General features: G+C 45.1%; 1 protein-coding gene across 1 annotated transcript; it reads right to left on the bottom strand.

Annotated features, from left to right (window-relative positions):
* Positions 1-45329: 45329 nt before the first annotated feature.
* Positions 45330-67871, bottom strand: LOC125536122 (protein YABBY 1-like). Its single transcript, XM_048699264.1, has 6 exons — positions 67815-67871; positions 66722-66841; positions 52204-52321; positions 50008-50056; positions 48087-48162; positions 45330-45395 (listed from the first exon to the last, which is right to left on the bottom strand). The coding sequence occupies exons 1-6, from the start codon at positions 67869-67871 to the stop codon at positions 45330-45332; spliced, it is 486 nt and encodes a 161-aa protein (XP_048555221.1).
* Between the last annotated feature and the right edge of the window lie 4218 nt (positions 67872-72089).

Raw genomic sequence — 72089 nt, 5'->3', positions numbered from 1 at the left:
TTTTATGATTGTCTTCCATATGAGTGGCGGTCGGGGACGAGCGATGGTCTTTTCCTACCAATCTACCCCCCTAGGAGCATGTGCGTAGTACATTGTTTTTATAGCTAATAAATTTTTGAAATAAATATGTGGTATCTTTATGACAAATGTTGAGTCCATGGATTATACGCACTCTCACCCTTCCATCACTGCTAGCCTCTTTGGTACCGCGCATTGCCCTTTCTCACATCAAGAGTTGGTGCAAACTTCACGAGTGCATCCAAACCCCGTGATACGATACGCTCTATCACACATAAGCCTCCTTATATCTTCCTGAAAACAACCACCATACCTACCTATCATGGCATTTCCATAGCCATTTCGAGATATATTGCCATGCAACTTCCATCATCATCATATACATGACTTGAGTGTTCATTGTCATATCGCTTTGCATGATCGTAAGATAGCTAGCATGATATTTCCATGGCCTTGTCTGTTTTTTGATACCTTTGCTATGCTAGACATTGCACATCATGGTACACTGCCAGAGGCATTCATACAGAGTCATATTTTGTTCTAGATATCAAGTTGTAATATTGAGTTGTAAGTAAATAAAAGTGTGATGATCATCATTATTAGAGCATTGCCCCAATGAGGAAAGGGTGATGGAGACTATGATTCCCCCACAGGTCGGGATGCGACTCTGGATGAAAAACAAAAATAAAAATAAAAAAGAGGCCAAAAAAGAGAGGGCCAAAAAAACAAAAAAATGAGAGAAAAAGAGAGAAGGGGCAATGCTACTATGATTTTACCACACTTATGCTTCAAAGTAGCACCATGTTCTTCATAAAGAGAGTCTCTTGAGTTATCACTTTCATATACTAGTAGGAATTTTCATTATAGAACTTGGCTTGTATATTCCGATGATGGGCTTCATCAAATGCTCGAGGTATCCATGAGCAAGCAAGTTGGATGCACACCCACTTAGTTTTCAGTTTGAGCTTTCATACACTTATAACTCTAGTGCATCCATTGCATGGCAATCCCTACTCACTTGCATCGATATCGATTGATGGGCATCTCCATAGCCCGTTGATTAGTCGCGTTAATGTGAGACTTTCTTCCTTTTTGTCTTCTCCACACAACCTCCACAATAATATTCTATTCCACCTATAGTTCTATATCCATGGCTCACGCTCATGTATTGCGTGAAAGTTGAAAAGGGTTGAGAACATTAAAAGTATGAAACAATTGCTTGGCTTGTCATCGAGGTTGTGCATGATGAAATACTTTGTGTGATGAAGATGGAGCATAGCCAGAATATATGATTTTGTAGGGATGACTTTCTTTGGCCATGTTATTTTGAGAAAGACATGATTGCTTTATTAGTATGCTTGAAGTATTATTGTCTTAATGTAAAATGATAGACTATTGCTTTGAATCACTCCTGTCTTAATATTCATGCCATGATTAGATTACGTGATCAAGATTATGCAATGTAGCATTCCACATCAAAAATTATCCTTTTTATCATTTACCTACTAGAGGACGAGCAGGAATTAAGCTTGGGGATGCTGATACGTCTTCGTCATTTCTATAATTTTTTGTTGTTCCATGCCAATATTATACAACTTCCATATACTTTTAGCAACTTTTTATACTAGTTTTGGGACTAACATATTGATCCAGTGCCCAGTGCCAGTTCCTGTTTGTTGCATGTTTTTTGTTTCGTAGAAAATCCATATTAGACGGAGTCCAAATGGGATAAAAACTTATAGAGATTATTTTTGGGATATTTGTTATTTTTGGGAAAAAGAATCAACGCGAGACGATGCCTGAGGGGCCCACAAGGACGGAGGGCGCGCCTTAGGGGGTAGGGCGCGCCCCTTGACCTTCTGGCTAGTCTGTAAGGAGGTTGATGCCCTTCTTTCTCCGCAAGAAAGCTAATATCCGGATAAAAATCGTGTTAAAATTTCAGTCCAATCGGAGTTACGGATATCCAGGAATTTAAGAAACGGTGAAAGGGCAATATCTGGGAGCGCCAGAACAGAAGGAAACACACACAGAGAGAGAGAGAGAGAGAGAGATCCAATCTTAGAGGGGCTCCCACCCCTCTGCCGCCATGGAGGCCAAGGACCAGAGGGGAAACCTGTCTCCCATCTAGGGGGAAGGTCAAGGAAGAATAAGAAGAAGGGGGGCTCTCTCCCTCTCCCCCGGTGGCGTCGGAACACTGGTAGGGCCATAATCGTGACCATGATCTACACCAACAACTTCACCACTGTCATCAGCAACTCTCTCCCCCTCTATGAAGTGGTGTAACACCTCTTCTCCCCACTGTAATCTCTACTTGAACATGGTGCTCAGCGCTATATATTATTTCCCAATGATGTATGGCTATCCTATGACATTTGAGTAGATTAGTTTTTTCCTATGGGTTAATTGATGATCATGATTGGTTTGAGTTGCATGTTTTATTATTGGTGTTGTCCTATGGTGCACTCCGTGTCGCGCAAGCGTGAGGGATCCCTGTTGTAGGGTTTGCAATATGTTCATGGTTTTCTTATTGTCTGCGTTGCATGAGTGATAGAAACACAAACACAGATAAGTGGGTTGTGTCGTATGGGAATAAAGAGGACTTGATACTTTAGTGCTATGGTTGGGTTTTACCATAATGATCTTTAGTAGTCACAAATGCTTGCTAGAGTTCCAAACATTAGTGCATATGATCCAAGAAGAGAAAGTATTTTAGGTTATGCCTCTCCCTCATATAAAATTGCAATAATGATTACCGGTCTAGTTATCAATTGCCTAGCTAGGGACAAATAACTTTCTCGTGACAAAAATCTCTCTACTAAAACTAACTTAGTTGTGTCTTTATCTAAACAGCCCCAATCTTTTATTTACATTCTCTTTATTATCTTGCAAACTTATCCTACAACACCTACAAAGTACATCTAGTTTCATACTTGTTCTAGGTAAAGCGAATGTTAATCGTGCGTAGAGTTGTATTGGTGGTCGATAGAACTTGAGGGAATATTTGTTCTACCTTTAGCTCCTCGTTGGGTTTGACACTCTTACTTATCGAAAGAGGCTACAACTGATCCCCTATGCTTGTGGGTTATCACTATGGAAGCTGGCCCTCATCGGGTAACGTGACAAACCCTGGGAATTTTTGCCGGCAAAGCACACCAAGGACAGTGTTGAGCGTGCGGACATCCAGAGCGTGGTTCCAACCCCTGCAGTATGACAAGGCCAACACATTATATATATTTGAAGAAACGTGAAGGCAAAAGGTACAAAAAGAGTAAATGCACTTACCTCTCCCCATTAGGGAAAATCAACCACCTCTGCTCGTAGGTCGCCGGCACAAGCGGGAGCCATGTACAACCACGCTGGTAGATGGTGGCCCCCTCAACCACCTCGCCCTCGCTATCATCTGGATCCCCGCCACCATCGGCATGGCCACTCGGCCCCTCAGGCGGATCCGGCCAGGTACCCCATCCACACGTCTCCTAGGACATACTCTGGTTCGGAGTCTCGTGGGCCAAAGGCCCGTCGACCCGAGGCTCATGGACCGGAGTCTGCGTAGCGTCCTCCTCAGAAGTGTCCACCCTACCAGGACTATGCTCGGGTGAATCAGCTGGGGGTGGCGGCGAGGAAGGTGCATGATCCTGCCTACCTCTCCCGCGACCATATCCTCCCTGACCTCCTCTCTTCTTCTCTCCCCGACCTCCTCTCCCTGTGGGCAATGACGCCGACGAAGAAGCGCCCACCGATGTCTGCATACTGTCGAGCAACGCTCTCTGGAGAGACTGGGGTGGAATGTAAGTACCCCTCCCATCACGCGATGACGAAGAAGGAGCCCCGGAGCGGTCCGGACCCGCGCAGACCATCTTTCAACACCTGCCATGACAAAGAGTAAACGAAATTAGTACAACATAAAAAAAATTAATACCGAGATGAATAATAATATGTATATAACTTAAGTGTATCATCATCAAGTACAACATAAAAAAATTGAATACCTAACATGAACTAACAATATATATATGTATATAATAGAAATTGAATAATTGATATGAACTAATAATCTTGATCGTCTATACATGCTCTGGGATCAATAAATGCATCATCATCACTATCATGAATGACGTCCTCATCGGGTTCTGTGGCATCAACATGTGGAAGGCCACCTTTATGTAATCGGTCAAGCATTGACAGGTCATCCGCAACAGTAACCTCTTCTTGTTCCGGCTTAGGGGTTAAGTCGGATTCACTGTCGCTGTCTACTTCAATGTTCTGGGGTGAAGCAGAGCGGTTCTTGAAACATTTTTTGGAAAGACGTGATCTTGGAAGAATTCTCTTTCATATGTGTCTGGGTTAATGTGAGTTTCATAATCCTCTTCATTGAGGGGATGTGGTCTAACATGTGGCGGCACTTCATAAACGACATCCCAACCATTCAGATTTGGATCAATTTGGCAGGCCCACGGTACATAGAAAACTTGGGTCGCCTGTTGAGCCGTAATATAGACACCAGGAACATCTAAATGGGTTCTTTGTTCGATTTCGACTAGCACTATATGTTCATGAGTCCTTCTGGTCTCCTTCAGCTGAAACCAATAACATTTGAAGACTACGACGTTCGGTGGATTTTCACCATAGAATAGAAGTTCATAAATTTCTTCGACTATCCCATAATACTCGGTACCTCCTTCGCTGATAGCAGAGACACAAAAATTTGTAGAGTTTCGGTCGGCCATAGATAGCTCTTTGCCGAAGGTACTAGAGGATACCCGTTGATGTCGTATTTGTCAAATGAACGGACCTTATAGTCAAAACCATTAGCGACTTGTCTCAATTTGGCGTCCATAGACTCTGAATTAGCCTACAAGTTTAATACGAAAGGATTGTTGCATTACCCGCAAATTAGATGAAGAAATGAGAATGGTCTAATGGAAATTACCATTTGTTTGAACCAAGAGATGAAACCGGGAAAGCCACCTCCATGCTTTGCCAGAAGCTCATACTCTTCAATGGATTCCTTTTGGATCACCGCTCCATCCGAGAATTTGGCAACGCATCGACTGTATCAAATATCCAGGAATAAGAGTAGTTCAAAGGAATTAGAAGTTGCGAAATAATGTATCGAGAACTTACTCGATGTACGACCGCACTTCTGTTAGGTAGTCTAAGATATACAAAGAAATGGTTTGTCGTTCTTTGACATCCAGCGATATTGGTTTTGAAGCACCGAATGGTGCGAGATTCCCTTTGAATAGGATGAGGTTCGATCCACCTTTTTGAGGGTCAGCAACATTGTACCAAGGCTTCAGATTATGCAAATGACGATTTTTGGCTTAGTAGTGTGCTGTCTCAAAGTTTGCCGCCTCCTCGGTAATGAATGCCTCGGCAATCGATGCTTCAATTCTATGTTTATTTTTAAAATTTGCTCGAAGGGTCTTTTGTATCCTCTCAGTTGAGTAGCACCAACGATTTTGCACGCCCCCCCAATCTTGCCTCGGTCGGGAGATGCAAAATCAAATGCTGCATTGGATTAAAGAAGCCCGATGGAAAGATCTTCTTTAACTTGCAGATCAACTCGGGCGCCAAATCTTCCATTTCTTCTAGCACACCAGGCAATAGTTCTTCCGCACAAAGAACATGGAAGAAATAGCTCAGCTCTGTCAGTACTAGCCATTCATCCTCAAGGATAAAGCCATGCAACATCACCGGCTTTACTCGCTCAAGCCATATGTCCCAATCATGACTCTTGATACCAAATATTTTCAAATTTTCAAGACTCGCTCCCCTCTTTAGATTTGCTGCATATGCATCGGGGAACATCAGCTGCATTTTCACCCACAAGATAATTTCCCTCATAGCTGGCCTTCCAAGATTGAACCATGCCTTTGGCTTCGTCCACTTCTGCATTCCTTTCGGTTCTTGCATGTTTGTAATGGTCTACCACATAGCGCCTCCTGGTCGACTCTAGCCTTAGTATTATCCATTGAATTCCCCTCTATGCCGAACAATGTACCAAAAAGGGCCTCGGCGATATTATTTTTAGTGTGCATCATGTCAATGTTGTGTGAGCAAAGGAGGTCTTTGAAATAAGGCAGATCCCACAAGCATGTCTTGTGAGTCCAGGCGTGTTCCGAATTATACACCTTGAAATACCCTGGACGCTCTGGATCTGGCTCGAGAGCATTTAACTGATCCAGGTTCTCTTGGCCTGTCAACGCATGTGGTGTAGAGTGTTTGACAACTCTACCTTTGATGAAGTTCTTCTTGTTTTTCCTGAACTTATGGCGAGGATGCAGGAACTGTCTATGCAAGTCGAAGCAAGAAAACTTGCGACCCACCTGCAGCCAACGAAACTGAAGAGCTGCATTGCATGTGGGGCACGAGAACCCTTCCACATGCACACACTAGCCAACGAATAGCGCATACGCCGGCAAGTCATGCATTGAGTACATGTACCACACAAATTATGAAGTTCTGTTGCTAGCTGCGTCGTATGTCTTGAACCCATTACCCCAAGCTTCTTGCAATTCATCCTTAAGCGGCTGCATGTACACATTCATATCCTTCCCCGGATAGTTGGGCCCTGGAATTATCAACATCAAGAAAATGTTCTTTCTTTGCATAATCTGTCCAGGGGGATTGAGTGGAATGACAAATATAGGCGAACAACTGTATTGGGTTGCCGTCAGACCAAACACATTGAACCCATCCGTGTTCATGGCGAGTCGAGGATGCCTTGGATCTACCACTTTTTGCTCATATAATGCATTGATGTGCTTCCACGCAGAACCATATGAAGTGTTTACCATCATCAGATTCCTATCTGCATCTAGTTCAGTTCTTTTTCCCATTTTGTGCCATGTCATCTGTCTGGCCATCTCTTCGACCATGAAAAGATGCTGAAGTCTTAGTATGATTGGCATGTACCAAAGAACGTTAACGGGGATTTTGGTCTGCGTCTTCTCACCCATACCGTTGTCTACCACAACATACCTGGAAGACATGCAAATGGGACAATAGTTCAAGTCCGCATACTCAAGCAAAAATTAAGGCACATCCTTTCTCACAGGCATGTATCTTCTATAGGGCATCTTAAGTGCACGGAGGATTTTGTCTGACTGGTACAGGTTTGCAGGCATTACATGGCCGTTGGGTAGAAAGCATCCAAATACTATCATTATCGTGTGGTAGCATTCGATGCCCAAGTTGAATTGAGCCTTAAGAGCCATTACTTGTGAGATGGCATCCAGCTGACAAAGCTCAGTGTGCTCGTGGAGAAGACGTTTTGAAGACTCCAATATTTCATTGAAGGTGTCGTGGAATTGTCACTGCAGATGTCCTAGAGCAAGGACTTGGTCGTAGGGCCATCGCACTAGGAAGCTTAAAGGGGTTAATCAGGACAAAGGACATGAGAGGGTTTTATACTAGTTCGGCCCCTTACGATGAAGGTAAAAGCCTATGTCTAGTTGGGATTGGTATTGCTGGGGTTTCGATCACCAAGAGGCTCAACTCGCCGGCTTGGTTATCGACTTGTTGTTTCTTGCCCTAAGCCGCCACCGGGTCGTCCCCTTATATACATGGGTTGACGCCTGGTGGCCTACAGAGTCCCGGCCGGCTCATAATCGTGTCCGGCTCATAATCGTGTCCAGCTCAGTGGCTTCCTTTACATGCCTTTCTTTACAAGTCTTTCCTTACATACGGCGGTTTACAATATCGGGCCTTAAGCCGCCTCCAGGCCCTTGGGCCTTCTATAAGGTTTAATAACCTATCGTCTTGAATGTTTACTGGGCTTCTTTCGTAACCCGCCATTGGGGCTGACCCGGCCCCTCCTGGGTGGGTCATGACTGATAGTAATATCCCCAACATTAGGCCCCAGGTTGACTTTGAATTTCATTCTTTGTCAATCTTCAATACTTATACAAAAATCCATCTTCTTATCTTCGTTAAATTTTTCGTAACCCGCCGTGACGTCCTCTCTTGAAAACGCAAAGAACTTTCATGACGTCATCTCCCTACGGATCTTTTATCTTTAATGCTTCCCGATAATCGAGGCGTCTGTGTAGCTAGATAACCATTATTCGGCTCTCCTCGATTTTCGCGCCCGTCTGTTCACATCTTTCCTTATAAATAGGCACCCTCGGCCTTCTCATTCTCCTCTCTTGCTCCATCTTCTTCCTCTCGCGCACCCCCTGCTGCTCGAGCTTCGCCGCCGCCGCGCTTCACCTCCGTCTTCGTCGATGTTGGCCGCCGCATCAACCTGAACTGATCCAGAGAACAGCGGCGATCTCCGCAGAAGACCTGTGTCTGTAAGTTCTCTTCTTTTCACTTCTCAGATCCGCACTTAGGGTTTCCAGTTTCTTCCGTGTCCGTCCGAGTTCATCGCAGTCCCTCGTAGTTTTTCCACTGCAGGCCTCTTCTTGATCCATATATATATATATATATATATCCTCGTGCGGTAGTGTTCTTGTGCCTTTTCTTGATCCACAAATTCCTTTCTCTATTTCAAAGGCTGCATTAGAACTTACATAGTCTTCTGCGCTGAAATTTTTTAGGTCTAGAATTTTTTTCATTTTGAATAGCCATTTGATCTGGAATAATACCAAAAAATTTAAGAAACTTGTTTGTCTCAACACTTAGCTGAAATTGCCTTCTTCAAATATCTGTAGTCATGGCGGCTTATCATGTCGGCTTAATTTTTTTTTATATGTCATTAGCCCTTAACTAAGCCGCCATTACTTGTTTGCATCTTCATCACTTAACGGTCAATCTCACCATTAAACTGAACTGGCATATTGCTTTTCTTTTCAGTTCTTCTTTGCCCATCATGCCGTCCAAAGCACCAACCATCTGTAACTGGGTTCCCTCAACCGTAACTGAGGAACGTTTGAAAGAGTTCTTCACCATAGGATTTCTGCCAGCGAAAACTGTCATGTTTTACCATGCCCCTGACTCGGAAGAAGAATGGCCCAACCCAAGAGACGGCGAAGTGATCATTTTCACTGACCGTATGAACCGCGGCTTCTCACCGCCCAGCTCAAAGTTCTTCAGAGAGGTCCTCCACTTTTTCAAGATCCATCCTCAAGATATCGGGCCTAATTCCATACTAACATCTGTAACTTCCAAGTACTCTGAAGTATAGCTTCAACAAGAGCCGACTGTGGAATTGTTTAGAGAATACTTTTATCTTAACTGGCAGAACGAGTGCACCAACGGCCTTAGCTTAGATCTTGGAGGCATATCAATTCAGCGCCGGTAGGGTGCCGTCTTCCCCCTCATTGTCTTACCAAGTCATCCAAAGGACTGGAACCAGACTTGGTTCTACCGCCAGGACACTTCACCAGCAAACGAGAAGCCACCGTCGGGTTATCGCCCCGATCATCTTGACTCCAAGTTCGCGCTTCCTGATAAGCTTACTGTCACTGAACGCAAGAGGCTGATACCATCCATCAAAAGGATCAATGCTTTGTTGGGGAACAGCTTAACTGGAGTTGATCTGACCCGCTGCTGGATCTCATGGCGGGTCATCCCTTTGAGCCGCCGGTCAAAGCTGATGTATGAGTATGGTGGAGGCCTGGATGACTCTCTTCGTCACAGCCTCGTTCAATTGACAGAAGAAGATATTGTCTCAATGTCAACTCTTCTGGTGAACGAGAAATACGAAGATTGCAGTGTCCTAGGGTTAAACCCCTTCTGCCAGCTTAACCCGGTGCCAGAAGTAAGGATATTGTTATTTCTCTCCTTTGTATTTTCCCAGCCGTATTGTTTTAATACTTGCCTGACTCTTTATCTTGTTTTTACCTGTCTGCAGGCCAACTCTAACTTCTAGAAAGTTAAGTATGACCATGAGGCTGCCAAGAAAGCGAAAGCCGCCGCCATAAATGCCAAGAAAACAACCCGGAGGTCGAAAAAGAAGAAAAAGAGCATTGCTGAAGATTTGATGAAGCTTGATGATACATCTGATTCAGAGGTAGCCCTTGATTCTCTTGGCCAAATTTTTAAAAATCTTATTGACACTGATCATTACCAGGATGACACTGGGGCCAGTCGGGCTATGGAAGCAGAGGTAACTATCATTTCCTCCGACTCAGAGCCCTTGCCAAGAAAAAAATTCGACGAGTGATCCGTAAAGTAAGGTTTTCTAACCCTTTAGCTCACTTGGATCCCACCTTTCGTTTGAAAAAGCAGCAACATGAAAGCCGCCGTCAGGCTCAGACTGAAGATGAGCCGGCTGTCATTCTTCAACAAACTCCTCAGAAGCGCCCAAATGAGGTTCACTTCTTTCTGTATTTAACTCTGTTTAATGGATCATTTCCCCTGCCTTACTTTTAACTTTGTTTTATCTTTTCAGGAGGTGTCTCGCTCTTCTGGCGACTCATCGCAGACGCAATTTCCGGCCTTCAAGACTGCCCCTGGGTAAAAAATCCTCCTTTTTCCGGTTTGTTCAAATTGTATCTTTATACTGACAATCCTGCAACATTTCTCTTAGTGGCCAAGCTAAATCCAAGAAGTCAAAGGAAGCTAAACTAGCATAAGACCCGCCGATGCTTGCATCTGACCCAGCCAGGCCATCTTCTCCATTAACCAACGCTCCAGAAGACCCGCCTGTTGATGCAGAAGCAAATCCTCCTGAGCCGTCATTTGATGAGACCACTTTAAACCTTGCCGCAACTGGACCATCAAGCTCAGCCAACCCGCCATCACCGTCTGCCCAAGACGTTTAGATCACCGGGAGCCGTTTTATTGAGCCGGGGAATCCAACTGTGCTAGCTCGGTGTACTGCGAAACAAGAGGCATTGGAGAGGCAAAAAGTGCGCTTTGACGTTGCCAATTATGACCATTTAAATGCCAACGATATTTTATCTGGCTATCTCAGCCACGTGCACTCCAGTCGCGACTCTGAGATCGAAATGGTCAAACAGTTGCAGCTGAAATATAAGGTATGTTCTTCCGGAATGATCATTCCTTCAGCCCCCAAGTCTTCATATTATGAGACAACCGGAATGATCTGTAGACTTTAGCATATAGGCCAAGACATTTACCTTTGTTTTTCTTGAGTTCAATAAAATAGAACAAAACTTCAACTGTAGTCCCCAAGGGCCGGTTCTTTTTGATCATAAATGAGCCAGTACCTTAAATTGTTTTGCACTGTATTCAAAGAACTTAATATTCCGGCTTAACCTTGAGAAACTTGCTGAACTGCATACATTAGCCCCCAAGTGCCAAGTGTTGTTACTTTGTAAGTTACTTGGGACTTAAAGTATGTATTTAGAGTCATAAAAATTTGATTTGGCATACATTATCCCCCAAGTGTCAAGTGGTTTTTTGTAAAGTACTTGAGACTTGAATCTTGATTTTTGAAATGAAGCAAAATCTTGACTCATCTGAATGTTTTGTAGAATGCCTTATCTGAATTGAACTCGCAATTGACTGATGCGAAGACCCGGCTAGCGAGTCAGGAGGCAGAAATCAAGTCTTCTAACTCCAAACTGCAAATAAGTCTCTCTAAGACGGAAAATTTAAAGACCAGCTTCACTACCAAGAAGAAAACCTGGGAAGAGGAAAAACGCTTCTGACCCAACGCGCTGAGAAGGCCGAAACATCCCTTGAAGAGATTTCAACAGAGTTGAACGGTTTAAAGGGTCGGGTGTCTCAAATGGTGGTTGCCATCTTTGGTAAGCCGTCCGACTTTAATTTTGTGTGCTTTTTGCTGATCCGGAGTATAAGCCGCTAGCTGACTTTGTGTATAAAATATGTGCAGGCCCACGAAGCAAAAATCTGAGCCAAGATCCTTAGATTAAACTGACGACAGTGTATACTTTGGTAGAACAACTGTATATTGGCGCACAGCGGGCACTTGCTGTCATCTTTCCTGCCAATCAAGGACCCAACCGGCTCAGCGACGTCCTGAAGAAACTATCAATCATGCCTGCCAGATTTCAAGAAGTGAAATGCTCCTGTGCGCGAGCCGGGGCTTTGACTGCCCTGAGCCACTCCAACGCTTGGTTGCCAGACCTAGACCCGACGGACGTGGCCAGAGGCTATCCCATCGTGAAGGAAGACGGATCTCCCTTTGAGCAGGATGACTTCATGGCTTGCGTGCGCGGAGTCCGGCCTCAGGCAACTACCCTTGGAGATGATACCAATATTGACAAATATCAGCCGGGTTTTGATGCCGAAAATAAGAAGATGGCGACTCCCTCGTACAAGGTGACGGACTTGATCCCGCCTATAAGAGAAAATACATTTGCCCCAGAAGTTGACCCGGCAGGCCTGATCGATGATGAAGCAGAATTTGTCGCCGTCAATGGTTTTGACTGGTCAAAACCCAACTTCCAGCAGAGGGCGGTGACCCGGCGAGGGAGGAATAATAACCATCTTCATTGGCTTATAAAAAGTCGTGTAATAGGTTAGCTATGAAAACATTGAATGCCTTGCTTATGTCATCGTGCATAAAACACTGTATGTGACTCCGTGTTTCCTGATGGCAATATATGCATTATATTTGATGATTGTTTCTGCAACACTTTAAATCTGTTCCCTGTAGAGACAAGAAAAGACTGGCTTGGCGGCTTAGAACCGAACGGGTTAAAGCACCCGGCTTATATCCAATATGTTTATCATAATAGAAAACAGAAAGCAGATATGAATAAAGGACAAGGGCTGAAACTAACTCTTTAGTTAATGCAGCAGGCAATTATATATAAATAATAGCCACACTTGTACCTTTGATCCTTAGACCACTGGCTTGAGTAACCCGGGTAATGAAGCCGATAACTCAATCTTTCTGAGAAATCAATACCTTTGAATACTTCAATGATCGTCATACCTTGGTAGCCATGTTGTCAAATAAACAAACCGACGAAGAAGATCATGCTAATTATTTGCAACAAGAAACTCAAAGGCAAATAAAAGTTTAACAAGTATGATTTAACCTTATATTTAAAGGTTGGTGGCTTCTGATTCGAATACGATCAGTAAACCAGACCAAAGGGGTTAAGCTAAGGTTCGAATACGACCATATAGCACCCAGTGGCTGTGGCGTTGCGCCAATCAAGAGGGTATCGACAGCTATGGTCTCTTTGGTTCGAATATGACCTATATTTGAACAGGAAGCCCCCAAATGACCTTGAGAGGTTTTTAACGACCCTGATTCGAATACGATCCAAGTCGGACCCAAAAGGGGTTAAGCTATGATTCAGATACGATGAAGAAGCCCCCTAGTGAGTTTGGCCTTGAGCTGATCAAGAGGATTACGATAGCTATGTTCTCTTTGGGTCGAATACGACCTATGTTTGAACAGGAAGCCCCCAAGTGACCGTGATAATTGCAGCTAGATTCGAATACGATCATAAGCCGGACCAAAAAAGGTTAGACTTGATTCAAATATGATCAGCTCCTTAATAGTCATTTGAGAATAAGAAATAAGAAAGATGCATAATCTTTGAAAAGAAAATAGATCGATGGTCTTACTTTATTACTTATCATGGTATATACAATGTTAAAGTATGTACATGATGAGAGCTGGTAGCTCAGGTGTAGTATGGCCGAAGTTGAGCAATGTTCCATGCCCGGCGGGTCTACTCCTCCAACTTACGTGAATCTTTGTGTTCTCGAATGTCAATGAGGTAATACGACCTTTTGTTTAAGTTCCTGCTGACCACAAAGGGTCCTTCCCAAGGTGGGGATAGCTTGTGCGCATCTGACAGATCTTGGATGAGCCGGAGCACCAGGTCGCCTTCTTGAAAAGTCTTGGATTTGACCCGGCGGCTGTGATAACAGCGCAGGTCCTGTTGATAAATTGCGGACCGGGCCGCTGCTAAGTCTCTTTCTTCATCCAACAAGTCAAGTGCATCCTGTCTGGCTTGTTCATTGTTAGCTTCAACATAAGCCTCCACATGGGGCGAGTCATGACGGATGTCACTAGGCAACACTGCTTCTGCTCCATAAACCATGAAGAAAGGTGTGTAACCTGTAGACCTGTTAGGTGTGGTGTTGATACTCCACAACACCGAGGGTAATTCCTCTACCCAACAACCCGGCGTTCGCTGTAAGGGAACCATAAGCCGGGGTTTGAGACCTTTCAAAATTTCCTAATTGGCTCTCTCAGCTTGACCATTGGATTGAGGATGAGCTACAGAAGAAACATCGAGCCGGATGTGCTCACGTTGACAAAACTCCTCCATAGCCCCTTGGGACAGATTAGTGCCGTTGCCAATGATAATGCTGTGTGGAAAAGCAAAACGGAAGATCACCTTTTTCATGAACTGAACCGCCATGGCCGCGTCACACTTACTCACTTGCTCCACCTCAACCCACTTAGTGAATTTATCAACTGCCACCAAGAGATGTGTCTTTTTATCCTTAGACCTTTTGAAAGGTCCCACCATGTCAAGCCCCCAGACCGCAAACGGCCAAGTTATTGGAATCATCCGGAGCTCTTGAGCCGGCACATGCGCTCGTCGTGCAAACTTTTGACATCCATCACATTTGCTGACCAGATCCTCTGCATCAGCGTGAGCCATCAACCAGTAAAAACCGTGACGAAAAGCCTTGGCCACCAGAGATTTTGACCCGGCGTGATGACCACAATCGCCTTCATGGATCTCACAAAGTATTTCTTGACCTTCTTCGGGGGAAACACATCGCTGAAACGCTCCGGAGACACTGCGATGGTATAATTCTCCATCCGAAATCGTCATTGACTTAGACCGCCGGGTTATCTGTTGAGCCCGGGTCTCATCCGCTGGCAACTCTCCTCGGGTCATGTAAGCCAAGAACGGCACTGTCCAATCTGGGATGACATGAAGAGCCGCCACCAACTGCGCCTCCGGGTCAGGAACAGCTAAATCTTCTTCTGTGGGCAACTTGACAGACGGGTTATGCAAAACATCCAAAAAGGTGTTAGGTGGTACCGGCTTACGCTGAGACCCCAACCGGCTTAAAGCATCAGCCGCTTCATTCTTTCGACGGTCAATGTGCTCCCGTGATGCTGCGATGATACAACTCTCCGTTAGAAATCGTCATTGACTTGGACCGCTGGGTTATCTGTCGGGCCAGGGTCTTGTCCTCTGGCAACTCGCCCCGGGTCATGTAAGCCAGGAACGGTATTGTCCAATCTGGAATGACATGAATAGCCGCCACTAACTGTGCCTCCGGGTCAGGAATGGCCAAATCTTCCTCTATAGGCAACTTAACCGACGGGTTATATAAAACATCCAAAAAGGTGTTAGGTGGTACCGGCTTACGCTGAGATCCCAACCGTCTTAAGGCATCGGCAGCTTCATTCTTTCTGCGGTCAATGTGTTCCACTTGATAACCTTTAAAATGCCCTGCAACAGCATCAACCTCCTGGTGATAAGCCGCCATGAGAGGGTCCTTGGAATCCCACTTGCCTGATACCTGTTGAGCCACTAGATATGAGTCGCCAAGACATCTGACCTGGCTCAAACTCATGTCTTTTGCCACTCGAAGACCATGGAGTAAGGCTTCATACTCTGCTGCGTTGTTAGTGCAAGGAAACATCAACCGTAACACATAACAAAATTTGTCACCTCGCGGAGAGGTTAACACAACTCCAGCCCCCGAGCCTTCCAACTGTTTGGACCCATCAAAATGAATAGTCCAATACGTGTTGTCTTGTTTCTCTTCTGGCATCTGCATCTCTGTCCAGTCATTAATGAAGTCAACCAGTGCTTCAGATTTGATCGCGGTACGTGGCACATACTTCAACCCATGAGACCCAAGCTCAATTTCCCACTTGGCGACTCGCCCAGTGGCTTCTCTGTTTTGAATGATGTCTCCCAAAGGAGCAGAGCTAACCACAGTGATTGGATGTCCCTGAAAATAATGCTTAAGCTTCCGGCTTGCCATGAACACCCCATATACGAGCTTCTGCCAATGTGGATATCGTTGCTTGGATTCAATTAGCACCTCACTGACGTAGTAAACCGGCCGTTGAACCGGATGCCCTTGCCCGCCTCCTTGCGCTCCACCACAATAGCCACACTAACAGCTCATGAGTTGGCAGCCACGTATAACAGCAGCGGCTCTTTCTCAATTGGAGCAGCCAAGACCGGTGGCTCAGAAGGCCTTTGCAGATTCCTCCATCTCATCATTCGAATCCCGAGCATCATCAAAGTCTTGCACCATGTCTTCCATCCCAGTACCATGCCCGTCGGTGCGACGACGAACCACCTTGGCTCTAGCATGTTGGGCAGACTCACCATGAAATGTCCACACTGTATAACCGGGCGTAAAACCACTCCTCTGCAGGTGTTTGCCCATTTCATCCTCTGTCCTCTTGTGCTAATTGTTGCACGGGACACAGGGGCACCAGGTTTTCCTCTGGCCATTTGCAAATGCGACTCTCAGAAACCCCTTGGTTTTTGTTATTCATTCATTGGTCATGTCTTTCTGACTAGCGTGACCTGTGTACATCCACGCACGATCACTCATCTTGCCTAGATACTAGAAACACAAGAAATATATACATAAACACTATTCTGATAACGGGATTAGAATAATATTCTGATCACAACCTGAACTGCCTGAGTAACGTGCCTGAACTTCCCTCTATACGAACCCGACCTTCGGGCTATCTTCGCAACCGTGTCTCCCCGCGGGATTTATTCTGGTTAGTTGTGTTCTATGTGATGTAAGTGTAATCTACAAACGGTTTTAGCAACTAAATGCCCGTTTTAAATAGGAATCTCGCTCATTGGCGGATTTGCTCTCGGGTCGTGATGAAACATGCCTCTGTTGCAATTTTAGTGCCTGTGTTGTTCGACCTAAACTTCCCCTAGTGCTAGGTTGAACTTCCGCAAACATTGCCCAAATGGGTCTTGATATATACCATTGGAAAGCTATGGAAACCAGTATCATGACCCAAGTTGAATTTTTGGCAAAATGTAAGCGGTTTAAGAGCAGTTCTGAAAACCGTTTTTTCTTCATACAAAAAACGTGAATCGTATTTTCAATCGCATTTCTAAATCGTTTATCGGAATGAGGCAAACAATATGGTGTTCGTAAGCTGTTGTAAGTCCGCTCCTTCCACATGTTGAAAGTTTTCTCCAATTCCTTATACTTAAAGTGTAATTTGAAAAATCGTAAAATTTCGCAAACCGAACAACCGAGTTCGTATTTTCGATGTCATTTCTAAACGGCTAACCCAATTGAGGAAAATGATATGGCGTTGGAAGCTTATGAAGATGCGCTAATTTCTCTTGTTGAATGTTTTTTTCTAATTTTGAACGGTTTAAAAGTAATTTAGAAAACGGTACAAGTTCCACCGAGTTCGTATTTTCGAGCTAATTTTTTAACTTTACGTCCGAATGCAGCAAATGATATGGCGTTGGAAATCTTGAGAAAATGCGAAACTTTTTGGTACATATTATTTCTCCCAGTTAATTATGGTTTTATGTCAATTTTGAAAATGGCTAAAAATGTATTTTCACTGTAATTGTTACAACTTTTATCGGAATGGGGCAAATAATATACCGTTGAAAATCTACGGAAAATTTTTCATGTTGATGGTTTTCTCTCATTCCTAGCCGTTTTCAAGTAATTTTGAAAACGGCAGGATCATTCGTTCTGCCTTTATCGTGAAACATATTCTTCTAAAATGCACCGCGTAAAGAACTTGAACTTCTCGGCATGTTTACTTGAACTTCACTCTATTTTTCACGTGCTTTTTTTGCTCGTAGCTCTCCATCCACTCACTGGAACACTCACCGAAATTGAGCAAGTGATATACCAGTGGAAAGCTGCTATAAACACGCAACTTTCCCGTGTTGATCGGTTTTTCATACTAGCAACGATTTTTAAAAGTTTTTCATCTAAAAATTCATTCACTATAGTAGTTGAACTTCCTACTGTTTTCACCTTGAACTTCTGTGATGTTTTTTCATTTGTAATTTTCTAATCCATTCGTTAGTGTTACACAAATGATATTCCTTTTGTACAAACCACTCACACGATAAATTTTTTAACTTTCTCCGACGGAGGACTTGAACTTATAAAAATAAAATTTTTAGTCTTTGCCTTTTTGTTATTTTTAATGCATAATGCACACCGTGTAGTACGTGAACTTCTGGCAGTTATCAATCTGAACTTCTCTCAGTTACATGAAAATATCTGAGTTTTTTATGAATATTAATCTGCATTTCTTAATCCTTTTTATGAAATTTTGAAGCGCTCTATTATTAAAAGTTGAACTTCTTGTTATTTAATTTTTTAACTTCTTTTTTCCATTCTTTAATAATGAGTAAAATCTGAGTTTTACTATAATCATCGAACTTCTCCATGTTTTTAAATTGGACTTCCTGGTTTTATTTGTTTTACTAACGTAAAAATCTTACTTTTTGATAGACATCAAGCCGCTTCGTTTTTAAATTTTAACTTCTATGTTTATTTTAAGAGAGAAAATTTTGTTATAAAACTATTTGAGATGCATTTTTAATGACCTTCTTTGGGTTTGTACCAAGCATTGAACCAGTTGCGCCGCATCAATGACATTAAAACTCAGATTTTACTGACGATTTTAAAAGTTTTCATCTGAAATTCATTCATTATAGTAGTTGAACTTCCTGTAGCTTTCACGTTGAACTTCGGTGACATATTGTCGTTTGCAATTTTCTCATCCATTCGTCAGTGTTACACAAATGATATTCCTTTTGTACAAACCTCTCCCACAATAATTTTTTGAACTTTCTCTGACCGAGACCTTGAACTTATAACAACAAAAAATTTGGACCTTGCCTTTTAATTCATTTTTCTCATATTAAACACAAACCATGTAGTACATGAACTTTTTCCATTTTTATAATTTGAATTTTGTATTTCCTTTTTGAAATCAAATTGTCCAAAATAATAATTGAACTTCCTTGTGGATTGAGAGAATTATTTTAAAATGCAAAAAAAATCCTTTTGTGTTTTTGAACATGGAAATACAAGGTGAACCTCTTTCGCAAGTATTTTTGAACTTCCCCAGACAGAGCTTTTTTCAACAAACCTTTTATGTTTTTATTTTTCTATACTTTTATTATCACCTGAAATGCATTCCTCGCAGTACTTGAACTTCTCTGTTATTTTAATTTTAACTTCTCAGTTTTATTCTTTAATAACGAGGAAAATCTGAGTTTTTTCTATAATCATCGAACTTCTCCATCTTTTTAATATGGACTTCCTGGTTTTTTTTCTTAATCCTTTTTATGAAATTTTGAAGTGCTCTATTTTTAAAAGTTGAACTTCTTGTTATTTAATTTTTGAACTTCTTATTTCCATTCTTTAATAACGAGTAAAATCTGAGTTTTACTATAATCATCGAACTTCTCCATGTTTTTAAATTGGACTTCCTGGTTTTATTTGTTTTACTAACGGAAAAAATCTTACTTTTTGATAGACATCAAGCCGCTTCGTTTTTAAATTTTAACTTCTATGTTAATTTTAAGAGAGAAATTTTTTGTTATAAAACTATTTGAGATGCTTTTTTTAATGACCTTCTTTGGGTTTGTACCAAGCATTGAACTAGTTGCGCCGCACCAATGACATTAAAACTCAGATTTTACTGACGATTTTAAAAGTTTTTCATCTGAAATTCATTCAGTATAATAGTTTAACTTCATGTAGCTTTCACATTGAACTTCGGCGACGTATTGTCGTTTGCAATTTTGTCATCCATTCGTCAGTGTCACACAAATGATATTCCTTTCGTACAAACCTCTCCCACAATAATTTTTTTAACTTTCTCCGACCGAGGCCTTGAACTTATAATAACAAAAATTTTGGACCTTGCCTTTTAATTCATTTTCTCATATTAAACACATACCATGTAGTACATGAACTTTTTCCATTTTTATAATTTGAATTTTGTATTTCCTTTTTAAAATCAAATTGCTCCAAAATAATAATTGAACTTCCTTGTGGATTGAGAGAATTATTTTAAAATGCAAAAAACAATTTCCTTTTTGTGTTTTTGAACATGGAAATACAAGGTGAACCTCTTTCGCAAGAATTTTTGAACTTCCCTGGATAGAGCTTTTTTCAACAAACCTTTTATGTTTTTATTTTTCTATACTTTTATTATCACCGGAAATGCATTCCTCGCAGTACTTGAACTTCTCTGTTATTTTAATTTGAACTTCTCAGTTTTATTCTTTAGTAATGAGGAAAATCGAGTTTTTTGAACTTCTCTGTTTTAAAATTTTGAAATTCTTGGTTTCATTTTTTAATAATGTGAAAAAACCGAATTTTTTACAGACATCGAACTTCGCCATTTTTAAAATTTGAACTTCTTAGTTTTATTGCTTTGTAACGGGGGAAATGCTTTTTTATATAAACAATGATACTGCGTTGTGATTTTAATTTGAACTTCTAGTTTTTATAGAATGGGGAAATCAGTTTTTATACAATCTTTTTGAATTGCTCCTCTTTTTAATTTAAACTTCTCTGATTTTTTTACAAACGGGGAAAATCTGTTATAAAGGTTTTTGAACTACATTTTTTTTACTTCTTGCTCAAATTTTTTGAACTTCCAAATTTGTCTTTTAGATATTAGAAACTTCATTTTTAAACGTTGACCTGCTTCGGTTTTAAATTTGAACTTCTTATAGAATTTTGTCGCGGCATTTTATCCATATTTTGCTTCTCGGTGAAATGGCCTAGGTGGTCCCTTTTTTCATTTGCTCATTTTTCTTCTGTACATGGTGCACGTGAACTTCAAAAATTTTGAAACATGAACTTTACGTGCTATTAATGTTTTTTCATGAAACTCCATAGTTTTTATTTTTTTAATTCCATGATTTTTTGTTTACATTTTTTCGGTTTGAACTTCGATGTCCGTTATACCTGAACTTTCGAAATCACACTTTTTTACACACGTTTTTCCTTGAATCCAACATGTGCAAAAACAATAGGAAAATTTGGGTCAATTCTCATAAGCAATAGGACAAACATTTTAGAGGGAACCCATAATAGTTTTTTTGTTCTATTTAGTGTACGAAACCCTCATGATGTGCATTTTAGAAGTTTCAACTTAAAGAAATTTATTTTGATTTTTTTGACTGGATTGAATGAAGATAGCAACAGTAAACATTCCCCTGCCTAGGCTTTTCCACTCTGGAACGAGTTTCAAGGTCCGATTTTATTCTTAAAAGAATATATAGCTTTCCCGTGAAAATAATATCAAGTAATGAAATCTTTCAAGTTTCAACAAAGCTCAAACGGCCAATTGAGTGGCAAAATACCCCAATACTCGCCTCCCCACCGACGGCGATGCGGCGACGCCCCCCCAACTCCGTCGTCCGCTAATTTGTCTTTTCTATATGTCACTAATGCTAGTGAGAATCTTTTAAGCCGATTGACTCCACTGGTTATACACTAGTTACATAACGCAAAAAAAATAACTGGTACAACCATCAACAAATGTGCTAAGCAAACATCAGCAGCTGTTTGTTCAGAATTAAAGAAAGAAAACATGAGTAACAACTAACTGAGACTCTTCGTGTATTTCCCCTCTGAACCTGCAAGTGGTCTGGTTGATGCGATTCGTTTGATAGCAAGGTGATTCAGACAAAAATAAAGTCAAGCTGCCTGGTGCATGGTCATTTATCTGATAGAACTAAGCCCCTCTTTTTATCATCCTGCTGGAAGGGAGCTTTTAATGCATGAATATAGAGTGAGCATCCCTGGCAATGAATCGAAGCCAGAGATTACTTTGATAATGCAGAATGAATCGAAGCTGAGCGTTTGCTTAAGTGTTGTCTTCTAGTCTCTACTTTTTATTTTGTACTGAAGATACCTGACAATGTAGTGTAGCTACGGGGAAACTACCTGTAAATTCCATCCATCAGTTTTTTGGTGCAGACTGAAGAATCTACAAACATATTGGCATGTGGAGTCCCTATATGTTTATGACTGGTGCTTATCTTTTGTGGGGAATTGAAAACCGAATACACCTCCTAGATGCTTATGGCAGACTGAAGAGTGTAACACTGCGAATGGTGGTGTGGAGAGGAATGTTACGCTCCAAATGCTCCTCCCGCATACCACTTCGCCGACCCCCCACGTCCTCCTGCGGACCCGACGCCGGTGAGTCGCCGCAACCCTAGCGAGCCTCGCACTCGGCCAGATCTTTTCTGCATCGAGCTGTTGGATTCCTGAATTAGCCAAAATCACTATTCCAAGATGAGCACACACACATATTCTTTTATTTGGCTTCAGCTTTACTCAAGAACGCACCGAGCCACTGTCTTTGTTTATTTTCGGCCATCGTTTTTATTTCTGCGCACTTCGTCTCCAGTGTGAGAACTGACGGATAATTGTCAACAACAAGAGTAGCTCCCACTGATTCATCAACAGCAATGAGAGCGGTACTGGGTTGCTTCTTGCTTCCCCGCGATGTGATGTGCACAAACGGAGGAGTAAAGCTTCAAACATAATACTGGCGTACGTCCCCATCCTCGTTCCTCGTCATTTGGATGCCTTCTCGGCTAGCTGATCAGTTGGTCAATGATCCACTATCGGCGGCCATGGAAACAACAATTTGGAGAAAATACACGTAGGAAGGTCACATCTTAGCCTAGGGCAGGTCGTCGCTCAGGCCTAGGCATGTCACCGAGCTTGCTGTGGGAGACCCACGGCCAGCAGCTGGATGGACTGCTCGAGTGCGAGGCCTTGGACTGCTCACTTGAGATGGGTTGTTGGGACGCCAGCGTGGGCATGGCAGAGGTAAAACAGGGAGGATGCACGGGTGGGGCAGAGCCTAGAGGTCGCGTCCATAGCGGTTTGCGGCCTTCCTCATCCACGACGAGCACCTGGATGACCCCGATCCAGATCCTAGATGGGGAAGAACCAGGGGAGGACCTGTGCAGCATGGGGATGGTGGAGCAGCGCCGGCCGGTGATGGTCAGGAGGCCTGGCGGGGCAGCCGTGCGCCGTGGGGCAGGGCAGCGGCGCGCTGGGAGGAGGGAAGGCGGAGCGCCGAGGGCGGGGCGGCGGCGCGCTAGGAGGCCGGCAGGTGCACCGTGGGGCGGGGTGGTGGTGGCGGTGCGATCCAAGAAGGGCGACTGCAGTGGCGACGCGATTTGGGAGGGGTGGAGGCGGCGACTCAGTTCAGGAGGGCAGACGGGGATCGAGGGGGAGGGGATCGTGGGCTCTGTTCCGGAGAGGCGGCCGGGGATTGAGGGAGAGGGGATCGTGGGCGCGGTTTGGGGAGTTCGGGAAAATCTGGTCGGGGCCTATATAGGGCCCCGTGATCCAAATAGTTATTCTAATTTTAGGATTAGAATAGTGTTGTCCTAGAATTATATATATAATATATATATATATATATATATATAAATTCAACATGTATATATTCACCAATTAATCTATTTTGTCAATTTTATTACGTCCATGTAACCTACACTCTAATAGGTAAAGATAGGTTGTAATCCCACCTGAGTATGTGTAGATTGGGTTCGTTTTCCCATCCTCTACTCCGGATCCGATGCAAAATTTCGGCAGCACCTCCCCGTTGTTCTCCTGATACACATCTTTGCAATAAAAATGGACGATGTGTACCCACAAAACAACAGGGAGGCACTGACGAAATTTATGTGTCGGATCCGAAGCAGAGCATATGGGAAAACGAACCTAATCTACACATACTCGGGTTGTCCATGGATAACGTTGGACAATTCGAAAGAATCACAGTTATAAATATGCAAATGCATGCATATTTATAATTGTAACCCTTTCGAATAGGGGACGCATACTGGTCATGCATACTGATGATTGAAGACACCTATAGCTAGCAAGTTTCATCGGCATGAAGACTAGAGCAGAGCAAATAATGAAGGGGGAGGAGGAGATGTCATTTGTGCTCACCCACGAAAGCAGGGGCGGAGCTCGTTGAACACCAGACCCTCGCAACGACGAAACAACTAAACATTTAAATTCAAAGATAGAGTAATATAGCATTATTGTTTTTTCCATCAACCTAACTAAATATTTTCAACAGTATGCCACCAAAATATATGTCATTCAGGGTTTTGTCGCTTTTGAGGCACCCCTAACCTATATAGATGTCATTTAGGCTTTCGTCGATGCCAAGACACCTCGTAACCCGCTCGTCCCTGGGCGCCCTCAGGTATGGCGACGCACAGTCGACAAGTCAGCACTCGGACCGAGGGATTCTCGGCCTGGGCGACGGCGCCGGGACTGGTGGGACCCACTGTGTAACACCCACGATGCAGCTATATCTCCCACGTGTCGGAGCACGACTTAGAGGCATAATTGCATAGTAGGCATGTCGCAAGAGGGGTAATCTTTACACATCCCATGTACTGAATAAGAAAGAGATAAAGACTTGTCTTACAATTGCCACTTCACACAATACATAAATATGGCATTACATCATCCAAAATTCAATCAAGTTCCGACTACGGAACCAAAATAAAGACAACCCCAAATGCATAGATCCCCGATCGCCCCAACTGGGCTCCTCTACTGATCATCCGGAAAGGAAACGTAGTAACGTCTTGAATCCTCGTTGAAATCCCACTTGAGTTCGGTCACGTCCCCTGCACTGGCATCGTCGGCACCTGCATTTGGTTTTGGAAGTAATCTGTGAGTCACGGGGACTCAGCAATCTCACACCCTCGCGATCAAGACTATTTAAGCTTATGGGTAGGAAAGGGTAGTGAGGTGGAGCTGCGGCAAGCTCTAGCATATATGTGGCTAACTTACGCAAATGAGAGCGAGAAGAGAAGCAAAGCACGGTCGAGAAGCTATAATGATCAAGAAGTGATCCTGAAACTACTTACGTTTCAAGCAAAACACGAGACCGTGTTCTCTTCTCGGACTCCGCCGAAAAGAGACCATCACGGCTACACACATGGTTGATTCATTTTAATTAAGTTAAGTGTCAGGTTTTCTACAACCGGATATTAACAAATTCCCATCTGCCCATAACCACGGGCACGGATTTCGAAAGTTCAAAACCTTGCAGGGGTGTCCCAACTTAGCCCATCACAAGCTGTCACGGTCAATGAAGGATATTCCTTCTCCCAGGACGACCCGATTAGACTCGGAATCCCGGTTACAAGACATTTCGACAATGGTATAACAAGACCAGCAAGACCACCCGTTGTGCCGACAAATCCCGATAGGAGCTGCACATACCTCGTTCTCAGGGCACACCGGATAAGCTAAGCATACGGGAGCCAACGTAACCCAAGTTGCCAAGGGACGGCCCCGCACGGTGCTCTAGTTTGGACCAACACTCCGAGGAGCACTGGCCCGGGGGTTTAAAATAAAGATGACCCTTGAGTCCGCGGAACCCAAGGGAAAAAGGCTTAGGTGGCAAATGGTAAAACCAAGGTCAGGCCTTGCTGGAGGAGTTTTATTCAAGGCAAACTGTCAAGGGGTTCCCGTTATAACCCAACTGCGTAAGGAACGCAAAATCATGGAACAAAACACCAGTATGACGGAAACTAGGGCGGCAAGAGTGGAACAAAACACCAGGAATAAGGCCGAGCCTTGCACCCTTTACCAAGTATATAGGTGCATTAAAGTAAACAAGATATAATAATGATATCCCAACGGTAATCATGTTCCAACAAGGAACAAACTCCACCTTCACCTGCAACTAGCAACACTATAAGAGGGGCTAAGCAAAGTGGTAACATAGCCAAACAACGGTTTGCTAGGAAAGCTGGGTTAGAGGCTTGTCATGGCAATATGGGAGGCATGATATAGCAAGTGGTAGGTATCACGGCATAGCAATAGAGCGAGAACAACTAGCAAGCAAAGATAGAAGTGATTTCGAGGGTATGGTCATCTTGCCTGCAAAGTTCTCGGAGTTGACGTAAGCTTGATCCTCGTAAGCGTACTCAACGGGTTCCTCGATCACGAACTTTTCTCCCGGCTCTACCCAAGGCAAGAACACAAGCAAAGGAAACCACAATCAACCGGGTGCAATGCGCAAGCAAAATGATGCAAAACATGGCATGATATATGGGATGTGATATGCAATGCATATGCGAGCTCTGGAAGGAAAATATTGAACCAGGCCTCAACTTGGCAAACCAAGAGTGCCGCTGGAAAGATGAGTTGATTTCGGTCGAAATCGATATAAAGATCGCCGGAAACGGATGCACGGTTTGCAAATGGCAAACAAAAAAATAATGGCATAATTCTGCGATAAACATCACGATGCCATCTAGAATGCAACAAGAAACTAAGCTACTGCACTCCAACATAACAACAAAGCACATGGTAGTGATCTACTCAAGATTCTTGACAAGAGATGAACACTGAGCTATTGCTAAATCACACAATAGCAGGTTCAAACAAGCATGGAAAAAGTGCAAAAGATATCAGCATCACAAACTTAGTGAAAATACTAACATGTCAGGAATTAACATCAGGAAGCAATGTTTAGAGCAAGATATCAATATGCTACAGGAACAGAACGTAGAAAAACAAGGCATGTCATGAATCTACTCAAAGAATATAACAAAAGTACCTTACTGACCATAAGCCAAAAGGGCACAGAAAATATGATGGCACCCATGTAAACATAGCAACTTCTGTTAAAAGATTCAGACTTAGCAGAAAACTGGACATGGCAAAAAACAGAGTTATGAAGGCCTCTTTGCAAGCTCGATGCACTCAACACAAGGCATTGAATGATAAACTAAGCATACTACCAGCAATAAGACATGATCATGAAGCCAAGCAAAGCAATAACAAGTTCATAGCATGCATGGATCAACTACAACAACCTTGGCAAAATTGATTAACACGTAAACAGTCTGCCAGGAACATTTTAAAGCAAAAGTAGAGCAAGATTGAGTCATGCTAGGGCACTCCATAAATGCAAACAGGGGCATGTATGCATAGAGCACAACCATATGTCCAAATCATCCTTACTAAACATACTCAAAAGAAGCATGGATCTCACTGTAGCAACATGAATACATGGCATAAAAATAACAGCAGGGAAATGACTTAGTGAAAATCTAAGTCCCTGAAATCAGCAATATTACGAGAGCTACTTGGCATGCATGTGCTAGTCACCACATTGATCACAAAAAAACATGGCATGCACCCCTGTAACTGTAAATATGGCATGGCATAGCCCAAAACACATGTAGAGCTCATGCCCATATGCAGCACACAATAATCATGGAAAAAATGACAAATGCTCAAGATCTGTTAAGAATCAGCACCTAACATTTTATAGCACTCTTGCATCAACAATTTGGGAATCAAGATGGACTCAAACAAGCATGGCACAATGGAACAAAATAAAGACCACATCTTGATGAACATTTTGATATATTGCACGCCCAAAACGGATCTACGGGCACAGAGTTATGACGCAATGAACATGGGCTGAAAATGCAATATAAAATGACTTAGAGGAAATTCGAAGTCAACCCTAGGGTTCTACCGATCCAGATTTGGCACGCGGAAGCCGAGGTTCGTCGGGAAAGTCGCCGGAGTTGGTGGCCGGAGACGGCGGAGCAGCGGATCCGGCCGGAGTGGAAGGAGGGGTTTCGCTAGCGAGGTGGTCGACTGGAGTAGTGGGGCGGCGACCGGCGACTGCGGCATCGAGGAAGGGGATCCTACGTGGATGCCGAGGTGGCGGGCTACCGGCGAGGGCGTGGAGCAGCGGCCGGCGAGGAAGTGCGGCGGCGGTGCGGGCGGCTAAAGGTGCGGGGCGGCACGCGGCGGGAGGAGAGGCGGCGGCGGAGACGACCGGGCCTCGGGGGCCGACGGCGGGCCGGTGGCGCTGGGGCGGCTCGGGCCATGTGGCGCTCTCTGAGTGGCTCGGGTCAGCGGCGCGTTTTGTCCGGCGTCACCCAGACGTGTCCGGCGGCGCGGAGGGGGATTCTAGGGTTTTGGACTGCGGGATTTCGGAGGGGAGCACCTATTTATAGGTAGAGGGAGCTAGGAGAGTCCAAATGAGGTGCAGTTTTCGGCCACGCAATCATTATCGAACGGACGAGAGGATGGAGGAGGTTTGGATGGGTTTTGGGCCACTTTGGAGGAGTGTTGGGCTGCAATCACACACGAGGCCTTTACGGTTCCCCGGTTAACCGCTGGAGTATCAAACGGACTACAAATGGCACGAAACTTGACAGGCGGTCTACCGGTGGTGTACCAAGGCCGCTTGGCAAATCTCAGTCCATTCCGAGAACGTTTAGCACCCGCTCATGAAAAGAGACAAAAGGGGGACGCCAGAGGACAGAGGAATGTCGCATCGCAAAACGGACAACGGGGAAAAAGCTCGGATGCATGAGATGAACACGTATGCAAAAGAGATGCACATGATGACATGATATGCAATGCATGAGATGGACAAAATGCAAAACGAGGACAAAACCCAACCACGAGGGAATATCATAACTTAGAGCCGAAAATGGCAAGAGTTGGAGTACAAATATGGTAATTTATATACAGGGTGTTACAACACTCCACAACTACAAAAGGATCTCGTCCCGAGATCTAGGACTGAAAGAACTCCGGATATTCGGAATGGAGGTGGTCCTCGCATTCCCAGGTGGCTTCCCGGTCGGAATGGTGTGACCACTTCTGTTGGGGATATTACTATCAGCTGAGACCCGCCTAGGAGGGGCCGGGTCAGCCTTAATGGCGGGTTACATAAGAAGCCCAATATACAGTCAAGATGATAGTTTATTAGTGTATATAGAAATCCCAAAGGCCTCGGGCCGGCTTAAGGCCCATTATTGTAAACCGCCATATGGGCGGAAAGACTTGTAAAGAAAGGCATGTAGAGGAAGTAACCGAGCCGGACACGATTATGAGACTCTGTAAGCCACCAGGCGTCAACCCGTGTATATAAGGGGATGACCCGGTGGCGGTTCAGGGGAGAAACAACCAAGTCGATCACCAAGCCGGTGAGTTGAGCCTCTTGGAGATCGAAACCTCAGCAATACCAATCCCAACTAGACGTAGGCTTTTACCTTCATCGTAAGGGGCCGAACTAGTATAAAACCCTCTCTCGTGTCCTTTGTCCCGATTAACCCCTTTAAGCTTCCTAGTGCGATGGCCCTACGACTAAGTCCTTGCTCTAGAACATCTGTCGTGACAACTCCACGACAGTTGGCGCCTACCGTGGGGCCAGGCAACGGTGGATTTGAGTTCTTGAAGGGCAACTTCAAAGGGCTCAAGGGATACGCTGTGGGCTGGATGACCAAGAGTCGTTGCGGCAAGATCTACATTGACGACGAAGGCTGGGGCCCTGAGGCCGGCTCAATTGAGTACGGGTACCGGGTCCCCTTCAGCGGAATTCACGTCTTCATCGGCCGGATCGGCGAGTCAGGCCCTGAGCCGGATGTCCACACCGACCTCATCGAAACGGCTCAGCGCGCTGGGTCCGCCCGTGTTCAATCTGTCGTGAAGCATGCCTTCGTAGGCTGCATCCATGGCGGTGAATACTCCGAAGGATCGATGGAAGGCGGGGAGACGTCCATCTGCTCTGATACTGCATCATCAACAGGTGAGATGGACTCATTGTACCAACTGCAAGACGGCATGCTAGGGGGTTGTTCCGATGGCAGCAGTATTCCGAACCCCCTTGAGCCGCCCAATTGGGCCGGAGTCTTCATGGCAGGGACACAGCCCGGGCAGAACTCCACCACAGCGACAGCGGTGGCCACCGGGTCGGCAGCTGCCGGGTCAGGAGACCCCGTGCGGCCCCCGTCTCAGGTTCTCATGGACCTCATGGATAACTGACGACTATGTTAACCACTATGGTAGAGCCGGCGGATAAAGCCCACCATGACACGGAAGTGGCATGCGTGCGGGAGGAGATGGTGCAAGCTAAGGAAAATCTAGCCGCGGAGGAAACCCGGATGGCAGCAGAACGAGCAGCTTTGGATCCTCATGCTCAGCAGCTTCAAGCAGAAACCTTCCGGCACTCGGTGGATCTTAATGCATCAAACGAGGTCATGAGGAGGAGGTGTCAGAAAACTCAGTCGTGTCTACCTCTAACGCTGGATCCGAGGAATCTGTTCCATACACCCGGAGCTGGAGGGAGCAACCCGCCAGAGGTAAACCGGGTCACGACGCCCGGTGCACCAGTTCAGCCACGCACCATGGAGCCGCCGCGCATGAATACAGCTCCTCCTCGTTATATAGCAGCGCCCCCGGGTCACTTCTCCAACCCCATGGAGAACCTCATTGAGGCGTCGGCTCGTTTGGCAGCTCTCCCAATGGAAGGTGACTCGCCAGCAGCAATTGAAACCCGGAGGGTAAGAGAACTACTTCAGACAGCTTTGCCCCAGCAGGATGCATACTCCTACAGTCGAGACATGATTCATTCAACTCCTCGCCCAAGCCAGAGCCCGAGTTACAGTAGGCACATGGAATCTGCAGATATGTCAAGTAATGCTCAACGCCACAACCGGCCATATAGGCATGGGCCGGTGCGGGCTGGAGCCCTTAATTTGGCGGATCAGGAGAGGATTCGTCAAGAGGCGGAACGGGCGGCTCAGATAGCAGCAGAGCAGGCGGCTCACCAAACCTTTCCGGCTTATCCAGCAACCTCGGTTGAGGCAGGAGTGGTTACGAGAACCGGAGGCGTACCTTGCCTGGTCCCAGCCATACGCAATGAGCGGTTGCCCAAGGATTTCAAGGGACCTCGTAAGGTACCTAACTACACGGCTGACTTACAGTCGGGGGCTTGGATTGAGAGTTATGAGATGGCTATGGAGTTGTTGGAGGTTAGTGATGCTGCAATGGCCAAGTACTTTACCATGATGTTGGATGGAACGGCTTGGACCTGGTTGAAAGGATTACCACCCAATTCCATCGGCTCATGGGCAGAGTTGAAGGCACGTTTCATCCAGAACTTTAAAGACACGTGTAAGCAGCCAATGTCAATTGTGGACTGATGTCTACTACACAACCTTCTTCTTGTAGACGTTGTTGGGCCTCCAAGGGCAGAGGTTTGTAGGATAGTAGCAAATTTCCCTCAAGTGGATGACCTAAGGTTTATCAATCCGTAGGAGGCGTAGGATGAAGATGGTCTCTCTCAAGCAACCCTGCAACAAAATAACAAAGAGTCTCTTGTGTCTCCAACACACCCAATACAATGGTAAATTGTATAGGTGCACTAGTTCGGTGAAGAGATGGTGAAACAAGTGGTATATGGATAGTGTATAAAGGTATTTATAATCTGAAATAATAAAAACAGCAAGGTAACAAGTGATAAAAGTGAGCGTAAACGGTATTGCAATGTGTGGAAACAAGGCCTAGGGTTCATACTTTCACTAGTGTAAGTCCTCTCAACAATACTAACATAATTGGATCATAAAACTATCCCTCAACATGCAACAAAGAGTCACTCCAAAGTCACTAATAGCGGAGAACGAACGAAGAGATTATGGTAGGGTACGAAACCACCTCAAAGTTATTCTTTCCAATCAATCCATTGGCTATTCCTATAAGTGTCACAAACAGCCCTAGAGTTCGTACTAGAATAACACCTTAAGACACAAATCAATCAAAACCCTACTGTCACCTAGATACTCCAATGTCACCTCAAGTATCCGTGGGCATGATTATACGATATGGATCACACAATCTCAGATTCATCTATTCAACCAACACAAAGGACCTCAAAGAGTGCCCCAAAGTTCCTACCGGAGAATCAAGACGAAAACGTGTGCCAACCCCTATGCATAGGTTCATGGGCGGAACCCGCAAGTTGGTCACCAAAACATACATCAAGTGGCACGCGGTATCCCATTGTCACCACAGATATCCACGGCAAGACATGCATCAACTGTTCTCAAATCTTTAAAGACTCAATCTGATAAGATTACTTCAAAGGGGAAACTCAATTCATTACAAGAGAGAAGAGGGGGGAAGAAACATCATAGGATCCAAATATAATAGCAAAGCTCGTGATACATCAAGATCGTATCATCTCAAGAACACGAGAGAGAGAGAGATCAAACACATAGCTACTGGTACATACCCTCATCCCCGAGGGAGAACTACTCCCTCCTCATCATGGAGAGCACTGGGATGATGAAGATGGCCATCGGAGAAGGATTGCGAACGGGTCTAGATTGGTTTTCGGTGGCTACGGAGGCTTCTGGCAGCGGAACTCCCGATCTATTGTGTGTTCTCGAAGTTTTAGGGTACATGGAGTTATATAGGCAGAAGAAGCACGTCAGGGGAGCCACGTGGGCCCCACGAGGCAGGGGGGCGCGCCCTAGGGGGGTGGGCGCGCCCCCACCCTCGTGGGCAGCTCCCGTATCTTTTGACGTGGGGTCCAAGTCCATCAGATGTGTTTCCTTCCAAAAATAACTTCTCCAGTTGATTTCGTTCCATTTCGACTCCGTCTGATATTCCTTTTCTTCAAAACACTGAAATAGGCATAAAATAGCAAATCTGGGTTGGGCCTCCGGTTAATAGGTTAGTCCCAAAAATAATATAAAAGTGGATAATAAAGCCCAATATTGCCCAAAACAGTAGATAATATAGCATGGAGCAATCAAAAATTATAGATACGTTGGAGACGTATCATGGACCTGACCAATTGCAAGCAAGAGGATGGAGAATCTACAACCCATTGGGTGCGCCGGGTCAAGGAGATAATACATTCGTTTAATAAAATGGACGCCGGCTCAGCAGTTTTCATGTTGGAGAAAAATTGCCGTTTTGAACCTCTGAAGCAGAAGTTGGGGCGGCTTAAACGTGACTGTAATGACATGGGAACGTTGATGGCGTCTCTTGTCAAGTATTCCGATTCTGATACCACCAAAGACCCGGCGTCTAATGAAGAAAAGGCAACGAAGGGAAAGAAGAACGACAATGGCAAGGGTCACCAGCATAACCCGGCAAATCAAGGAGGTAATAAGCGTAAGGCTGATGAGTTTGTTGCTAATACTAATGCGCAGGGTGGTAATCAGTGGCACAAGGGCAGACAGCCCACTCGATCGGGCGGGTCAGGCCCCACCCTTGAGCAGTTGTTGAATGAACCTTGTCCAAGACACGGCACCCGGGAGAAGCCAGCTACCCACTTGTGGAAGGATTGCACGATCATGAAGGCGTTTAAAAATTCAAACACATTTGATGGGGGTCACGAGCCGGGTGGCGGCTCAAGCGGCTTTCAGGGCCCGGGCGCCGGTTCAAGCGGAGGAGATTTTCATGGTCATCCTGGTCACCAGGGAGGATATAATCAGCAACATGGCCAAGGGAATCAACAGCAGCAACAATCCGGCTACCAGAGCAACCCGAAGCAGTTGAGTAGTGGACAATATCATGTCTTTACTACCAGTTTATGTAAGAGAGACCAGAAACTCCACAAGAGGGTCGTCAATGCCGTTGAGCCGGCAGTTCCACGTTATTTACGTTGGTCGGAGCAGCCCATTGTGTGGAGCAGAGAGGATCACCCACCCCGGGTTGATAATCCGGGTCACTTGGCATTAGTAGTGGCACCTCAGGTTGGTGGGTACAAGTTTACTAAGGTACTCATGGATGGAGGCAGCAGCATCAACATCCTTTACTATGAGACGTTTCGTCGGATGGGATTGACGGACAAAAATCTTAAAGAATCCAACACTGTTTTTCATGGTGTGGTGCCTGGTAAGTCGGCATACCCAGTTGGTAAGATCGAGCTGGAAGTAGCCTTTGGAGATGAATATGTCTCCAGAGCAGAAAAATTAACCTTTGAAGTGGTTAAAATCAAAAGCCCATATCATGCTCTGTTTGGGCGGCCGGCTTATGCCAAGTTCATGGCTCGGCTGTGTTACGTATATTTGCAGCTCAAAATGCCGGGTCACAAGGGCACCATTACAGTCCATGGGAGCCGGAAGATAGCCTTGGAATGTGAAGAAGGGGATGCTGACTATGCTGAATCTGTTTGTGCAACAGAGGAGTTGAAATTCTACAAGGATCACGTTGACCCGGCGGACATGACGTCATTAAAGAAACCAACAAAAGAGCATGAGACAGAGTTAAAGTTCAAATTAGCTAATGACACTAAGGTGGTTGACTTTGTGCCTGGCGATTCATCCAAGCAGTTCGTCATCAGCGCAAACTTGGATCCGAAATAGGAAAGCGCGTTCATCGAGTTCATCCGTGAGAACCGGGACATCTTTGCATGGAAACCTTTAGACATGCCGGGTGTCCCGAGGGAACTCGCTGAGCACACGCTTAATATCGATCCAAAGTTCAAACCTGTCAGACAGTTTCTTCGGCGGTTCAATGAAGAAAGGTGCAAGGCCATTGGAGAAGAGGTGGCCCGGCTCTTGGCGGCCGGGTTCATTGTGGAGGTTTTTCGTCCAGAATGGTTAGCTAAACCGGTGCTCGTGCTCAAAAAGAATGGCACCTGGTGTATGTGTGTGGATTACACAGATTTAAACAAGGCATGTCCGGCTGATCCTTTTGCTCTTCCCCGTATTGATCAGATCATTGATGCTACGGCGGGTTGCGCACGATTGAGTTTCTTAGATGCTTACTCCAGGTATCATCAGATTAAGATGGCAGTCAAGGATCAAGAGAAAACAACGTTTATAACACCTTTTGGGGCTTTCTGCTATGTTTCTATGCCTTTTGGGCTCAAGAGTGCTCAGGCGACTTACCAACGGTGTGTGCAGAATTGTCTTCATGATCAAATTGGGCGCAATGTTCATGCCTATGTGGATGATATAGTAGTGAAGTCCAGGGAAGAGGAAACCTTGGTCACAGACCTGAAAGAGACTCTTGATAATCTTCGGGTTTACAAGATGATGCTTAACCCGGCCAAGTGTGTATTTGGAGTGCCAGCCGGCAAGCTCTTGGGCTTTCTGGTTGTGAGTCTTGCGCTCGGTTTCTTCAAGAATAGCAACGGGATGCTGATGATAAGACATGTCTTCTTGAATTTCAATCTCTTCGAACTTGATGGTGCGGTCAGGAGTCTTAAAACACATGCGAAGCTATGACACGTGAAACACATCGTGCACATTTGCAAAGTTGGACGAAAGCTCAAGTTGATAGGCGAGGTCGCCTCTTTTGCCAATGATCTTGAAAGGACCCACGTATCTAGGGGCAAGCTTCCCTTTGATACCGAAGCGACGAGTACCTTTCATTGGAGAGACGCGGAGGTAGACATGGTCTCCGATCTCGAAAGCCAAGTCATGATGCTTGCTATCATAGTAACTCTTCTGACGCGATTGCGCTGCTTTGAGATTTTCACGGATGACTTTGCACATTTCTTCAGCTTCTGTGATTAAGTCATTTCCAAGAAGTTGGCATTCACCAGTCTCTGACCAGTTAAGAGGAGTACGACACTTTCTTCCATAGAGAATCTCGAATGGGGCCTTGCCCGAACTCACTTGGAAGCTGTTGTTGTAGGAGACCTCGGCATATGGAAGACAATCTTCCCACTTCATACCGAAAGAAATGACACAAGCCCTGAGCATATCTTCAAGAATTTGATTTACTCGCTCGACTTGTCCACTAGTTTGGGGATGAAAGGCTGTGCTGAAACGAATGTTGGTGCCCATGGCCTTCTGAAAAGAATCCCAGAACTTAGAAGTAAAGATGCTTCCACGATCTGAAGATATCAATTGCGGAATGCCATGCAAGGAGACAATCCTGGAGGTATATAGCTTTGCCAACTGAGCTGCTGTGATAGATTCTTTGATAGGAAGAAAATGAGCCACTTTAGTGAGCTTGTCGATGACAGCAAAGATAGAATCATTTCCATGCTTGGACTTGGGATAACCAGTTACGAAGTCCATCTCAATATGGTTAAACTTCCATTCTGGAATGGCAAGAGGTTGGAGGAGACCAGCTGGTCGTTGGTGTTCTACTTTCACTCTTCTGTAGAGATCACATTCATTTACGAACTGAGCAATTTATCGCTTCATTCGAGTCCACCAATACGACTGCTTGAGGTCATGGTACATCTTTGTACTTCCAGGATGAATAGATAGGAGTGAATTGTGAGCCTCGTTCATAATGACTTTACGTAGATCACCCTTAGGAACCACAGTTTGATCCTCGAAGAATATAGTATCTTTGTCATCAAGGCGATAGCACTTGTACGTGGGTTCGCTCTTGGCAATCCCATTCTTGACCTTCTTCACCATGGCATCAAGAAGTTGTGCCTCACGAATTTAATCTTCCAAAGTAGGAGAGACTTGGAGGTTGGCAAGAAATCCTTGAGGAACAACTTGGAGATTAAGTTTGCGGAAAGCTTCACAAAGATCCGGTTGGAAGGGCTTGAGAATCAAACTATTGGAGTAAGCCTTCTTGCTCAACGCATCTGCAATGACATTGGCCTTGCCTGGATTATACTCTTGAATCATTTCAACCCAACGACTCTGCCTGAGGTTGAGGTTGGGTTGGGTGAAGATGTACTTGAGGCTCTTATGATCAGTGAAAATGTCCACTTTCCTTCCCAACAAGAGATGTCTCCATGTTAAAAGAGCATGGACAACTGCCGCCAACTAGAGATCATGAGTGGGGTAGTTCTTTTCATTGGGCTTCAACTGGCGAGAGGTATAGGCCACAACTTTCTTCTCTTGCATTAACACAGCACCGAGACCTTGCAGGGAAGCATCACAGAAAACCTCGAATGGTTTGGATTTATTAGGATGAGTCAGAACTGGAGTTGTGACTAACTTATCTTTCAGGGTGTTGAAAGCCACGCCACATTCAGGCGTCCAGACATACTTCACATGCTTCTGGAGGAGGTTGGAAAGAGGCTTTGCGGTCTTAGAGAAATTCTCAACGAATCTTCGACAATAGCTTGCAAGCCCAGGGAAACCGCGGAGCTGCTTGACATTCTGAGGCGGTTCCCAATTCACAATTGCAGACACCTTCTCAGGATTAACAGCTATGCCCTTGGCTGAGATGATATGCCCAAGGTAGAGAACCTCATCGAGCCAAAACTCGCACTTTGAAAACTTCGCATAGAATTGATGTTCTCTGAGTTTGTCCAGCACCAATCTCAAGTGCTTGGCATGATCCTCTTTGTTCTTGGAAAAGACCAAAATATCATCGAGATACACCAAGACGAAATCATTTGTGTAAGGGTTGAAGATGAAGTTCATCATGCGAGAGAATGTTGGAGGAGCATTGACAAGGCCAAAAGACATGACAGTATATTCATAAGAACCATATCTTGTTCTGAATGCTGTCTTGGGGATATCTTGTTCACGAATGCGAATCTGATGATAACCCGTACGGAGGTCAAGCTTGGAGAATACTTGAGCACCTTTGAGTTGTTTGAAAAGCTCATTGATGTTGGGAAGTGGGTACTTTTTCTTTATGGTCTTCTTGTTCAATGGACAGTAGTCGACGCAGAGTTGGTCCGTGCCATCTTTCTTCTTGACAAAAAGAACACCACAACCCCATGGAGAAGAACTCGGTCGGATCAGACCCATACGCTCTTGTTCATCAAGTTGTTTCTTCAGCTCCTTCAACTCTTCTGGTCCAAGCTTGTAAGGACGTTTGCAAACATGTTCCGTGCAAGGCTCAAGATCAATGATGAATTCAACTGGCCGGTGAGGAGGCATTCCTGGAAGCTCTTCTGGAAAGACGTCTTGATATTCACAAATGACTGGAATCTGAGAGATGGCATTCAACTCGCCCCTCTCATTGAGAGAAAACAGTTGAATGGTATCATCACGAGCGGCATAGATGATCACATCCTCAAATGAGTGTGTCAATTGAATCTGCCTGGCAGCACAATCAAGCTGAGCCTTGTGCTTAGAAAGCCAGTCCATGCCGAGAATTAGATCAATATCCGAGTCACCAAGGACCATTGGAGAAGACAGAAATCTATAATCACCCATCTCGATAGAAACATTTGGGATCATCGTGGTAGCCCTCATAGACTTGGCCGGAGAAACCACTCCCGTGGGTTTACCCAACATTTCCGAAACGAATTCATGCTTTGAAACAAATGATCTTGACATGAAACAATGCGATGCACCAGTATCAAAAAGGACTTTTGCAGTTGTAGAGTTAACTGGAAAGTTACCCATGATCACTTCTGAAGAGTCCTCTGCCTGAGATGTGTTCATCATGTTGACCTTTGCAAACCTGGGATTATGCTTGACCACTGCATTGCTGGAAGATCTCACAGGAGGAGGAGGCGGAAGGCGCCTCTGGTTGAAGCATTTGTTTGCATAGTGCCCTTTCTGCTGACACTTGTTGCATGTAACCTCTGAGAGCGGACGGTGATACGGAGCACTTAACCTTGGAGCATGAGACGAAGCTTTGTTTTGATAGCCTGGGTTGGGTGGGTGGGAAGATCCATTGCCACCTTTACTCTTCTGCTGATAAGGCTGACGGAACGGAGGAGAAGGAGGCAACCAGAACTTTTGCTGCTTAGCTGCCACTTGAGTTGAATAAGAAGAAGGAGTTGCATCCCTGAGTCTCTTCTTAGATGCATCACACTTGAGCTGAGCATCCTCTTGCTTTAGTGCCATGTTGTAGAATTCATCATACTTGGTCGGCTCAAAAAGCACAAGAGCTAATTGCAGATCTTCTCTGAGGCCACCTCTGAATTGATAAATCATGCTCTTCTCATCAGTGACGTCTTGTTTGGTGAAGCGAGCGAGCCTCTGGAACAGGATGTTGTATTGGTAAACAGACATACTGCCTTGCTTCAGATTGCGGAACTCCTCACGCTTACTCTCAGCAACACTTTGAGGAATGTGGTGAGCTTTGAAGTCTCGGCGGAAATCATCCTAGGTAATCACACGACCTCCTCTGGAATCTTTGTATTGTTGATACCACTCAGCAGCTTGGTCTTTGAGTTGGAACGAAGCAAACTTGACAAAGTCCTCAGGCCCGACGTTGCTACACTCAAAATGTTTGTAGATATCCACGAGCCAATCGTCAGTGTCTGTGGCCTCGACACAGTTACTGAAGGACTTCGGCTGGTTTGCGAGGAACTGGTTGAGGGTAGCAAACTGAGCTTGATTGTTGCCTTGGCCTTTATTTCCTTGGTTGCGCTCTTGCAAGAGTTGCAAAAGCATCTGCGTGTTGGCGTTGGTGGCGGCCATGACAGCTTGCCATGCCTCCGGAGGTGGAGGTGGTGGCGGAGGTTCTGGATTCTGACGCATTGGAGGAGCCGTCCTGAAGAGGTTGACATCCGTTAGCATCTTGACAGACATATATTCAAGCTGAATCAATCGATTGAAATTGCAACATATAGCCTTAACATTCGAACAAGAATGAACGAATGAATTCCAAAGTAAATCATCACACTTCCATAAATTGAGAAGCCACTTAGATAGAGATAGGTGAATAAAGCAACAAGGTACGGATATGAACAAATAATTGGTAAGGATTACCCAATCACAAACCAAATATCTGCGGAAAGAAATACTAGAGCTACATGAATTCCCACCTATGAAACTCCCAAAACTTTCTAGTTATGCAATCAGGTGTTGGGGATACAGGGGAAGCATAATATCTTACCCAAAACTAGCAAATCCTACATCCAGCTGTATCCATCCTTCAACACATAACCAAGAAATCTTCGGAAATCATTTACCTCAACCATCGAAAAACATCCGTTATACGAGTTATGGCAATACTCCCGAACTCCCGCCCCAGTACTGGGTGGCGTCGAGGTTATCTCACCAACAACTGCATAAAGGAGATTTTCGATGTCGGCGAAACTCAGGTATTCCAGAACTGCAACGATAAAATTGTGACGACAACACCTCGGAGCTCAACTCCCCGGGACACTGCCACAACCCCTAAATGTCAGGAGGCACCAAGAACAATGTTCTCGTCACAAAACCATCAGAACGATTCCAAGATACCCGTGTGATCCTAATTTTTTTAGTGAAATTTGAGAAGAGAAGAGTCAAAACTCTACGTCAGGAGGCCTCACCAGAGCGACGAAGGGACTGAGGAGTAAAAAGAATCCTACTGTCCGATATATATATATAATCCTATAAGACTCAAAACATTTTTCTAGACTCAACAATGCCAGTGATTCAATCAAGCAGGGGGCTCCTAAGTCGGGGAAGGCTCTGATTACCAACTTGTAACACCCACAATGCGGCTATATCTCCCACGTATCGGAGCACGACTTAGAGGCATAACCGCATAGTAGGCATGTCGCAAGAGGGGTAATCTTTACACATCCCATGTACTGAATAAGAAAGAGATAAAGACTTGGCTTACAATCGCCACTTCACACAATACATAAATATAGCATTACATCATCCAAAATCCAATCAAGGTCCAACTACGGAACCAAAATAAAGACAACCCCAAATGCATAGATCCCCGATCGCCCCAACTGGGCTCCTCTACTGATCATCCGGAAAGGAAACATAGTAACGTCCTGAATCCTCATCGAACTCCCACTTGAGTTCGGTCGCGCCCCCTGCACTGGCATCGTCGGCACCTGCATCTGGTTTTGGAAGTAATCTGTGAGTCACGGGGACTCAGCAATTTCACACCCTCGCGGTCAAGACTATTTAAGTTTATGGGTAGGAAAGGGTAGTGACGTGGAGCTGCGGCAAGCTCTAGCATATATGTGGCTAACTTACGCAAATGAGAGCGAGAAGAGAAGCAAAGCATGGTCGAGAAGCTATAGTGATCAAGGAATGATCCTGAAACTACTTATGTTTCAAGCACAACACGAGACCATGTTCTCTTCCCAGACTCCACCGAAAAGAGACCATCACGGCTACACACGCGCTTGATTCATTTTAATTAAGTTAAGTGTCAAGTTTTCTACAACCGGATATTAACAAATTCCCATCTGCCCATAACCACGGGCACGGATTTCGAAAGTTCAAAACCTTGCAGGGGTGTCCCAACTTAGCCCATCACAAGCTGTCACGGTCAATGAAGGATATTCCTTCTCCCAGGAGGACCCGATCAGACTCGGAATCCCGGTTACAAGACATTTCGACAATGGTATAACAAGACCAGCAAGACCACCCGTTGTGCCGACAAATCCCGATAGGAGCTGCACATACCTCATTCTCAGGGCACACCGGATAAGCTAAGCATACGGGAGCCAACGTAACCCAAGTTGCCAAGGGACGGCCCCGCACGGTGCTCTAGTTTGGACCAACACTCCGAGGAGCACTGGCCCGGGGGTTTAAAATAAAGATGACCCTTGAGTCCGCGGAACCCAAGGGAAAAAGGCTTAGGTGGCAAATGGTAAAACCAAGGTCAGGCCTTGCTGGAGGAGTTTTATTCAAGGCGAACTATCAAGGGGTTCCCATTATAACCCAACCGCGTAAGGAACGCAAAATCAAGGAACATAACACCGGTATGACGGAAACTAGGGCGGCAAGAGTGGAACAAAACACTAGGCATAAGGCCGAGCCTTCCACCCTTTACCAACGGTAATCATGTTCCAACAAGGAACAAACTCCACCTTCACCTGCAACTAGCAACGCTATAAGAGGGGCTGAGCAAAGCGGTAACGTAGCCAAACAACGGTTTGCTAGGTAAGGTGGGTTAGAGGCTTGGCATGGCAATATGGGAGGCATGATATAGAAAGTGGTAGGTATCGCGGCATAGCAATATAGCGAACAGCTAGCAAGCAAAGATAGAAGTGATTTCGAGGGTATGGTCATCTTGCGTGCAAAGTTCTCCGAGTTGACATAAGCTTGATCCTTGTAAGCGTACTCAACGGGTTCCTCGATCACAAACTCGTCTCCCAGCTCTACCCAAGGCAAGAACACAAGTAAAGGAAACCACAATCAACCACGGTGCAATGCGCAAGCAACATGATGCAAAACATGGCATGATATGCGGAATGTGATATGCAATGCATATGCGAGCTCCAGAAGGAAAAGATTGAACCAGGCCTCAACTTGGCAAACCAAGAGTGCCTCTGGAAAGATGAGTTGATTTCGGTCGAAATCGATATAAAGATCGCCAAAAACGGATGCACGGTTTGCAAATGGCAAGCAAAACAATAATGGCACAATTCTGCGATAAACAGCACCATCCCATCTAGAATGCAACAAGAAACTAAGCTACTGCACTCCATAACAACAAAGCACATGGCAGTGATATACTCAAGATGCTTGACAAAAGATGAACACTGAGCTACGACTAAATCATACAATAGCAGGTTCAAACAAGCATGGCAAAAGTGCAAAAGATATCAGCATCACAAGAGATGTTTAGAGCAAGCTATCAACATGCTACAGGAACAGAACATAGCAAAACAAGGCATGGCATGAATCTACTCAAAGCATATAACAAAATAACCTTACTGACCATAAGCCAAAAGGACACAGAAAATATGATGGCACCCATGTAAACATAGCAACTTCCGTTAACAGATTCAGACTTAGCAGAAAACTGGACATGGCAAAAAACAGAGTTAGGAAGGCCTCTTTGCAAGCTCGATGCACTCAACACAAGGCATTGCATGATAAACTAAGCATACTACCAGCAATAAGACATGATCATGAAGCCAAGCAAAGCAATAACAAGTTCATAGCATGCATGGATCAACTACAACAACCTTGGCAAAATTGATTAACACGTAAACAGTATGTCAGGAACATTTTATAGCAAAAGTAGAGCAAGAATGAGTCATGCTACGGCACTCCATAATGCAAAAAGGGGCATGTATGGATAGAGCACAACCATATGTCCAAATCATCCTTACTGAACATACTCAAAAAAGCATGGATCTCACTGTAGCAACATGAATACATGACAGAAAAATAACAGCAGGGAAATGACTTAGTGAAAATCTAAGTCCTTGAAATCGGCAATATTACGAGAGCTACTTGGCATGCATGTTCTAGTCACCACATTGATCACAAAAAAACATGGCATACACCCCTGTAAATATGGCATGGCATAGCCCAAAACACATGTAGAGCTCATGCCCATATGCAGCACACAATAATCATGGAAAAAATGACAAATGCTCAAGATCTGTTAAGAATCAGCACCTAACATTTTATAGCGCTCTTGCATCAACAATTTGGGCATCAAGATGGACTCAAACAAGCATGGCAAATGGAAAAAAATAAAGAACACATCCTGATGAACATTTTGATATATTGCACGCCCAAAACGGAGCTACGGGCACAGAGTTATGATGCAATGAATATGGGTTGAAAATGCAATATAAAATGACTTAAAGGAAATTCAAAGTCAACCCTAGGGTTCTCCCGATCCAGATCTGGCATGCGGAAGCCGAGGTTCATCGGGAAAGTCGCCGGAGTTGGTGGCGGGAGACGGCGGAGCAGTGGATCCGGCCGGAGTGGAAGGAGGGGTTTCGCCGGTGAGGTGGTCGACTGGAGTAGCGGGGCGGCGACCGGTGACTGCGGCATCGAGGCGGGGGCTCCCGCGTGGACGCCGAGGTGGCAGGCTGCTGGCGAGGGCGTGGAGCGGCGGCCGGCAAGGAAGTGCGGCGGCGGCGCGAGCGGCGAAATGCACGGGGCGGCGCGCGGCGGGAGGAGAGGCGGCGGCGAGGACGACCGGGCCTTGGGGGCCCGCGGCGGGCCGGCGGCGCTGGGGCGGTTGGGCCACATGGCGCTCTCTGAGTGGCTCGGGGCGGCGGCGCGTTTTGTCTGGCGTCGCCCGGACGTGTCCGGCGGCGCGGAGGGGGATTCTAGGGTTTTGGACTGCGGGATTTCGGAGGGGAGCACCTATTTATAGTTAGAGGGAGCTAGGAGAGTCCAAATGAGGTGCGGTTTTCGGCCACACGATCGTGATCGAACGACCGAGAGTATGGAGGGGGTTTGGATGGGTTTTGGGCCACTTTGGAGGAGTGTTGGGCTGCAATCACACACGAGGCCTTTACGGTTCCCCGGTTAACCGTTGGAGTATCAAACGGACTCCAAATGGCACGAAACTTGACAGGCGGTCTACCGGTGGTATACCAGGGCCGCTTGGCAAATCACAGTCCATTCCGAGAATGTTTAGCACCCGCTCATGAAAAGATACAAAAGGGGGACGCCGGAGGACATAGGAATGTCGGATCGCAAAACGGGGAAAAAGCTCGGATGCATGAGACGAACACGTATGCAAAAGACATGCACATGATGACATGATATGCAATGCATGATATGGACGAAATGCAAAACGGAGACAAATCCCAACCACGAGGGAATATCATAACTTAGAGCCGAAAATGGCAAGAGTTGAAGTACAAATATGGTAATTTACATCCGGGGTGTTACACACTGGCTCCACCATCTATCCCCTCGGCGACCAGCGATCCTCGACCCTCGACCCCTCAGTGACCGGCGATCCTTGACCCTCGTTCCTGACCCTCGACCCTAGTTTTGGCGACCGGCGATCATCGACCCAATTCCGTCGGCGCCAACGCACCCGTCGACCTGGTTCTCGATCCTCGTTCCGGTTCTTCTTCTTCTTCTTTTCTTCTTCTTCTTCCTCTTCTTCTTCTTCTTCTTCTTCCTCCTCCTCCTCCTCTTTTTTTCATCTTTCTTCTTAACCTAAACTAAATCTAAAATAAACTAAATCTAAACCTAAACCTGAAAAAAAAGAAAAACACCTAAACTAAATCTAAAAAACAAAAAGAAGGAGAAGAGCTCACCTTGGGAGGGGCGGCCGGTGGAGGAGGGGCGGTGGAGGAGGCGCCCGGTGCAGGAGAGCCGCCGCAGGGGGGGAGGCAAGGCGGCCGTGGCAGGCGGCAGGCGGCCTGGGCAGGTAGCGGGCCGGGCGGCTGGGGGTCTGGGGCAGCGGTGGGGGTCGAGAGAGAGAGAGAGAGAGAGAGAGAGAGAGAGGCCGCATGGGGGTTGGCCGTTAGCCGTTAGGTAGTAACCTCTTTGCCGTCTGTTAGCAAAAGACGGCAAAGAGGGGGGGTGGGTGGGCCGTTACAGTGATGGCAAATAGAATCTTTGCCATCAACCAGTTCTTTGCCGTCTGTTTTTTGAAAGCAGGTGGCAAAGACCTCCTTTGCCGTCAGCTAGCAGACGGCAAAGAAATGATTGATGGCAAAACCTTCTATTCCAGTAGTGAGAGGACGTAGTCTTGACTTTTTGAAGAAAAAAACAGACATCATTATCAGGGCATTAAGTCTTTGTCCACAACACCATGATACATCTAATAAAACAATAATTAAACACACTCCTGTCCATTTATTAAGCGTAGGATCTAAATCTACGCAGGATCGACATGCAGTAGTCCAGAGATCGATCGATGGCATGATCATGTAGCAACTTAGACTTAATTAGGCACACGCACGATACGTGACAGAGCATGCATGCATGCACACATATGCATACACAGATAGCTATACGACGATGGAGATCGATGAACGTGAACGCACGGTGTCGATTGCACGAACCATCGTCTTTTGCATGCATGCGTGGTCTTGATTGGAGCTAATTGGCACCGCCGCCGCCGCCAGCAACGCTCAGGCCGAAGTGCAGCCGAGGAAGATGAGCCCACTGCAAACATGCACGCAAACCCACACAAATTAATGTCATATCTGATACTTAGGTGAAAATTCTCTGGAACCTAGGTGGTTATCTATTGGTTGTGAGATGGGTTATAAAATAGCATTCACACGATGCATGCATATAGAAATAGTATATAGGAGTACTAATTAGCTACTAGACATAAATGCAATGCGCCCTAAACCTTGTCTATGTGGAAACGCACGCAAATTTAACTGTGCCTTCTAAACTATGACGGAGGAAGTAGTGTAAATTAAGCGCTAGTATTAAAAAATTTGTACAATTAAGCCAGATCAAATTATTAAATGAAATTAAACATGAAAAATCAGCAGTGAGGGTTCACCAACAGATCCTACTGTATTGGTTAAACAAACAGAATGTCAAGCATCAAGTTGTGCACAAATAGTGTACGGCTAAATGCTAAAGAACTAACAAAAACATGAAGATCATGGACCAGATCATTACCTTCAAGATCAAAACGAACCACCTATCATATACTAGCTTCATGTGGAAACTGCATATTCGACAACATAATAAACAAAGAAAGGAATGTCGGCCGACCCCTATTGCAAAGCAAACCACTAGATCTCATTGGTGAGTCTCGACGAAGTCCACAATCGATGTTGCCCATCCAAAGACCATGCCAAATTTGGACATATATACTCGTGCACTAAACTGTTACTCGTTGCCAACGAAGAGGTGAGGTCCAAAACTCAAAAACAACGCCTCCAAAGTCGTGGCCTCAACCGGCAAAGCCAACCCATGGGGGGTTTTGTTCACCCGGGGAAGGAACCTGATTGGAGAATACAATGCCATAATCTCACATGACACCTCCATGAAGGTGAGTGGCCGCATGTGTGCACCATCATTGCTAAATCACCGTGTCAAGTTTTGTCCCAAAGTTGACACTAGACCATGTTCATTTATTTTCACGAATACACAAAAGATTTGCGTATCTTTTTCACTGATAGAGAGTATGCAAGAATAACAACTAAGACTTCCCATGGAGCGCGTATACAACCTATTGGCGTGCACATGGGTGGGTTTGAGCAGCCTAAGAGGCCACTCAAGCTACAACCTACGGCTATGTCTCAGGTAGGATGACATCCAGGCCGCTGGCCTTAGCATGCCCAACGGCGAGCCTCATCGTGTCTAGTCCGAGTCATGTTAGAGACAAAGGGATGTCCCATGTTGTAGATGCAACCGCTCCGAGCCTTCCAAATCCACCATGCAGTCAGAATGACCAAGGTTGAGAGGCCGTTGCGTTGGCTAGTGGGCGATGCATCGAAGGCCGAGGCCCACTAGTCAATGAAGTCCCCACCGGCGTCGAGCGGCCAGGTGCATGAACGACACCACGAGAGCATATCATGCCACACTTCGCGACAAAATAGGCAATCAACAAGCAGGTGAATCACTGTCTCAAGGTCACAGAGCACACAACACGGGACGTGTGGAAGGCCATGTCCCAACAACCGCCCATTAGCGAGCGCTAGCCAGAGAAGAGTTTTATTGGTGCGGGGCCTAGGTGTATCAGTCGAGCTCCCAGCGATGTTGACTCGTGGCCCCAAGGAACATCTCCTCATAGTAGGAACGCGCTATGCATTGGGGCACCACTTTCAGGAAAGACCATCATGCTCCGTCGTTAGCACGAATTTGTACAATCGCCGCCACAATTCAACGTACTCGATGAGAACGGAGGGTCCATGACCGCCGTGGATATCACGGATCCAAGCTCGCATGTGAAGGCCCTTCAGCGACCATACAACACTTGTGATGTTGACATGACACCAACGCGAGGACGGCGGGAGCGGCCTCAAAGATGGATTTCCCGTCAAGCCAATGATCCTTCCAAAACAGGCGGTCTCACCAGTTCCAACATGCCAAGTGGTCGAAGCGCGGAAGATGGTGCATACATCCACCGAGTGACTGCTCGGGAGGCACGGCCAAGGTCTGGTCGGGTCGGTCTTTTGGAGCCTTGGCCAACGGGTGCGGTGTGATGCCCATGTGATGAAAGTCATGGATGGCAAGCCCTCTGAGGCGGAGAGGACGACACACATGCTGCTCATTGACGTAGCAGTAGCCGTCACTAGCGTCTTTGCATGCATGCCAAAGGAAGACGCGGCGAATGCAATCCACTTTATGCAATAGTCGAAACACATAAACATAACAGAGAACCTTTGAACATTGCGGTGCATGTCGGATGTGGCTTCTTGGTTGGAACGCCTAGATCAACGAAACTTTCTCCCTAGACGTTAGGCAGTGGGCTGAAACGACTTTGGGTGGTTTTAGATTAGAGTAACTGTGGTTGTACTTTCTGGAGTGTTTTTTTTCTTGTGTCGCTGTTCTTTGGACAATTTGTATTGGTCGTTTGTATTTTCTGAATAATTTATGGTAGTTTGCGGGCCTACCTCGGCCTGCACTTGCATCGGCATAGGAGCAAACCTGGCCGCGGGGCTATTCATGATAACGTTACCTCAGTCCATTGAGAAATGGCAACGTATTTAAGTGTTTATATACTCAAGTTTATGTACCGATGGTGATGCGCGCACATGAATAATACAAATGTACTATAAATTATTTTTTTGCGAAATAAATGTACTATAATTAAGAGCGCACATGAATAATACAAATGTACTATAATTTTTTTTGCGAAATAAATGTACTATAATTAAGAGTACTTACGTTTTTTGCAGCAGTATTGAATGCCTCTCGGTGGCTAATCTCAGGATTGCTTGACTTTATCCTTTGTATCTCTTCCCTGTCAATCGAAGCGAGCTTAAATATGTATAATATGACTCCTGCATGTCTCCGCTTCTTAAACAATCATTCAGGGTCTCGTATGTATACATGAAATTTTGAGACCAGAAAATGCAATAGCTTAAAAACATAAATTAATTAACTACCCATCAACCTTGACAAATACTTCTGATTCACGCTGCACGTAGTTTCTTTTTGCAGGACACCATACACGTAGTTTTTTAGGGGATTAGTGAAGCAAACTAAAGCTACCTCATTAAATTCTAGTTTCATTTTAATTTGGATTTTTTTGCTCCCAGTGGGCTACACCTCTATGCCATTTATTGCCTCCTCTGAGTGTTAAATACATCTGTTTGAGTGACAATTAATATGAGACGAAAGGATTATCTTCGAGTTGTGCTTTGAGGTTACACATTTCATATGTGTCTACACTATGCAACATTGTACTAGCCGTGATGAACCAATTCGTATATAACTTGAACTAATCCATATGAGTGCATATTAATTAGGTGTGAAAATCAATTAAACATAAAATAATAGTAAAATCTAGACCATATTGTTCATGTTTTAGACATGACAGTACTCTAAACTTGAATTTATTAAGACATAAAATGAGGATATGCTGCAATAAAGATGGTAAAAATATGCAAATATCAAAGCACGAAGTAACTTTAGTTCTAGGTGTGATATATCCCGGTGGGGACAGCAATATATTCCCCATATACACGTAAAGGGTTATCGAGCAAGTTGTTTTATTGTATGAGGAACCGCATTTGTGAATAGATATAAAACTTTAGTTATAGTCTAACCATCTAAAAGCTTGCTTAAATTACGGAATTCATAACACAGACCAGTTTAATCCACGAAATATTTCAGGTTAAACAAACCAAATAACAATGAAAGACACTAATATGTAAGCGGTTGTTTCTGTCGCGTTTCCAAAGATAAAGTTGAAATTGTTTTGTCCTAGCAATACCTCCAGGAAATCTTATTTAAGTGTCACCCGCAAAAAAAAGAAATCTTATTTAAGTGATCAGTGCTTGATCTGACCCTGTTCACATGAATTAAGAAGAACTAATTTATTGCACTAGAAAAGGTATTATATTGTCTATATGAACAGAAAGATGCAGAATTCAATAGTTTTTGTTGAGGGAGATACTCCCTTCCATAGTACCATCTGGGTTTAGAGGCCTATTATTAATGTTGCCTTTTGCCAGACCATTTTAAATTTCACTAAGCCTATAAAAAAACCAATCAATGTCTAGATCTATCATGAATATGTATTAAAATTCATTTACTAGGTACTTTATATACTGATATTTTTCCTATAAAATTAGTCAAACTTAAACTAAATTAAGATAAGATCAAAGGCCTTGTAAACATGAATGGAGGGAGCAGTCACTAACAAATCCTAATAACCAAACAAAACAAACAAAAACATATCTCTGCAATAATTTGTGCAATACGTGCTTACAAAATCTGTCTTCCAAACAAACATAACAGAAACACATGTCATTAAGAATATACCTAGTGATGCAAAAACAATATCATAGAATACTTTTTATGGTTACAATGCAAGATAAGCCTAATCCTAGCTTGTTGTAACCCGGCCCAAAAATCTGGTGTTCAAACTTTCTTGCAAAACTCATTAACAAGACCACATAATAGTTAGTTCCATAATCATTTTATCATGTTTGAACTGTCCATCAATATTGTTGCTAGCTAATTAGCTAATGGAGCGATCGACCTATTCAATCTAGATTAGTTTGCACAGGTTTATACCAAACTTGGTTTGTAGCAACAATATTATGTAAGCGATCAACATATATATGGCCTGAAATCTCACTTGATGAATCTGTTGTACGCAGATGGAACATGTTGTCTCTTCTCCGGCGCCGGAGACAAAAAAAGAGATTACATGAGGTACTTGTAAAATAAAAATAAATTAATCAGTAATGTAATTAAACTGGTCATACTTCTATATGCAATACACACAGAACAGCGAGAGGGAAAAGGTAATGTGGAAATACGTTGGAATCAAGGTTAACTTCGACTATTTTGAGCATATGCCGTCATGGTATATTTGCAAAGTAGCTAGAGCATTTTCAACCAAAATGTGCATATTTGACCCTCAATATGTCCGCCAGAAGGAACCGGTGACCCCTCATTTGTCTATCATTGCAACCACACCCCTCATCTGCAAACCCTCATTTCCATATACTACTCCATGAAACATTCATTTCACCACGTACTAATCACATCAAAGAAACAAGCTACATTCGGAAAAGCAAAGTACCCTAATCTACTCATCGTCATAGGAGATGTAGATCGATGAGCCCCTTTCCATAGCCACCGGCCTCATGGTCATTGGCGCCGGTGCGAAATTCCAGTGCCTCCTCCACGTCCGCGAGTAGCCTCTCATGCCTCACGTCAGCGAGGTGGATATGCCAGCAGTTCACCTCCACCTCCCGCTCGGAATGGAGCGACTCCAAGATGGCCTGGTTTTTGGCCATGAGACGGCGGTTGGCGACGAGCACTGTGAAGGCGGCAGCGCCTGCTTGCTCTGCCACCAACTGCGCCTCCGCAGAGAGGTGCACCACCTCAGCCTCTGCGGCTTGGGTGAGGTGGAACTCAGCCTCCGCCTGCTTCCTGCACAATCCGCCAGGCTCAACCTCTAGGCCCCGTACTTCCTCCTTTGTCGCCTCCTCCTATGGAACCTCCATGCCCAGTCCTGGCACATTCTCCTCCCCCGCAAGGTGAGGGACACCACATATCTCGGCGGCGCACATCTCCCACATGACCTCCACCAGCACTCGAGCATGAGAATTGTGTAATGTGTGATGTTCTACCCGACCATGGTAGACGGCAAGGTCGAAGTGGATGGGATGGAAAGGACGCAATGGGGGCAGCTAAGTTTTACCCTCACCATCCGGCTTAAATAGCCGGATTTGGCCCCTCGAACGGTGCACCAGAGCGGCGCCATGATGTGTCCTTGCCGAATTGGTGACCTGGTCAGCGGTTCTCGTGTGGGTCCTGCCTGTCAGTCCCACGTGGTGGACGTGTCCGTGCGTCCCCATATCCGCCCCACATATGGGCTGGATATGAGGGGTGTCGGACAGCTTGGACGTATGTGTTGAGTTTTGGGGCTCCGGTTGGGTTATGTTTTTTGATCTGAAAGTGTTCGGGCTGTCTGCCTGGATGTTTAGGGGAAAGTAGGGGTTCCGGTCGTAAATGCTCTTAGTAGGTAACGTGTGTGGTTTTTAAATCAAAGTGTTTATGTGGTTTGTGCATAAACAAGTTATTTTAACTAAGGATAATTTGGCGAAACGCAATTGGACAGGATCTACAAGATGTAGCTTTTATGACCAACACGAATCTATCAAACACCTCTTTCTTGATTGCCCTGCAAAAAATTTGTGGCGTTCGGTTCACATAGCATTTAACATTGCTTCTCCGAATTCTATCACCGCGCTATTTGGGACGTGGCTAGATGGGATAAATCTCAAAACAGCGAGACATATTCGTGTTATGTGCTTTATTATGGGCAGTTTGGAACTGTAGAAATGATTTGTTCTTTAACAGAACAACAAATATTTATTTTTTGCAGGTCATCTTCTGGGCCACTACATTGCTCCGTATGTTGTCGCTACTCACTCCGACGGAGGCTAGGAAGCGTTTGGCTACTGGATCTACCCGATGGGAGATGGTAGCACGGACTATTTTCAACCGGTTTGGATGGCGGTCATGTAATATGATAGGCTTGTAGTGCTCCTATTTCAGTTTACCGGTCGGTTGTGGCTCTTATTCTTCTGTTTAGCTCTTGATGAGCCTTATCTGTTCTTTGAGCATGACATAATGATTTTACTGGAACCTTTGTTTTTTAATAATATTGGCCGTATGCATCGTTCTGATGCAGAGGCTGGGGCAAACCCCCTTTTCAAAAAAAAATATGAAACAAAAATAGTAAAATGATATGCAGTTCGTTAATAACAACAATTCAAGAAATGCGACAAAATAATAAACATGAAAATAAACAACATACGGTGTATCGGTGACACTTGCTGCTGATTGTTCACCATCGGATACATGGGCATTGCCCGCTGATTCCTTGCAGCAGAGTCGTAACTCCCAGAATTATTCAATACAACTCTGTTCTGCACCTAAATAAACAAATATGCATGTAACCATTAGTTGTAAATATTGGTCAAACTATATTTATGAGATGTACCCTTATTTATTTTCTCAAAAAACACTACCACAATATATATGAGATTAAATCAGTAGACAATGTTGTTGTCAACCTGTTTATTCATCATAGATTATGTACGAAGTTAAAATGTAATCATCAGCAGGCTATCCATAGAAGGATAGATGTCCGGAGAAAAAGAAATTGTACATCGGTCAGTCCACGTTCAAGGCGTAATATGTATTTTGAGATTTAGTTTGACCATCAGATGGAGCAGTAATATATGAGTTTTTTTAAAGAAGGAAAAAGATTTGCCATTTCATTGATTAAGAAAGGAGTTATCGAACAAGGGCCACAAGGCGGCAAAATAAAATGTCTAGTCTCGCGGCATTACAACACTCATGTGCTTTGCACCCGCCACTGCCCAAAGAGACACCTCTTCTTTGATCTTACAGATTAGAACCATAGAAGGGATGGGCGTGTTTCAAAAGACCCTAGCGTTACGCTCTGTCCATATCTCCCATGAGATAAGCATCATCAAGGAGGCTAGAGCCTTAGGGGAGCCAAGGCGAATCTGAAGGTTGCCATTCCATCAGTCTTTCACCGAAGTCCTCGTCTGCCATATCGCAGTAGAAATGTGGTGCATGCCAAGCCATGTAAGAATATGGTTCCAAATGCGGATGGTGAAGCGGCATTGGAAGAGGAGGTGGGCTGCCGACTCCTGGCATTGCTTACAAAGTGGGCAGAGGCCACAGTTTGGCCATCCGCGACGTATGAGACGATCCGATGTCCAAATCCTGTTTTGAAGGACTAGCCAAGCAAAGAACTTGCACCGAGGGGTGGCCCAAACCCTCCATACATAGTGAATGAGACCGAACGATGTGAGACCCTCAAATTGTGCCATGTAAGAAGACGAAGAAGAGTACACCCCATCCTTGGTGAACTTCCAGGTGATGGAATCTTCTATGTCACCATTCAGAGAGGTCATGGATATCTTCTCCCAGAGGTCGGCAAACTGTTGGACGTGTGCAAATGATAGGCCATTGGAGGTGTCAATGAGGGAGATCCAGTTGTTGTTGGTGAGGGCTTGCTGGACAGAGGAATTCTTCTTGCGGGAGATGGCAAAAATGTACGGTGCTAAGTCACGGGGGCAGAGACCATGCAACCAAGGGGAGTGCCAGAATCTGGCCGTGCGCCCATTTCCCACTATAACCATTGTAGCAGCTGCAAAAAATTTGTGGTCGTCCTCGGTGCATGGAGACCCCATGCCAACCCAGGGCTTGCTTTTGTCCACCCACTCGAACCATAGCCATCAAAGTCAGAGGGCCTTAGCGAATTTGTTCAAATTAAGCACACCCAAGCCACCAAACTGTTTAGGCTTGCAGACGAGGTCCCAATTGATCGTGCATGACCCTCCTGAGACTTTGTTGGTACCCGCCCAAAGGTAAGCACGCCGAAGTCGGTCAATTACGTTAAGGATCTCCACGGGGATGTCGAGAGACGTGAGATGATAAATTGCAATGGCCGTGAGGACCGCCTTTACAAGCACCACACGCCCAACAGTAGCGACGTGTCTTCCCTGCCAAGGTGGGAGCTTGCATGCGACCTTGTCCACAAGGTGTTGAAGATGAATGCTCTTGAGGTGCTTGACCGATAGCGGAAGGCCAAGGTACCGCATCGGGAACGCCGTGCGCATCGCCGGGAAGGCCTCGAGAATGTCATCCAAATTTATGTTGTCGCAGCGAATAGGAGCCACCAAACTTTTGGTTCAGTTAGTATGCAGGCTGGTCACCTCTCCAAAAGCAGCCAAGGAGGAAGCAAGAAATTGTACGTCACCCCTGGTGGGTTTGACAAAGATGGCAACATCGTCTGCATACAAGGACGTCCTGATGGTCGGAGCACTTACGCAAATGGGTTGAAGATATCCTTGTGCAGTGGCCTTGTTGAGGAGGTGGTGCAGGGGGTCGATTGCCAGGACAAAGAGCAACGGGGATAATGGATCTCCCTACCGGAGGCCACAACCGTGCTTCATCGGATCACCCACCACCCCATTGATAAGAACCCTCGAGGTGGCAGTGGAGAGGAGTGCCGAAACCCAATAGCGAAATATGGACAGGAACCCTAGGTGCCTCAAGAGGTCCATAAGGAAGTCCCATCTAACTGAGTCAAAAGCCTTCTTGATGTCAAGCTTGAACAGCAGGGTGGGTGTACGATTTCTGTGAAGTTTCCTCACCAAGTTTCTGACATACATGAAATTATCGTGAATGCTTCGCTTCTTTATGAAGGCACTTTGCGCACTAGAGACAAGGTTGTCCATATGGGGAGCTAGGCGCGTGGCCAACACCTTTGTTAGGATCTTCACAATGGCGTGAATGAGGCTAATGGGGCGAAAGTCCGAGATGCATTCCGCTCCATCTTTCTTTGGTATGAGAGCAATGTTGGCCGAGTTGAGCCAATGAAGGTTGGATGTGTGCAAGTTTGAGAAGTGGTTCACAGCAATCATAATGTCATCCTTGATAATCTCCCAACACTCTTTGAAGAAAGCTCCAGAGAAGCCATCGGGCCCTGGCGCTTTGTCACGGGGAAGGTCAAAAACCGCCTTCCTAACCTCCTCCTCCGTAAAGGCCGCCCCAAGATCTGAAAGGTCACTTGCAGGCACCGTAATGTTGTCCCAGTTGATGTCTTGATGGCGTGTCGAGCCACGCTTGGAGACCTCGGCAAAGTGGTTTTGGATGACTGACTTTTTGTGATCATGGTCAACTACCTAGCCGTTGTTGTGCTTCAGACGGTGAATGAAGTTCTTTCTTCTTTTGTGATTGACCCGCAGGTGAAAGAAATGAGTGTTGGCATCACCCTCTTTGAGGCTGGTGATTCTTGAATTATGTCTCTTTCGAGCACGCTCCATCACAGCCAGGGCAATAATCTTTCTTTTGACCCTCCTACGAATATCACGCTCCTCCACACTGAGAGGCATGAGCTCTTGTGCCACATCTAGGCGGAGAATGACCTCTAGAGCCATGATCAGCTGCACCTTTGAGTGTGCAAAAATCGTCCTGCTCCATTTCCTTAGAGCTTGGCTAGTTTTCTTGAGCTTGTGAAACATGATCTGATAGGGGTCAGAGTGGTTCACCCTTTGGTTCCAAGCGCCTTGAACGATCTCCTTGAATCTGGGCATTTTAGTCAAGAATTTCTCAAAGCGAAAACACTTTGACTTAGGTGGTCCTTGGACATTTGCGAGAAGGAGAGGGCAATGGTCAGAGAGGGATGAAGAGAGGGCATGAAGTAGATGACTGCCAAAGTCGATGTCCCAATCTTCATTGCAGAAAAACGAATCGAGTTTGCATAAGGTTGGATCACTTTGCTCATTACTCCAAGTGTATTTCCTGTTTTGTAGGTGTATTTCTTTCAGCTCACAGGTATTGAGGGTGTTACGGAAGCGAGTCATGCGGCTCCAATTACTGTTAGCACGGTTCTTGTCTCTTGCGCGGTAAATCTAATTAAAGTCACCGGCTAGCAGCCATCTAGTACCAGGAGTAGGCTTCTCAGAGATCAGCTCTTGGAAGAAAATGTCTTTGAGGTTGCTACGAGTTGGCCCATAGACGGTTGTTAACTTGAAGGAATTGTCGGTACGGATAATGGTGAATGTAGCAGAGAGGAAGAAAGTTCCAGTGCTAATCTCCTTAACCTCGACGAGGTCTTCGTCCCACAGAAGCAGGATGCCACCACGAGTACCAATAGCAGGTCGTTGTGCGAAGCCTTTGAGCCTCTGACCTCCAAGAGAGGAAGCCATGAAGGGGTCGACCTGCTTGAGTTCGGTCTCCTGTAGACATAGTAGATGGCAAGGCGTAGCAGCGACGGTCTCTCATATAGTTGCGCGGCGGTTGGGACAGTTTAAGCCACGAACATTCCAGTTCAGAATACTCAGGTCTTGATCATGCATATTGAAACCTGGGATACATCGGCTATGGAGTAACAAGAAGTGACACAACAAGTAAGAGCTGCCTTGGACGTTTAGGACAGACTGCATTGAGCATCTTTAGGTAGCAGAAGTTGTGATAATAAAAGAGCATCATCAGGTAACAGCAGAAGCTACAAAAACTACAGAACTCACACACATTCGCCTTGACAGGGCAACAAGGGGCAGCTATCTTCATCGACAGTAGGAAACATACATACACCCACACAGACAGAAAGCAATAGTTGGCCTTAGTTAACATGAAGACTAAGCTACATCTTCAATGACGAAAGCAGTCCAGTCATGCGGCCTCACCGGCCGCCTCTCCATTCGCAGACTGCAGCTCTGCTCCAGCCTCACCTCCATGCTCCACCAGTGCGTCCTCGATGGCCTTCGCAAGGTCACAGTCAAGGTTGAAGAGGAATCGAAGGGCCTCCACTGTGATGTCCGGGAGTTGCCCATTGAACATGGCAACAAATTTCCCGATGGCTTCTTCAGTAACTTCTTGTCCTTCATTGATGATGCCCATGCGTTGATAGAGAAGCCTCTCAGCCATCTGCGCCACCAGCAAAGCTCTCTTCTTTTCTTGAAGCCGAGGGCTGCGTCGGCTGAGGTTGAAGCCCGACACACCCGTGAGTGTCTTCCTCCTTGTCTTGGGTAGCCTCGGTGGTGTAGAGTTCGGTGTAGGCAGCAGGGGCGGAGCATAGGTGACAAACAGTGGGGACTTCACTAGAGGTTCATCAGAGCTAGTCACAACAGGACTAATTGGTGGGCTTGACATCGGAATGAAAATCGGAGTTTTCGGCTCCGCCTCCAGGTCAGCAGGCGAGGCATGGGAGGTTGAGGCAGCCAACATCAGTGGTGGTGGAGCAGCGCTGCAAAGATGCACAAGAGGAGTCGATGGGTGCAACTCGATGATGTCTTGCATCGTTGTGCGAGGGGAGGCCTCCTGATACGGCATGGCAGGGCACACCACGGCCGGCTTCATCTGGGCACCAAAACAAGGGCAGATCCAGCTCAACCAGGAGGCGTTGCCAGGCGAGAAGGACACTTGCACCACGTCACAAGAGGTGGGCATAGGCTTGGCTGGAGGTGAGAGACCACGGCTGTCCTCGCAGATGGGGCTGGCCGCTCCACCTGAGTGCGCCGAGCGCGTGCCGCGGTTGTCAGCCCGACGGCGGGCGCGCCTGATACGTCTCCCACGTATCTATAATTTTTGATTGCTCCATGCTATATTATCTACTGTTTTGGACATTATTGGGCTTTATTATCCACTTTTATATTATTTTTGGGACTAACCTATTAATCGGAGGCCCAACCCAGAATTGATGTTTTTTGCCTGTTTTATGGTTTCGAAGAAAAGGAATATCAAATGGAGTCCAAACGGAATGAAACCTTCGGGGACGTGATAGGGGGCGCGCCCACCCCCACCAGGCGCGCCCTCCACCCTCGCGGCCCCCCTGTTGCTCCACCAACGTAGTCCTTCCTCCTATATATACCTACGTACCCCCAAACGATCAGATACAGAGCCAAAAACCTAATTCCACCGCCGCAACATTTTGTATCCACGAGATCCCATCTTGGGGCCTGTTCTGGAGCTCTGCCGAAGGGGGCATCGATCACGGAGGGCTTCTACATCAACACCATAGCCTCTCCGATGAAGTGTGAGTAGTTTACCTCAGACCTACGGGTCCATAGTTATTAGCTAGATGGCTTCTTCTCTCTTTTTGGATCTGAATACAATGTTCTCCCCCTCTCTTGTGGAGAACTATTCGATGTAATCTTCTTTTTGCGGTGTGTTTGTTGAGACCGATGAATTGTGCGTTTATGATCAAGTCTATCTATGAATAATATTTGAATCTTCTTTGAATTCTTTTATGTATGATTGGTTATCTTTGCAAGTCTCCTCGAATTACCAGTTTGGTTTGGCCTACTAGATTGATCTTTCTTGCAATGGGAGAAGTGCTTAGCTTTGGGTTCAATCTTGCAGTGTCCTTTCCCAGTGACAATAGGGGCAGCAAGGCACGTATTGTATTGTTGCCATCGAGGATAACAAGATGGGGTTTTCTTCATATTGCATGAGTCTATCCCTCTACATCATGTCATCTTGCTTAAGGCGTTACTCTGTTTTTTACTTAATACTCTAGATGCATGCTAGATAGCGGTCGATGAGTGGAGTAATAGTAGTAGATGCAGGCAGGAGTCGGTCTACTTGTCTCGGACGTGATGCTTATATACATGATCATACCTAGATATTCTCATAACTATGCTCAATTCTGTCAATTGCTCAACAGTAATTTGTTCACCCACCATAGAATACTTATGCTCTCGAGAGAAGCCACTAGTGAAACCTATGGCCCCCGGGTCTATCTTTATCATATTGATCTCCCACTACTTAGTTATTTCCATTGCTATTTACTTTGCCTTTATTTTACTTTGCATCTTCTATCATAAAAATACCAGAAATATTATCTTATCATATCTATCAGATCTCACTCTCGTAAGTGGCCTTATAGGGATTGACGACCCCTATTTGCGTTGGTTGCGAGGATTTATTTGTATTGTGCAGGTACGAGGGACTCGCGCGTAGCCTCCTACTGGATTGATACCTTGGTTCTCAAAAACTGAGGGAAATACTTACACTACTTTGCTGCATCATCCCTTCCTCTTCGGGGAAAACCAACGCAGTGCTCAAGAGGTAGCAAGAAGGATTTCTGGCGCCGTTGTCGGGGAGGTCTACGCAAAAGTCAACATACCAAGTACCCATCACATACCCTTATCTTCCGCATTACATTATTTGCCATTTGCCTCTCGTTTTCCTCCCCCCCACTTCACCCTTATCGTTTTATTCGCCCTCTCTCTCTATCCTCCCTCTCTATTTGCCTCTTTTTGCTCACTTGCTTTTTGTTTGCTTGTGTGTTAGTTTGTTTGCTTGTCGTTATGGCTAGTCCCTTATCTTCTCCATTATCTCCTGAGAATGAAATTCTAAATTTTAAGCAAAGGGAGGGAGAAAATCTAAAAGATGCTTGCTATAGAATTTGCAATGCTCAAAATAGATCTACTAGGAAGAAATCTACTTCCGTTCTCCTTCGCAATTTTTATGTAGGCATTACTCCTTGGCACCGTTATGTTCTTGATACTATTACCGGAGGGAACTTTTTGGGTAGCCATACTTTTGATTCTTATAATGCTATGTTAGATTTATTTGGCTCACCCCCTCTCTTGGTTAATGGAACTATATTAACTTTGGAGCATGTAATGCAAAGGCTTGAAATTATTGAAAATAAGGTTGCTACCGTAGAGTTAATTGAAAATTTGGATAAAAAGATCCACAGCCGAATCTCTCAATATGGATCTAAAGTAGGAGTTACTTTGAAACATATTAAAGAAAATGAACCCATAGTTAATGAGAAAATAAATCACGATTCCGTTAGGATCGATAAACTTGAGAATATTATTACCAACTTGGGAACCGCTTTTTCTTCCATAAATAATACTCAAAGTCCTTCCACTAAAGTTGCCAAGCTTATGTATGTTCCTAAAAATAAGGGTGAATCCTCTAGTAAGGATGCGGATCTCAAATCTATAAGTATTCATCCCAATCTTTTTGCTATCATTAAGGAACCATTTGTTACAAATGAATTTTTAGATCTTATGCCTAAAAGTTTGATAATTAATAAAGAAATTCCTAAAGATGGTAGATTCCTAATTGAAGAATTGCCTACCAAAGATGGCAATACCTAGATCTATTCTTGCTTTTTATGCCTAGCTAGGGGCGTTAAACGATAGCGCTTGTTGGGAGGCAACCCAATTTTATTTTTATTCCTTGCTTTTTGCTCCTGTTTAGTAATAAATAATTTATCTAGCCTCTGTTTTTGTTGTGTTTTTTGTGTTTAATTAGTGTTTATGCCAAGTAGAACCGTTGGGAAGACTTGGGGAAAGTCTTGTTGAACTTGCTGTAAAAAACAGAAACTTTAGCGCTCACGAGAACTACTGAAATTTTTATTTGGAAAGTGATATTTAGTTAATTATTTTTTCAGATGATTAATAGATAAATTACTCACGTCCAAAAATTTATTTTAGAATTTTTGGCGTTCCAGATCTTGCGCTAGCTACAGATTACTACAGACTGTTCTGTTTTTGACAGATTCTGTTTTTCGTGTGTTGTTTGCTTATTTTGATGAATCTATGGCTAGTAAAATAGTTTATAAACCATAGATAAGTTGGAATACAGTAGGTATAACACCAATATAAATAAAGAATGAGTTCATTACCTTACCTTGAAGTGTTCTTTTATTTTCTTTCGCTAACGGAACTCACGAGATTTTCTACTTTAAGTTTTGTGTTGTCAAGTTTTCAAATTTTGGGTAAAGATTTGATGGATTATGGAACCAGGAGTGGAAAGAGCCTAATCTTGGGGATGCCCATGGCACCCCCAAGATAATCTAAGGACACCTAAAATCGAAAGCTTGGGGATGCCCCGGAAGGCATCCCCTCTTTCGTCTACTTCTATCGATAACTTTACTTGGAGCTATATTTTTATTCGCCACATGATATGTGTTTTGCTTGGAGCGTCTTGTATTATTTGAGTCTTTGCTTGTTAGTTTACCACAATCATCCTTGCTGTACACACCTTTTGAGAGAGCCATACATGATTTGGAATTTGTTAGAATACTCTATGTGCTTCGCTTATATCTTTTGAGTTATATAATTTTGCTCTAGTATTTCACTTATATCTTTTAGAGCACGGTGGTGGATTTGTTTTATAGAAACTATTGATCTCTCATGCTTCACTTATATTATTTTGAGAGTCTTTATAGCATGGTAATTTGCTTTAAATCCTAATATGCTAGGTATTCAAGAATATAAAAAATTCTCTTATGAGTGTGTTGAATACTATGAGAAGTTTGATGCTTGATAATTGTTTTGAGATATAAAGATGGTGATATTAAAGTTATGCTAGTTGAGTAGTTGTGAATTTGAGAAATACTTGTGTTGAAGCTTGTGATTCCCGTAGCATGCACGTATGGTGAACCGTTATGTGATGAAGTCCGGGCATGGTTTATTTTTTGATTGTCTTCCTTATGAGTGGCGGTCAGGGATGAGCGATGGTCTTTTCCTACCAATCTATCCCCCTAGGAGCATGCGCGTAATACTTTGCTTTGATAACTTGTAGATTTTTGCAATAAGTATATGAGTTCTTTATGACTAATGTTGAGTCCATGGATTATACACACTTTTCTCACCCTTTCACCTTTGCTAGCCTCTCTAATACCGCGCACCTTTCGCCGGTATCATACACCCACCATATACCTTCCTCAAAACAGCCACCATACCTACCTATTATGGCATTTCCATAGCCATTCTGAGATATATTGCCATGCAACTTTCCACCGTTCCGTTTATCATGACACACTCCATCATTGTCATATTGCTTAGCATGATCATGTAGTTGACATCGTATTTGTGGCAAAGCCACCATTCATAATTCTTTCATACGTGTCACTCATGCATCATTGCATATCCCGGTACACCGCCAGAGGCATTCATATAGAGTCATGTTTTGTTCTAAGTATCGAGTTGTAATTATTGAGTTGTAAGAAAAATAAAAGTGTGAGGATCATCATTATTAGAGCATTGTCCCAGTGAGGAAAGGATGATGGAGACTATGATTCCCTCACAAGTCGGGATGAGACTCCGGACGAAAAATAAAAAAAAGAGAAATAAAAGAGGCCATAAAAAAGAAAAAAAAGAGAAAAGGCCCAAATAAAAAAAGAAAAAAATGAGAGAAAAAGAGAGAAGGGACAATGTTACTATCCTTTTACCACACTTGTGCTTCAAAGTAGCACCATGATCTTCATAGTAGAGAGTCTCTCATGTTGTCACTTTCATATAATAGTGGGAATCTTTCATTATAGAACTTGGCTTGTATATTCCAATGATGGGCTTCCTCAAAATGCCCTAGGTCTTCATAAGAAAGCAAGTTGGATGCACACCCACTTAGTTTCTTTTTGAGCTTTCATATATTTATAGCTCTAGTGCATCCGTTGCATGGCAATCCCTACTCACTCACATTGATATCTATTGATGGGCATCTCCATAGCCCGTTGATATGCCTAGTTGATGTGAGACTATCTTCTCCCTTTTTGTCTTCTCCACAACCACTACTCTATTCCACCTATAGTGCTATATCCATGGCTCACGCTCATGTATTGCGTGAAGATTGAAAAAGTTTTGAGAATGTCAAAAGTATGAAACAATTGCTTGGCTTGACATCGGGGTTGTGCATGATTTAAATATTTTGTGTGGTGAAGATAGAGCATAGCCAGACTATATGATTTTGTAGGGATAACTTTCTTTAGCCATATTATTTTGAGAAGACATAATTGCTTTGTTAGTATGCTTCAAGTATTATTATTTTTATGTCAATATGAACTTTTGTCTTGAATCTTTCGGATCTGAATATTCATACCACAATTAAGAAGAATTACATTAAAATTATGCCAAGTAGCACTCCGCATCAAAAATTCTGTTTTTATCATTTACCTACTCGAGGAAGAGCAGGAATTAAGCTTGGGGATGCTTGATACGTCTCCAACGTATCTATAATTTTTGATTGCTCCATGCTATATTATCTACTGTTTTGGACATTATTGGGCTTTATTATCCACTTCTATATTATTTTTGGGACTAACCTATTAACCAGAGGCCCAACCCAGAATTGCTGTTTTTTTGCCTGTTTTAGGGTTTCGAAGAAAAGGAATATCAAACGGAGTCCAAACGGAATGAAACCTTCGGGAGCGTGATTTTCTCAATGAACAAGAACCGGGAGACTTGGACCGTACGTCAAGAAAGGAAACAGGAGGCCACGAGGTAGGGGGCGCACCCACCCCCACCAAGCGTGCCCTCCACCCTCGTGGGCCCCCTGTTGCTCCACCGACGTACTCCTTCCTCATATATATACCTACATACCCCCAAACAATTAGATACGGAGCCAAAAACCTAATTCCACCGCCACAACTTTCTGTATCCACGAGATCCCATCTTGGGGCCTGTTCCGGAGCTCCGCCGGAGGGGGCATCAATCACGAAGGGCTTCTACATCAACACCATAGCCTCTCCGATGAAGTGTGAGTAGTTTAGCTCAGACCTACGGGTCCATAGTTATTAGCTAGATGGCTTCTTCTCTCTTTTTGGATCTCAATACATTGTCCCCCCTCTCTTGTGGAGAACTATTTGATGTAATCTTCTTTTTGCGGTGTATTTGTTGAGACCGATGAATTGTGGGTTTATGATCAAGTCTATCTATGAATAATATTTGAATCTTCTCTGAATTCTTTTATGTATGATTGGTTATCTTTGCAAGTCTCTTCGAATTATCATTTTGGTTTGGCCTACTAGATTGATCTTTCTTGCAATGGGAGAAGTGCTTAGCTTTGGGTTCAATCTTGCGGTGTCCTTTCCCAGTGATAGTAGGGGCAGCAAGGCACGTATTGTATTGTTGCCATCGAGGATAACAAGATGGGGTTTTCTTCATATTGCATGAGTCTATCCCTCTACATTATGTCATCTTGCTTAAGGCGTTACTCTGTTTTTAACTTAATACTCTAGATGCATGCTGGATAGCGGTCGATGAGTGGAGTAATAGTAGTAGATGCAGGCAGGAGTCGGTCTACTTGTCTCGGACGTGATGCCTATATACATGATCATACCTAGATATTCTCATAACTATGCTCAATTCTGTCAATTGCTCAACAGTAATTTGTTCACCCACCGTAGAATACTTATGCTCTCGAGAGAAGCCACTAGTGAAACCTATGGCCCCCGGGTCTATCTTTATCATATTGATCTCCTACTACTTAGTTATTTCCTTTGCTATTAACTTTGCCTTTATTTTACTTTGTATCTTTTATCATAAAAATACCAAAAATATTATCTTATCATATCTATCAGATCTCACTCTCGTAAGTGGCCTTATAGGGATTGACAACCCCTATTTGCGTTGGTTGTGAGGATTTATTTGTTTTGTGCAGGTGCGAGGGACTCGCGCGTAGCCTCCTACTGGACTGATACCTTGGTTCTCAAAAACTGAGGGAAAATACTTACGCTACTTTGCTGCATCATCCCTTCCTCTTCGGGGAAAACCAACGCAGTGCTCAAGAGGTAGCAACTCCTGCCCGAAGCCGGGATGACAACGCCATCAGGAAGGCACTAGACCTGCTTCCAGTCGATCTTGCATGCGTCGGCGGCTTCGGTGCACCTCCGTCGTCCATCCCGGCCGGCTGGTCGTCGCGGCGGCCTCCCCGGTCTTTGCGGTGGCCGTCCCGGGAGACATGGCGGCCCTCGTCCTCGCGGCGTTCCGGAGCGCGTGAGTGGCTGCGGAAGAAGCGATCTCGCCAGGAGGAGGAGCGATCCTCGCGGCTCCGGTGTCCACGGTCATCATCGTCATCGCGGCGGTCGCGGTCTTGGTCGTCTTCCCTTCTTCGCCCAGCAACCTCCAGGTGGTCGTGCATTCTTGATTCGCCGTCGATCACACCGTAGTGCCAGGTGAACGGGTGTGAGGAGCGAGGGCGACGTGGGATGACGCCACTGGCATCGGGGGTGAAGTCTTCCACCGTTTCAAGGTGCACCAAGACGCGCCGCTTGAGGCTGCGTCGGCCTATCACAGCGCTCGGGCCTTTGCTGTAGCCCGCCGCTTGTTTGCCAGTGATCGTGAGCCGAAGAACCTTGGGGATGGCCGAGGGATTTGCAGACCACACCCACAAGTTGAATGAGGATGAATCTTCTCTCTTCACGGTGGCCACATCGAAGTAGTGAAGGAAAGTATTAGGTCCGAGCACCTGCTCTGCGACCTCATCGCACTAGGCGTTGAGAGGCAAGTTCTCAATGCAGAGGTGCACGTGGTAGTACGCCTCCACCGAGTCGGCATTTTCTTCGGGCCTCCAGTTGGTGGCATGGATGTTGAGACCGTTGCGGCTGAATCGGCCTGGAGACGCCGTGACTTGGTCACGATGGTGCGGATGCGTGAAGAGCACGAAGAAATCTTCTGGGAAGTGAGGGACCACCTTGATGTAGTTGCGGTCGATGAAGAACTCGCTGGCGATGGCGTCCCTGATCTCCGCGCCACTAACTCGCAGACGGTTGCCTCCAAGCCACACAAAGGCGCCTAGGGTGGCAAGGGAAGCAGCAGCATCCTCCATGGCCTGCGTGGAGGTGATGACGACATGCCCCTCCTCCGGGCGCAGGCTCGGGTCTCCGACTCGTGGTGGCATAGCTGCAGCAACAGCCGGGCGCGGAGACGCAGTTGCAGCTGGAACTGACCGCGGCGTTGCCACGGCAACTGTAGATGGCAAGGGACCGCTTGGTGGGGATGGCTTGGAGGGTGGCGAGGCAGGGCAGTCACGAGCGCGGTGTCCGCAACGTCGACGGGCTCGACATCTGAGAGGGTTCCGACAGGCAGCTTTGCATTGGCCTTTGTCCAGGCAGCGATGGCAGATGCGGTGGCGATGCTTGACAAAATCTTTGCGCTTCGGAGGGGAATAAGAGGACGCTGCCCTCCTCTGTCTTGAATTTTGGTAGCTGGGGAGCGCCCTCCACCAGTACGCCGACTTTACTATGTGCAATCCCTCTTCATAGCTCGCTCCGGGGGAAGCGGCAGGCTCGGGGCTCGAGCGACGAGACGTCCGCGCCGCACGCCGGCAGGTCTTGAAGGCGCCTGCAGAAGCCGTCTTAAGGTAGGGGCTGTGCGTGCCATGAATGGGGGGGGGGGGGAGTGGAGTTGAGTCCAGCACTTCCACATTAATGGCAAAGCTGACCGAGCGAGGTAGCCCTACACAAGCGCCAGCCACGGGGGCCTCGAGCTGGGAGTCGACGGCGAACGAGGAGCCCGAGTCGACCGCCACCCAGGCCGGCGATTCCAGATCTGGCGAGTCAGCCACCGGTCGTGGCGAAGTGGGGGTTGCTGAGACACCCAGGAGCTTCTGCGGGTAGGGGAAACCAGGGGGGACGAGCGGTGATGGTGGGGAGCACGCCTGTGCTTGGATCTAGACGGAAGCTGCTGCGGCGGGGGTGGCTGTGGGCGCCGGAGCGACGCGTCGTAGGAGCATGGGCGTGGTGCGCAGCATATATATGCCATGAAATCATACTGTTAGAATCTTCTTTTAAATATAAACTCATCACTATACTTTTTGTGGCACACATCTTATATATTGTTGGTCTAACTGATGGCGATAGTAAATCTCGAAATACATACTAGGCCTTATAAACCCGGGTGAAGTAGTCATCTAGGGCAAAAGAAACAATTAAGCGTCCTATTAGATATTTATATAACCTAGTAAACACACATATACATAGTGCCACAATAACTCTTGCTGTTATATTTGTGGATCCACAATTTATTAGAACCGTTTGCATTCTAGACCTGGTGTTCTTGAGCCGTGCTTGCTTGGTGGAAAGGTCCAAGATCCATGGAGAGAACCATCGTGCAATGCCCACATCTAACATTCACAATGTTGTAGTAACAATTGTTTGGCACGTTGACCTGCAAATATGTTTGTATACGTTAACTGCTAATAATTAAACCTGTGTACATGTGTTTTATTATTAAAGGTACTGATGCATAGAACTGTAGTATTTTGGAGTATGAATTATATCACGTGTATTTGTTTTGCAATAAATAATGTACAGGATAAACGTGGCACTGTTGAACTATTATTGTAAGTATAGTAGCTAAATGGAGTATCTTGAATAGTTATCTGTATATGGTAGTCATTCATAAATCATGTATGATAGATCCAAATGAACAGAAACAAGTCACAGGCTAGATTAAATGCTTGCTATCTTGCACCGGCGCTAGCTTGCAAATGGTTCAAGTACAGTCAACAAAACATGCTAGCTATGTGCAACAGTGCTTAGACTTCATAGATACACACAGGCATGCGCGCGGAGAGAGGGAGAGAGAGATATGTACAAAATCATGCGTGCTCTAAAAAGTAGAGTTGTAAGAGCTATATGGGGTCAATGCAAACGGTCAATGTGTGGTGCCCACTAGGTAGAGAGTTATAGTAGCTAGGAATGCATGGTAAAGTTGCACCATGTCTCATATCTATATCGTACCCTGATGTATGATGAGAAAGTATTAGAATAAATCTGAGGCGCACCGTCGATCTACCGAGGACCAAGCAATCACATCAGTATGACACCGAGATTTGTTAACGAGATTCACCATCATGGCTACATCCCTGGGGCATGACTACGGGCGCTCCTCCCATGACACCATCACAATACCGTACACCGGCCACCCAGGCGCCGGCACACGCCGCTGGCTCCCCCTTGCACGCCTGTGCTATTATGTTGGCATATTTTACATCGTGTGTCTACCCCCGCTATATATGAGAGGCCTAGGATACAAGTGTCCTATTAGGACACAACTCCTACCCTGTCTACACACGTCCAAATCTAAGTCCAATTGTAACATACCTTGTACAATAATATTCGACACAATTCTAACAAACTCCACCTTGGCGGATATTCTTCACCACCTTGGGTTCATCCATGCGTCGAACCTCCATGTACGCTGAACTTGAGATACGCCATGAGCTCCCCTGCTACTCCCAGACTCCATGTGACTCCACCTGCAACTGTAGTCTCTTCTCGTCTTCTTCACAGTCAATACTCGAGCAAAAATTAAGTTTCTCATTACTCTACTTTGTGCTCCCAACTTCCGGAGTTTCCGTTCAACGCCATCACAAACCGACCATTGTCTGCATGAAAGTGAACAACTCAGGTATTGGATGCCACATATAAGAGTTACGTGAACTCAACATCACCGCTCTTCCTTGACCGCCTTTTTGAAACTTGAAGGAATTTCACCATTGCCCTGTGTCACCCTGAGTCAAATTCACAGTTGTCTCATCTTTTTTTCCCGGTTAGTCTTTGACATGTCCCACAGCCATAGCACTCTGCCTCCTTCTGTCTTGTCATCCGCACTTTGCCATGTGCACCGAGCACCACAGAATATACGGGCGTGTACTCTCTTAGCTTTTGACAATTTCAGACTCTCTGGCACTTTCTCAGATTCTCCATGGTTAACTCCTATCCATCTTCCGACACTGATAGACCAGTCACCAACTTGAATCCGGTACTCATCAACACTGCTTCAGCACCCCTTGCACAATTTGTCTGACCACATGTCTGACCACCAGTGCCTTGGCCTGTCGCTGTGTCCCGTGCTTACCGCACGCCTCGCCGCTATCACCGCGTCGAGTCTCTGCTGTCCTGGTCGAGTCTCCTAAGGTCGCGAACCCACGCCACTCAACCCGCACAGCAGAGAATCATCGATCATCACCGACCGATGTCGAGTACCACGCCTTCATCAGACCATTGGGCCCCAGTCTGATCCGTGTGTCTCTCGCTATCCCACTGAAATAGGCTTCGACTCTTCATGCATTTACGCCGTAGCCCCTCCATCTGCATAGAGTGAAGTCTTTCGCTAGACTCTAGCTCCACCTTCAACATGACTCCATGGTAGATGATCAGTCCACCCTCACGCCCAGTTGACTTCAAGCTCCTTGTGTACACCACCTTGAATAAACCCTGCATCATAGTCTCGTCGAAGCCGCACAAGCCCTCAGGCCTGCACCACGTATTTCCACGCCCTAGAAGTCGGCCACCATCAGCATCATGCTCCTATGTCGTTGTCGCCGAAATCACCACCGTCTTCTGCTTTGACCAACATTCACGTCAGTCCATCAGACAATCCCATCCGACCCAGCCGAAATTATCTGACTACGGTCATGCTCCACCCTGCGTCGTGTTCGCCTTGCACGTCTGTGCATTGCCTTGACGCCCTGTGTATGCATGATCCTCTTTGTGCAATGCATTCCAGGCTCCCAAATCATCTTTGACGAATTCCCATCCATCACATAATACTTCCATCTTAACTGGCTTAAATTTCTGCAATGACTTCAAGCATCCCTATTGCACCAATAAATCCCGCATCCTTATCTGCCATATCTTGAAGCTTTCGGTCCCGACAAACTTCTGCGCTTCAAATGTAGCGACCAGACCTCAAACGGTCCAATCTCTGTGCTCCGATGTCATCCCTGGATCAGTAATGCTGACACCACACAGTACTTGAAGGATTTATAGCAGAGTAGCAATCACACACTTATTACATCGAGTGTCTCCAAAGATAACTTATTACAATAATCATGGCTTAAGGCCATCTAATAACGATAACAGCGGAAGGCTTGGAAGATAAGTGAGTCCATCAACTCCAACGGCATCACTGAGTATAGAACCACGACCTAAAACTCCTTAATCGTCGTCTGAAAAGTCTGCAACATTAAAGTTGCAGCCCGAAAACGGGTCAGCACATGGAATATGCTGGCAATGTAACACATAGAGAATAATGTAATGAAACAACTATACTATATGCATATTTGGCTGGTGGAAAGCTCTATGGTTACCGTTTTGCGTAAAGCCAATTTTTCCCTACTGCAAAGGAATAAATTTATTTAACTATTATGGTGGTTGTTAAACATTGAGAATGGTTGACAGCATTCTCAATCCCAATTAAACATCATCATTAAACAAACCCAACAAAATTAATCTTTAGAGTAACATGTTGAGATTCACATGACAATCCAGGTACTAGATACTCAAGATGTCCATAACCGGGGACACGGTTAACCATGATTAGTTTATACACTCTGCAGAGGTTTGCGCACTTTTCCCCACAAGACTCGATCGCCTCCGTTTGGTTTCTCGCACTACACGGTGTTTGAGAAACGGATGACCGAGACATAGTCTTTCAGAAGCGCTAGCACCTTACGATGGGTAGACCGTACCACCTACATCCCCTACATCTGCTAGTCTACCATTTAAGAGTTCGCACGACTTAGTCAACTATGCTAGAGCCCATAATAGCTTGTGGCTGCACACGGAAGTTTCTAGCATGAAAAATCTCATGATCCCTTTGAGCCTGGGTGGCGGTCCAAAAGAAAACAGGCAATCCTGGAATACCCAGGTGCCTCAATCCTCCCAGATGTGTGTTTAGGTTGCCACCTTAAGTAAACCATTAATTAACAAAGCTCACATCTGTCATGGATACACTCACCCAATCCACGTCTACTAGCATAGCATAGCAATAATAAGCAAACGTAGAAGTAACTTCCAAAGGTTTGATAATTAGACAGGTAATAGGTACTACCTCAACTACTTCCCAAACCCACAATTTAATTAGATCCTAATCATGCAGTGTGTAAGGAATGATCTAATAAAACTGGGTAGTAGGAGGTATGGTCAAAGTGTTACTTGCCTTGCTGATGATTCGGGAAACCTAGCGATTCGAAGTAACAGGCGGCGCACTCCGGGTACTCTATCGCAAACAAACAAGCATACAATAAGTACTCAGCTAATGCACAGGTAAAACTTGATTAAGAGATCTAACCAGAAAGTTCAACTTAAGAATTCCGATTGGCAAAAAGGAATCGAATCGAACGAAGCAACGAAAGACAAGCGACAAAAGAAACAGGCTTCGTTTACTATTCTGGACGTAGGGCAATTTTTACAGTGGCAAAAACTTGTTTAAGTTGGTTAAACGGAAAGAGGGTTTCGAGATGAACTCCAGGCACTTGAATCGCCTGATTCCGATAAACGAGCGAAAAGATAAACTAAAACGAAAATCGGATCAGAAATCGCGATCAGAAAATCGCGGATTTAATCCGAGAAAAAGAAAAACGACGAACAGTCTAACGAACGAATGTTCGTTAACTGAATCTAAATGAAGAACACGTTCATTAAAACGAACGAACGAGCGAACACTCGCTAATTAGCATAAACCGGGAAAAAACTGATCTAAAGAAAAATGAAACAAAAACAAAAAACCGACGAAAACTGAAAGTTTTTTTCCGGAAAACCGGCGGCTGGATCGAGGTAAACCTCGGGCGGCAGGACGACGGCGGCGGCTCCAGCGAGGTGGCGGCGGGGGGGGGGGGTCCGGCGGGGCGGCGGCGGCGGCGTCGGGCGCGGGTGGCGGCGGCGGGGTCCGGCGGGGCGGCGGCGGGCGGCGGCGTCGGCGGCGGCGGGCGGCGTCTAGGGTTTCGGCCCGAGGTGGGCCGGTGGCTTATAAAGGCTGGGTCCGGGGGAGTCCGGGCCTAGCACGACCCGTAGGTCGGTTCGGACGTTTTTTTTAAAAAACTTACGCTCGGAAAAAAAACAAAAGGACTACTAAACGGACTCCAAAAATCCTGAAATAAATTTTCCCCGGCTTCAAAAATGAAGCCACACAGGATGAAAAATTATTTGGGGCCTAAATGCAATTTTGAAAAACGCACATTTTTCCTAAATTCAAATAAAATAGCAAATAAAATCATATAAAATCTTATTTGATTTTTTTATTAAATCCTCAATATTTCTTTATTTTGGGAAAGTCATTTTATTCCCTCTCTCATATTTTTGTAATAGAAATAATTGAAGATAAAATAAATAAAATCAAATGATCCTATTTTCAAAATTTGAGACAACTCAAATATGAAAATAACGAAATCCCCAACTCTCTCCGAGGGTCCTTGAGTTGCGGAAAATTTCTAGGATCAACCAAAATGCAATAAATATGATATGCAATGATGATCTAGTGTATAACATTCCAAATTGAAAATTTGGGATGTTACAAACCTAACCCCCTTAAGATGAATCTCGCCCTCGAGATTCGGGTTGGCTAGAAAATAGGTGAGGGTGGTCCTTCATCAAATCTTCCTCTCGTTCCCAGGTGGCTTCATCCTCCG

This window comes from Triticum urartu, chromosome 2 (assembly GCF_003073215.2).
Source record: "Triticum urartu cultivar G1812 chromosome 2, Tu2.1, whole genome shotgun sequence".
NCBI lineage: Eukaryota > Viridiplantae > Streptophyta > Magnoliopsida > Poales > Poaceae > Triticum > Triticum urartu.
The sequence above is the reverse complement of the archived record's forward strand: the minus strand, read 5'-3'. Positions and strand labels throughout refer to the sequence as shown.

Excerpts from the sequence above, each read along its gene's own strand:
- LOC125536122 (XM_048699264.1), bottom strand. The coding sequence starts at position 67,871 with ATGGAGGTTCGACGCATGGATGAACCCAAGGTGGTGAAGAATATCCGC. Across the intron at positions 52,322-66,721 it reads GCACGGCTCAAGAACACCAG|GTGCAGAACAGAGTTGTATT; the intron begins GTCTAGAATGCA and ends TTGTTTATTTAG. Across the intron at positions 48,163-50,007 it reads GCGTACAACAGATTCATCAA|GGAAGAGATACAAAGGATAA; the intron begins GTGAGATTTCAG and ends TTCGATTGACAG.